Consider the following 71,537-nt stretch of genomic DNA (forward strand, 5'->3'; position numbering starts at 1 on the left):
GGAGTTGTTTATCTGCTTAGATATGTGGAAACACGTTTGCTCTTGATCGTTCATATGTCTTGTGACTAATGATGAAACGGGTAATCTTCAAAGGAAAATGATCTGATTCCCCCGGGGGATCACGCCCTCCCCAACCCCCGCACGCAGCGCGTGACGCGTGTCCTGCGGGGCCCACCTTATCGCTTCCTGGCCTTTTCTTCCTCACCGCACACGCGCGCGAGAACAGCTCTGCCCAACTCCATGGCAAACTCGCTCGAGTCGCCGTCGCTTTTTGCGCCCGACGCCGGTGCCCGTCCCCGCGCCCATCGCCGTTGCTTTTGCGCCCGACGCCGGTGGCCGCCCCCATCGCCGTCCCCCAACGCCGCCCTGCCCGCGCTCCCGGTAGCCCGCGCCGCCCATCGTCGGCTCCGACGGCTGCGACTGGCGGTGGATTCACCGTCCCCTCTCCTCCGACTGCTGCGGCGGCGGCGGATCCACCGTCCCATCTCCTCCGGCGGGCGAGAGCGCGCCCCACGGCGGCTCCACCTACCCCTCGCCTCCGGCGGCCTACGAACGCTCGCTCCCAGGGCCTACCTCTGATTGGCCCGACGTCACACGCCCCGCTGCCTGCTCCGTGCTTCCTGGGGCATCAGACGTTTCTACCACCGGCGAGGGCGTGTGCTACCACTGGTGGGGGCATGTGCTACCACCGGCACATGGCCTTGCTGCCGGCGGATGCCGGCGTTGCTACCTTTGGCATATGGCGTTGCTACCGGCAGTCCGAGATGTTGCTGCCTTAGGTGGACGGAGTTGCTGCAACCTTGGGCGGCGTTCTCCGACGAGGTCTCTGTCATGTTAATTTGCACCATAGGAATTTTTTTTGCTACAATTTTTATGCGGTTTTGCTCCAATTACTCCGGCGAAGTCTCCGGTGAGGTCTTTTTTGTTGTCTCCAACGATAATTTATTTTTTCTACAATAGCTTTTTTTTGCTGCGTGGTCTCCGGCGAGACTCCGGTGAGCTTAGACGTTTTCTTTTATTTCTGAGCGAACCGTTTTTTGCTACATACAGTTGCTGCCGGGGGTGTTTTTTTGCTACATGCAAATCTGACCGTACATGAGATCGATCCAACGGCTGGGGACCCGGGGGACGCCCAGCACTTTCCATCTTCAAAAGGAAAAATAAACCTCCGAAACAGCTTGACACGTCCCTGTCCGTAATGCTTTTTACTGGCCATTCGCACCACCTGCACGCACATCGCCGCTCATCTCGTCGTTTTCTCCCGCTACTGAAAAAGCCTAGCGACTAGCGTAGCTTGCCCATGACGGCTGCGATGCGATGTGAGGGCATCTCCAACCGGGCGACCCATCCCGCGCCCGCGCGTCCGGATGGGTCGAAACGGACAAAAACGCGGCCCAACGCGGGGACGCACCGCAAAAACGGACGGCCGCGGCGTCCGGAACGACGCAAACCCGGCCCAAATCTGGGCCGGGTTTGCGTGGCCGCGGATGGCACGCGGCGTCCTCGCGTGTCCGCCCTGTCCGCGTAGGCTGGCCCGCTGTCGGTGCCCCGGTCCTATTAAATGTGGGTCGGGGAAGGGGACTGTCCCTATCCGGTCCCCACTTTCCACTCGGCCGCACGCGCGAGCTCGAAGCTTCCGCGCCGCCATGGCCCCGAAGCGCGAGTTCGAGCCGTCCGCCAACGACCACGAGGCCGGCGGCGGCCGGCAAGTCGCGCCGCCGGCGTTCGCAATGGGGCCGCCGGCGCCTCCCGGACGCGAGCGGATCTACGTCACCGTTGCGGTGGCGCGGATGTTCAGGGACGCCGGCGTCCCAATGCCGTGTGGGGACGTGCACCTCCCCCACGGGCGGCACCTGAGCCCGGATCGGGTTCGGTGCCGCCCATCCCGAGCTCGGCCGCGCCCGCTCGCCGAGATCCGGAGCGCCGCGCTCGGCTGCCGGCGGACCTCCAGCGAGGACCCCGCGTACGGCGACGCAAGTCCCAGCCGGGACTTGTGGTTCGAGGTGGAGCACGATGCGCGCCGCGCACGTGCTTCACATCCGCGACGGCGCGGCCTCGCGCGCGGCCGCGCACACACTGCCGAGCGGGCGGCCGCCGCCCGGCGGGCTCTACATCAACGAGCCCGCGCCCCGGCCACGGCCGCGGCCGCAGCCGCAGCCCCGAGGAGGAGGACGACCCGGAGCGCGAGGCGGCGCTCGCGGCGTCCCGCGAGCAGCGAGGATCTCGACGAGCTGGCCAAATGGCCGGACCTCGCCGAGGCGGCTGCGCACCTCCGCGCTCGGAGGAGGCGGCCGGGAAGGCCCGGGGAGGACGCGGAGGCGTGGGCCTTCCTCGGCGGCGCGCCGCCGGAGGAGGCTACGCGTCGGGCGGCGCTCCGGGAGGAGGAGCGCCGGGCCGCGCGGCGGCGGAGGAGGAGCGCCGGCATCGCGCCCGGCGGAGGAGGAGCGCTCGGCGGAGGAGGAGCGCCCGGCGGAGGAGGAGCGGCTCCGGCAGGAGTCGGCGCCGCGAGGCACGCGCTGCGCGAGGCCGGCGAGCCCGCCGAACCCGCGCTCCGCTCGGGAAAGGGCGCGGTGGGAGCCACTGGCCGGAGTCCCCGGTGCCCTCCGGCGTGTCGAGCCGGAACGGCGCGTCGCCGCCGGGGGCGTCGTCGTCATCGGCACGCCGACGACGGCGAGTACTCGCGGGGGTAGTGCTGCCGGCGGTCACCGTGCTCGCAAACCACTGTCTAGGGTTTTCTTTTTTTTTAGTTTAAAGCCCATATAGGGCTTTCTTTTGTGTAAAAATTGCCCAAAATAGGGCTAAGTTTAATTAACCGAGTAGTTTATATTTATTTGGTGTTGTTTTCATTTTTCATTTTCATTTATGTTTTTTTATTACATTTGCGTTGCGTCCGCGCGTTGGGCGCAGCGTGCGACCCAAACGGACACGCGGACGCGGGGCGCTGTCCGGGTGTCCGTTCGGCCACGCAAACGGCCCAAAACGGACGCGCTGGGCCGTCCGTTTGGGTCGCCCGGTTGGAGATGCCCTGAGTGCGGTCGGCGCTGCCCCGCGGGAGGACACGCGGCACGTGAGCCCGAGACCCACACGTCTCCGCACCAGCATCATCTTACGCAGTAGCGTAACCCAAAATCTTTTGCTTTGGACGATTTAAGCAATGCTACTAGTGCTCTCCGGCTGTGCTGTGCTCATGTATCACGGGAACGGAAACGCTGGAATCTCGTCCGCTGACCTGACCACACACAGGGCGAGTCGGAGGAGGCGCGTTCGTTCGATTTTTTTCTTCGTTCGTTTCTTCTAGTAAGGTTGCATTAATTAAGCTGTGCCAGTGCAATCTGTCTACGCTGTTAACGGAAAGAAAAAAAACATCGGACGGAATCTGCTGACCAGACCTGATCAGAGGGAGAGGCGAGGAGAGGGACGGACGGTTCCGTAGTTCCATTCAAACAAGTAGGTTTCCGTTCAAGTTCCGAGCCGGGAAGCGATCAATCGGGCTGGTCAAAGGATTCGCCGCGGTGTGGCGTGGGACGGGAGCCGTCCAAGGAAATGCCGCCAGCGGCACGCGATTCACGCACCCGCGTGCACCTCGCCCCCGCTTTCATTAACCTCGCCTCACCTACCCAGCACAGACCGGCAACGGCCCGGTCCCCGGCCGTGGATACGCGCGCAAAACCGGACAAGCCCGAGGGCCATATCGTCACTTGGCCTGACGCGTCACCTCCGTCTTCTCGTCCCTCTGCCGCGCCCACCGTCGTTTGGGCCCCACCAGCACCCAGACCAGAGCAAGCCGAAAGCCCTGGCCAAAGCCGGAAATTATTATTCCCATTTCACACACCTCCTAGTCTAGCCTAGTCTTCCTCCTCCCTCTCTCTCCTCCATCCCAGCACGCGACGCGCCTCAACTCCTCTGTAGCAATAGGGGCGGGCGGTGGGTGGACCTTCCGCCTCCGGATTCGGCCGAGCCCCAAGACGGCGACCGCGCGCGACGGCCGGAGGAGCCTAGACCCCGCGCGCGCCCGCCCGCCGCCGATCCATGGACGGCGGGCCGTCGGGGATGGACGACGACTCGCACTTCCTCGGATCGATGATGGGGGACACCGTCCTAGCCCAGCCCGCCGCAGCCCCGGCAACCGCCCCCGCGGTACCAGCTCCACCTCCGTACCAGCAGCAGCAGCAAATAGCGCCGCCGCCGAAGAAGAGGAGGGGGAGGCCGCCGAGGAACCAGCTCGGGCCCGCCGCCCCCGCCCCCACCGCGGCCGCGAAGCAGGCGGCGGCGCGGAAGAAGGAGGAGGACGACGAGGAGGTCGTCTGCTTCATCTGCTTCGACGGGGGAGACCTCGTCGTATGCGATCGGAGGTGGGTGGGTCGGTAGTTGCTGCTTGCGTAGGGGAATGAAACAACTCCCTAGCTCACAAGCCTGATTTCGGTTTGCGTTTGCTCTCTCTTCTGCGTGCAGGGGCTGCCCCAAGGTGTACCATCCCGCCTGCGTCAAGCGGGACGAGGCCTTCTTCCAGGGGCGCAGCAAGTGGAACTGCGGTCAGCTCCCCCAAACCTAGCCTCGCCTCGCCCGCGCGCTACTGCTAAGATTCTTCTCCATGCTTGCTAGCTTAATCATGCAATTAGATGCCGCCACATGGCTTCGCTTCTCGCACGCTAACTGCCAAGCAAATTGAGCATTCACTAAATACTTGCGAGGGAGGGACATTCAGCCAGCGTGCTGAGCTACTTGATGATGAGGATGTGGCCTTGTCTCATCCGAGTGAAGACACACCACTTTATCAACGAGTGCCATCTTTACAGCAACAAGGGTTTATCGATGAAAAACCGTCATACTCACAACCGATTAATAGATTCTTACTCAATGTTCAGTCAGCATACCCATTTCACGATAGAGATTAAGCAATGCGCGCAGCAAGTGGAACTGCAGTCAGCTCTCCCCCAAACCTCGCATCGCCCGCGCGCACTGCTCAGCTTCTTCTACATGCTAGCTACCATAATCATGCAATTAGATGCCGCCAGATGGCTTTGCTTCTCTCATGCTAACTGCCAAGCAAGTTTTGCAACGGGAATAGCTCGGAATGCTGAGCTAATTCGCCATGCTCTGCTCTTGTCTGGTCCAAGTGAAGAGACCACTTTATTCATCGATTATCATCCATGACTGCCATTCTTTAGAGCGACATGGTTACTGATTTGCTAGCTGCCACTAATGCTTGCTGCTTCTCCATGCTAGCTAGCTAGTTAGCCAGCTCTTTATCGAAAAAAACCTAGTTATCCAGCTTAATAGGGGTAGGGTGTGCGTGTGTGCGTTCATAGGGGTGATTGTATGCGCGTGTATGTGAGCGTCTGCGTTTGTACTGTGTTTCTCAAAAAAAAATTATGCAATTGGATGCCGTTGCTTCTCCCGCGCTAACTGCCAAGCAAGTTGAACATTCACTAAATACTTGCGATGATGTGCATTCTGCGTGCTGAGCTACTTGATGATGATGATGATGTGCCCTTGTCTCATCCGAGCAAAGTGGCCACTTTAGAGCAACGGGGTTTATTAATGAAAAACCATCATACTCACAATTGACTAATACATTCTTACTAAATGTTCAGACATCGTAGCGATTTCGCGGTAGAGATTAAGCAATGCCCACGCCTTTTTAAAAACTCTTATTAGTCAAGCCCGGCAATCCAGCTATACCTACTAACCGATGCTGTTTGTCCGCATTCTGCGTTTCAGGCTGGCACATATGCAGCAGCTGCGAGAAGGCGGCAGTGCACTACATGTGCTACACCTGCACCTTCTCCGTCTGCAAAGTCTGCATCAAGCACGGCAAGTTCTTCAGCGTCAGGGGGAACAAGGGCTTCTGCGACACCTGCTACGGGACCATAGTGTTGGTAGAGGCAAAAGACGAAGGCGGTGATACGACTAAGGTATGCACACAAATCCATAAAATCGCCCTTCATTTCATGCTAGTATCTAAAAAAACATTGGGTTCACCTCGATTTCGGGGCTCGGGCATTTTATGCCAGCTTCAAAGGAGTAGTTTCTCCTCCTGGTAGAGAGAGTTTGCGAAATTTATTCTATCATCTTCTTACTTGTATGGCATGTTTTTGTAGAGGCTAATTGATTCGCGTCCGCACAGTAGTTTTGTTATCTTCGTTCTTTCCATTTCATCTTCTTGCATCACAGCATTCCAAAAAATTGTAACTCTGCACCCCAAGTGGCTTTAGTGATCATGACGCTCCAAGTAGCTGTACGGAAGCACTATCACTGCATAATTGCGATGTGATTACCAGTGTGTACCCCTTTTTTTAAATTGGCCAAAATATAATGTAACTATCCCAAGTTATCTTTCTACACTTCCGAAATATCTTACTCAGCAGAAATTAGCAATATCAAGCAAAGAGTGTAGTGTTACTGGTCAACGATCTCATGTGCAGCTAGCATTATGCTCCTTAGTGAAATATAGCGACCATGACCAAACTGCTAGTTGGCGCCCTTCGCTCTTGGGCTTCGTTGGCTGCTTACATTCTCCAATTGGCTCTCTTCCTTTTTCATGTATGTTTCTGTTTATTGCAGGTTAAGGTTGATTTTGATGATCGATTGAGCTGGGAATACCTGTTCAAGCTATATTGGTTGGATCTGAAAGGGAAGCTTTCATTAACAATGGAAGAACTGACTGATGCCAAGAGTCGATGGAATGCTCCTATCACGTACGCTAGGAAAGAAAAGGATGAATCATCTGATGATCTATATGATGCTAATTATGACGAGGGTGCTGGTTCTGACTGCTCCCCAGGAAAACGAAAGCGTGCTAATGCTTCAAGGAAAAAGGGTCAAAGACGACGAAAAGCACATTCTGTTTGTAATGTAAAAGTTGAAAATGCAGAGATCGCAACTGGAAATGCAGAAAGTCTGCCCAAGAAAGAACCAAGTGAAGGGGTGCCACTGGATTCCAAATGGGCTTCACCAGAGTTACTCGAGTTTGTGGGCCACATGAGAGACGGTGACCAATCTTTTATTTCCCAGTTTGACGTACAGGCTATTTTGCTTGAATACATAAAAAAGAATGACCTCCGCAATCCTCGAAGGAAAAGTCAAATTATCTGTGATTCAAGACTTCACCGCTTGTTCAGAAAAACGCATGTTGCTCATTTTGAGATGTTGAGGCTTCTGGAGATGCACTTTATTGCAACTGATGCTTCAACAGTAAATAATGGCAACCATGATACCATCAATGTTAATTCAGCTCAGATAGATGACAGTGGATATGGTGAGATAACAGACAAACCGTGTCCTGGTAGGAAGAAGAGGATGCATAGAAAGATAGAAAGAGAACCACTGGCAAATCTCAAGGATTACGCAGCAATTGATATGCACAATATAAATTTGATTTACATGCGTCGCAGCTTGATGGAAGATCTTCTTGATGATCCCACATTCTCAGACAAAATTTCTGGGGGTTTTGTGAGGATAAAAATTACCGATGTTGGACAGAAGCAACATATGTATCGTCTTGTAAAAGTAGTTGGTAAGATTTTTAACTCTGTAACTTCTACTACCTCTGTCTGGAAATGAACGATGTTTTAAACTAGTACTATATAAACAAACTGTAGATCTGTAAGAGGAAAATAGTATTCTTAGATTTATTCATATAAGACATTTTGATAATATTGTAATACTGAAGACTGCTGATATCCAAATGTCATCTACTTACGAAAGGTAGAAGTATCTATACAGATTTAATTGAATCAGATTTTGTTATTGTTCAGGGACGCATAAGGTTTCAGAAAAATACAGCACGGGGAAGAAAACAACAAATTTTGCACTCGAGATATTAAATCTAAGCAAAAAGGAGATTATCACGATGGATACAATATCAAATCAGGACTTTACAGAGGTCAGATATACATCTCTCTCTCTCTCTCTCTCTCTCTCTCTCTCTCTCTCTCTCTCTCTCTCTCTCGTGATAGTTTTTTAGAGTCTATCTTTAAAGATGAATGGATATGCAATACCATTACATACTTTATGAGTTCACAAAGTCTTCTGTCCATATAGTTACTCTACTCCTAGTCTGCATCATTGTATACGTGATGGTGACACAGGTTTGCTTACTATTAATAGCTAGGTATAGAATGGGCTTACTTGTAAGTGTTGCACATGCAAGATCTATAAACATGAGGGGATTTTCCTGCTCTTGGCATTTGGCGTAAGGATTTTGGTTATGTGCATGTGTTCTTTTTTAGATATGTAAAAATTCACTCTGACTAATTCAATATTCTGGTTCTGATTACCATTGTGCTGCTGATCGAAACGTCAATACTTCCCTTGCCACCTTCTTTTGCTGTCTCAGTGAATTATCTGTATTTATATGTGTAGGAGGAGTGCAGACGCTTGAGGCAGAGCATGAAGTATAATCTAATCAGCCGACTAAAAGTGGTACAGCTTTATTAGATTAAACACCTGATGAGCAACTGATTTCCTGGTTTGTCAAGTGCAGGTCTAATCTGCTGTTTGTTTTGTTTTATCTATTCAGGGTGATATTCAAGAGAAAGCCACGATCTTCCAGTCTGTAAGATTTAATGATGTAAGGACAATCTTACTGCAATAAAATTACATGTACAAGTCTTGATTAATATTTGTTTTCTTCCAAAATTTCTGATTTATACTACTGCCTGAAATTTCAACAGCGGTTGGAAAATGAGAAGCAGAGGCTGGGCTATCTTCGAGACCGTGCAAGTGAAACAGGACGCAAAAAGGAATATCCTAATGAGCCTCGAGCTGCCTACAAGTTGCTAGTTTTGCATTCTTACTTAATCTGGTGCTCATGTTCTTTGTTGGCTCTAGGTGATCTGGAATGTCTTTAGACTTGAGTGTTAATCTTTTAATCTCAGACCATAGATTTACAAATATGCCGTAAAAAGATCGCAGTGTACAAATATGTTGAATACGTTTAGGTGTGAATTGCTGATCTGAACTCACATGGATAATCATTTATTTAACGAGTTAGAATTGCTGTGAAATCTTAGGGCGCCCCTCCTTTTGTTTCATTGCTTTGTTTTAGTTATCTTCTTGTAGGTGCACATAAGTTATGTTCGTTCACCCAGCTCTTATTCAACACCATGATAACCTAAAGCAACTCTATTTGTCTATCTGGTGAACCTTAACTGTATCATACACTTCGAGAGTATGTGGAAAAGCTGGAGCTCCTGAACACTTCCGAGGAAAGAACGCGCATAATGAATGAACTTCTAGAAGTACATGTTGATTCTCATATGGATCCAGAGTATGATTCTGCTGAAGAAATGGAGGATAAACCGGCTGGTATTTATCTACTTATAATATTAATTCTGTATTTACTTATAATTAATAAAGTATTAAAATGTAACTAGTGATCTGTCATTCAATGGATAGGGATTAGCTGCTTAAATTCATTAGGTGTGCTGAAGTAGCTATCTATAGATGTTGCAATAGTTTATTCTGATCCGTTCAATTTTTTTCACTTGAATATTGTCAATTAACTGGAACATCTCTCCTCAGTTTATTTAATGCAAAGTTAAATTCAGCTAACGCAACAACTGGCCAATGCAATCTGGTTTTTTGCATTAACCAAATTTAATATTTGATATCATCTCTCTTGGTTATGTGCAGTTGAACAGAATGAAAATGGCAAAAGATCAAAGGGGTTCTCACCAATTAAAGTGCAAAATTTTGCAAAGAAAATGGCTGATGCTATCCGCCATCCCAAAAACCTATCTAAACAGAGTACATCACAGAAATTGGGAGCAGTAAGAAACTCCAAGAATTTCCATTCAACAAATGGTATGGATATTCCAAAATCTGGCATGAATATAAGCAGCAGGATCTCAGAAGCTGCACCCCTTTCATCTTCCCCAGTAAAACTATCAACTGACATAGAGCCAGAGAAAGTATGGCATTACAAGGATCCTTCTGGAAATGTCCAGGGTCCATTTACTCTTTTGCAGCTATCTAAATGGACAGCTTACTTCCCACGTGACCTGAGAGTATGGCTGATTTTTGAGAGTGAAGAAAGATCATTGCTCTTGACAGAAGTGCTTTCAAAACAACCAAAAGATTTTGGTCAGGCTGCGTCAGTTAGAAGTAGTAAAACAACATTGGCAGGCTCTGCACAGCACAGAAACAGCTCAAACGTGGATATGAATAGCACTCTATCCCCAGTTGGTTATAATATGTCTTCTATTCCAGAAAGGGGAAGTGCGCACGCTTCAGATGGCAGGTTTTCTCTAAAAACAAGCTCGGTTCCACCAAAGGTTGCTGACAATGATAATTGTCGAATTCAGCAGCATGCCAAGTATTCAGGTTTTGTTTCATCTTCTGGGAGTCTACATGCACAGCCAGACTTGAAACATGATGCAGTACAGGGAAGATGCTCTGCTGAATGGAATAATGGCCACAGCCGGGGCGATCTGTGGAGTCCAAGCACGACACAGGCAAGTTGCAGCGGGCAGAATAGTGTAGAATCTCATAATAATCATCATGCCTCACGGTCACTGGTTCAGCATGATTCTAAAAGTAGTTTACAAGAAGGTTCTCTAAAGGATTTAGATTTGAGGCAGGAACATTCACGGACTATACCTACTCAACTAGCCAGGAGAGATGTCCCCAGCCCTGTACTTGCTTTGAGCCCATCTGAGTCCAGAACTGCTTCAAGTCAATATGAAAGCTCTTGTTTGAGTTCAACCAATCCGAGCCTTCATGATGAACTTCATTCTTCTATTACTTCCGAAAAGGCTAAGAGTTGTGCTCCTGCAACTTCTGTTGAAGACAGAGGATCTAGTTCGCCATCTGGCATGCTGACCCACTCTGAAAGAGTTCCATCCATTTCTGAAACATGCAAGGTGGGGGAGATAAAGAACGAGCAAAAAATATGTGAAGCTGATGCATCAAATGCTTCAGTTAACCAGTCTCCTCAGTCCAAGATGTTCCCTGATTCTTCTCCTGATAACCAAGACATTGAACGCGAATACCCTAGTGCAACTCAGAAGTCTGAGAGTAAGAAATCTATGGACCAGTTAGGGTCAACATCATTACCACTTGAAATTATAGATGCCAAGATACCTGACCAATTGCCAGTTGATATTGTTTCGCAAAAATCTGATCTTCCAACTGATGAAAAACGTGCCACGGATTCAGTATCTAACCCGCAAAAGGCAGATTTAAGTGGAGAAGACTCGCATACTCAAAAAGAATGCTACAGCGAGCCTATTCTTGCCCCAATGGAGAAATCAGTAGCTGATCCTGCTTCTTGTGCAGAGACGATAGATGCTCCTGATGTTCCGGAATTAGTATCTGGTCCTCCAACTGAGGAAATGGGGGTCACGGATTCAGTACCTAACATTGAGAAAGCAGATTTGAGTGGTGAAGATTCAAATACTCAAAAAGAGCGTTACACTGAGGCTACTCTTCTCACAAGGGAGAAATTGATAGCTGATCCCGTTTCTTGTGCTGAGACGATTAACGTGTCTGATGTTCCGGAATCAGTATCTAATCTAGAGAAAAGAGATTCTAAGGGTCAAGATTCAAGTATTCAAAAAGAATTGTACAAGGAGTCTGGTCTTGTCGCGAGTGAGAAAACGGTAGCTGATGCTTCTTGTGCCAAGTCAGATTTGTCTCATGTTCCGGGAAGAGATTTCAAGGGTGAAGATTCAAATATCCAAGAAGAACTGTATAGCAAAGCTGCTCTTGTCACAACTGAGAAAATGGTGGCTGAACCCTCCTCTTGTTCCAAGTCAATAGATGTGTCCAATGTTTTGCAATCAGTATCTAACCTGGAGCGAAGAGATTTGAAAGATGAAGATTCAGTTATTCAAAAGGAATTGTTTAGTGAGTCCACTCCTGTCACAAGTGAGAAAATGGTGGTTGAACCTGTCTCTTGGTCTGAGTCAATAGATGTGTCTGATGTTTTGCAATCAGTATCTAATCTGGAAAGAAGAAATCTAAAAGATAAAGATTCAATTATTCAAAAGGAACTGTTCAGTGAGTCTACTCTTGTCACAAGTGAGAAATTGGTGGTTGATCCCGCTCCTTGTGCTGAGTCGATTGATGTCTCCGATGTCTTGGACTCAGTATTTAACCTAGAGAGAGCAGGTTTGAAAGCTGAACACTCGAATATTCAGAAGGAATTGCGGGAGGAGTCTACTACTGTCACAAGGGAGAACATAGTAATTGAGCCTCCCTCTTGTGAGTCAGTACATGTGTCTGGTGTTGTGGGATCAGTATTTAACTTGAATAAGACATATTTAGAAGGTGAAGGCTCAGATATTCAAAAAGAATTGCATGAAGGGTCTACTCTTGTCACAAGAGAGAACGTGGTGCCTGATGCCTTGGAGTCTTTAATAGAACGGAATCGTGGGACTTTGTGCATGGATGCAATAGCAGCAATAGAAGAATTCATGACCACTTCACCTGGGGAAGAACCACAATGCTCTAGCCCCATCGCATTATCTCCCTGGGGTGAATCTGGTTACTATCAAGGTGATGCTGTTGATTCTGGGCTATGGGGTGTCCAAGATGACTCAATCAATGATATGTGGTCATTGCTGTCACCGACGCCTGCTCCCCAACATTTATCTGGTTAGTTAGTCAGTACGTCAATGTTTAGCATGCCTTCATTGTTTCTGTATTGTTTAATCATCCATTCCTCTCCTCCAGGGGCTAAATCCGATGGGAGCGGCATTCACGGTATCAATGCGGTAGCTGCTACCCAAGGAGAGATTGATTTTTTCCAAAGAGGTCCAACACCAGGGGAGTATTGGGGATTGACTGAGCAGGTAGTAATATATTATCCTGACATCTGGCCAACATTTGCCTTCCTATTCCCTCCATTCCAAATTAGTTGACACAGCTTTAGTCAGATTTGGTCTAGTATCTAGACACGTTTCAGTGTGTAGGTTCACTCATTTTGGCTGTGTCAACTAATTTGGAACGGAGGGAGTACATTACATTCCATATGAATTGAGTTTTCTGTGCTTATGTAGGAGAAACCGAAAGCAACTGCTGCGCCAGTATCATCATCAGTAGATTTGAACACAGGATTATTTGGTTGGCAACCATCAGCCAGTGAGAGGCCAATCATGGAAGCCGCATGGAGCACTAGCCAGAATCCAAACTTGTACTACAATTACCAAACAGCAGCATCAGTTAGAACCTCTCAGGAAGCATCAGTGAAGCGGGAAGTATTCACTGAATATGATGCCGCTAATTCGGGAGGAGCACTAGGGAACAACACGAAGAGCTGGAACGCGTCCACTGGTAATGCCAACCGAGGCAGCCAGCGCCGTGACAGGTACTCTCAGATCAGCGAGTCCTGGCTTCTCAGCTCAAACAACTCTAGGAGTAGGTCAGATGCACTTGGCGGCGGTGGGACATCACGAACAGCCCCGAGGGGGGCATGTAAATTCCACGAGAACGGGTACTGCAGGAAGGGTTCCTCCTGTAACTACCTGCACCGTTAATAATTTGTGTCTACGGTAGAGGAGAAGATGATTTTGAGGTTCTTTGCTCCACTTTTGTATAGTCTAATCACGGTGGTAGTCAACTTAGGGCGCACACGATCTTCTTGGCTCCATTCAATTGTAGTAGTAAGGAGTACCGAGTAATATATGTGTAGCGTAGGAGCATTTCTGAGTGTCTGTCTGTCCCCAGGTAGATTTCTCTGCTGGGTCATGGCATAATCGAATGGAACTGCATTTGTACCAAAAACTATTTCATCGTGGCCTCGATTTGCCTGATGTATTGTGAACTGTGATATCTAACTGGCTGCCCTAGCTTTCTTTTCTGGTGCTGGCAGAATGGCGAGAAGATCGTGCTTCGAGGATAGAACTGCTCCTTGCGTCGCACCCCACGCGACGCCAGGAGCCCACCCTCACCGCGCCGCCAGCAGCCGGCCTACGCCGCCCCCTGCCGCCGCTGCCGCCGGCCCTTGCCGCGGTGGCGGCGGGCCTCATCTTCAAAGGGGGTGAGGTGGGTCCGAGTTCTTCTCCGTCGGGGTGGCCGGCCCGTGTGGGGCGTCGCCGGCCGGGAGGAAGGAAGCCGGGCGGCGGCCTCGGGGCCCCGTCCGCTGCGGCGACGGGTGGTGCGGGCGGGCGCTGCGGGCCGCGACGGCGTGGCCGGGGCGCGGCAGCGAGTGGCGGCGGGCGGGCCGACCCGGGCTCGATCCGGGCCGTGGTGGGTTTGTCCGGCGGGCGGCGAGCTAGGAGGTGGCGCGACGGAGGGTGGGCGCGGTTGCGGTTCTCGTTCGCGGCGGGGCGCGGCCCGGTGGCGCGGCTCGCTTCGGTGGTGAGGGCGGGCGCCGTGCGGCCCCGTGTAGCGCGGTGGTGTCTGCGGAGGGCGCGGCTCGGGCGTCGTGCCGCTGCTGCGGCGGCTCGTCGCGGGCGAGGTGCCGCTGGCTCGCTGCGGAAGGGTTCCGGCGGGGTGCCGGGGCGGCTGCCCCGGGCAGCGGAGGTGTGTTGGTGGGCGAGGTGGTCGACGGCATTGGTATGCGGGCTGGCCATGGCTGTCCTGCCGGTGTAGGAGGCCTCAACGGGAGGGGGCTTGCTCCGGGTGAAAGCTCAGCCCGACTAGGTCGGTGCCGGCGATGGCGACGCCCCGAGGCGCCGTTCCCCTTCTTGAAGGCATCGTTGTGGAGCTCTTACCTCTCCTAGCTTCAAGGTTTCGTGCTCTCCGGGTGAAAACCCAAGCTCTTGCCTCGGCCGGAGCGGGCGACGGCGGCGATCTCGTCGCTTCCCTTCTTGGAGGCGTCGTCTTTGGAGCGCATGACCTTCACTCGGCGAGGGTGGCTTGTTTGCCGGGCTGCGTTGCATTGCCGTCTGCGTTGGAGGATGCGCAGGCGGCGGCCTCGGGTAGGTGGTCGTGAGCGCGGGGCGGCGGCCCCGGAAGGCGGTGCGGCAACATCTCTATGGTGCGGGGATGTGGCTTGCCACGGCTTGGGTGGCGACCCCGGCCGTGTGGGCGGCGGGGCAGTCGGCTCGGTCTGATGCGTCCTGGTGGGGACGGTCGGACGTTATGTCGGGGCGGCGGCCCCGGATGAGTTGGTGTGATGCCCGTGGTCTGCGGCCGTTTGCCCTGTGCAACTTGGGTTGCGGGTGGACGATTCGTGCGGCGTTGCAGCTCGAGAGCGAGCGGTGGTACGTCGGGGCGGCGGCCCCGGAAGGTGGTGGTGGTCTTGGTGGACGTGCAGGGCACGACGGAGCAGCGGTATGTCGGAGCGGCGGCTCCGAATGTTCGTCGTCTTGGCAGTGTTGAGGACATCGACTTTGTGTCGCGAGGGCGACAAGGTCGTTTTGGCGCAGTTCTGTGAGAGGTTCGTCTTCAGCTATGTTGGAGTGTCCCGTGTCTGCTCCTCCCATAGTAGGTACGGCGTCTTCTCTCCGGTTTGGTTGGATGGCAAGCTAGTCTTGGCGAGTGTGTCATCGTCCGCTTGTATCAGTAGTGGGTTTGAGTGGGTTTGTCCTTGTGGCGTGGCGAGTGTGGGCTTGGCCCCGTGGTGTCTTTGTATGGTTTTCGCATGGTTTTCTCCTAAAAACTATGCACTTTCTGCTTAATTAATGGATGGGGCAAAGCTTTTGCCTCCGTTTCAAAAAAAAAAAAAAAAAAGAATGGTACCCTTTAGGATAGCTTCCTGGTACACTGAGTGCCTGGTAAAAGGTGATACCTGATGTGCTGCGTGCAAGAAAACTTGGCAAAGTTAGGCAGGTCATTATGATGAAAATTCTATTCAAAAAGTTGCTTCCTCACTTCTAAAATAAGTGTCACAACTCTATGGATGTACTACAACTAAAATGCATCTATTTACAATTGTATGTAGACAAATTTGTGACTTCGTTCTAGAATAAAGTGTCTCAACTTTAATTAGATATGGATGTATCTATAAATAAAATGCATCTAGATACATCTATATCTAGGTAAATTTACGACACTTATTTTAGAATGAAGGTAGCAGCAGATACGACGGAAATGTTAATGTTGAAAGTTACTGGTAGCGTAAACTTAATGATCTATTGAGAAGAGCAATGTCCTCTGTAATTTGCACAGGGTTTTGATGCTCCGGCTTTAATGCCAGTGGCAACGACCTCGTCGAACGCCTCCTCCTCCACCTCTTCTATCTCCTCTCCCTCCTCGGCTTCGTACACTTAGTCAAAGATGGGTAGAGGGGAACTTTCGATATCTACAACGCTCGACTCTAGCATGTTAACCAACGATGCTGACCCACCGCGCGAACTGCACAAATGAAACTCGGGTGGTTTAATGAATGTTTTGGGCAACGCAGATCCGAGAAAGCAGAAATTGGTTAACTAGATGTAGCGGGCGTCACCGTCAAGGAGGGAACCATCGTTGTCGGGGAGGTAGAGGAGTGGAGGAATCACCAGCAGGCACTGTCTCTTCGCTCCGGTGCAGCATCGTGGGTGGCAAAGAGGAGGAAGTATGCAGCGAAGTGAATCGCTCTACCCGAAATTTGCGTATATGCAGCTTTTCACGAGGTGGTGGGAGTTTGCTTCATTTTTTTTGGATCCCACGTGTTTTCTTGTATATGCTTGGGACATTTTTTCGGCCCGATACTGTATTGACGGTTATTTTCCGAGTTTCGGGCAGATGGGGGCAAGAGATGCTCTAGACAACCTTCACAGAGTCGGGATAGGTCTGCTACTATGTTTGGCGCCCAGGCTCTTGAACCCATAGCCTCGAGCAGGACGGGCCGCAGTATGTCCCTAGCTGCCAAACGTATTTCTTATTAAGCGTGATAACCAGTTAGATACCTAATGTGCTGCGCGCAAGAAAACGTCGTGAAAGATGGGCGAAATTAGGCAGGTGATTATGATGAAAATTCTATTCAAATAGTTTTGGTTGATACAGGGAAGATGTCAATATTACACTCCTAGATGTATTCCTAACTGTTATCCTCTTAGATTTGGTTTGGGACTTGGGAGCAATTTATCTAATGCTCAACTGTAACGGGTAAAAAGCTGATGCAGGATGCAAGAGACATAATCACGGAGCAACTGAACATAAGTGCACACAATAGCACCAGACTGATAAGTTCGTCGCCTAAGCACTTGCATGCAATAAAGGTCAAAGGCTCGTAAGGTCTTCTATATACAGAATATACACAGTTCTTTTTTCTCGATCCTCCAAGTATAACTGACATCTTTTTCTAGGCAACTTTACATCTGTTCCTTGCTAACCGCCGGTGGTAGAGGGATAAAAACAGGATAGTAGGTGTTTAGTTCAAGATGCTCCAGGATCCGTTGCGCGGCCAACAGGTAGGAGGAATGGCCATCAACAAGCTCAGTAACATCAACCTGCACAAATTGTACAGAAAGTTATGTACGAGACTGCTGAACCTAGAGAGTCAGTGATCAAGAAGCTTACATTTTCGACACCAGGAACATCAACCGCCTGTATTCCAGCCAATCCTTGGGTGAGTAGACTGCATGGGTGAATTAGTAAGTCATAGAAAAGATGGCAACCCTAAATGTTCCAGCGATGATCATCGAGTCTAAACCCTCAGCTAGGGAGTATGAATTATAAGAAAAACAACACTGTTTTATACCTTGCGCGAAAAGTGACACCAAGAATCCAGTCATCTTTGGAGTACACGTTCACAAATCTTCCAGCAACCATCTGCAGTGAAGAAGGGGCACATGAATGTCATGCAAACAGCGTGGCAAGTTTAAGATGCTTGAATGTGGCACACATGCAGCTTCATGTCATGATGTTTCTGCTTGCAGGATGGTACCTTCCTAGCAGGCTCCCACTGCTCGCCTTTCACTGAAACTGGTGCACCTAGGAGTACAACCCTCTCAACAAGTCCTTCTGTTTCCAGAAACGAGTGAGTAAATCTGCAACGAACTATAAAGATAAAGGAGGTAGTCACACAAAACATACCATTGCCACTTGATAAAGCAAGCTCCTGTAAACATTTGAATATGACACGCGCCCCTAGTGAAAACCCAACAAGGGTAACAGGCCTGGGAGGTTATTAGTATCAGCGGGAAACATAATCCGAGAAACTAAGTGCACCAAATAAAATGAGTTACATGTGGAATTACCTGTTCCCTTGCAATCCCTTCATAAGTACTTCAGCAAGCATTTTTCCTGCCTTGTCTGATCTGAAAGACCACAATAGATTATTTCAGTAAACAAATTGCTTTGGTGAACAAAAGGCACTGCAACCTATGTTGAGTGCGTATGCATTATAATGTGTTATAACATCACAATCTTCCTGGATTTAAATACACATTCTCTACAAATCAAGAGAAAATAAGCAGTACTACTGCTAAATCAGTGGGCATTGCACGCAATGAATACTACTGGAGTTTGCAGGTACCTGTCTATAGCAACGGACCATTTGCTATCAATAAAATCCGTAGCTGCAAGCAGAGTAGCGGGCCATGCAAATGCTGCAAGAAAGCCACTTAAAACTGTTCTCATCGCTCCTTGCTTCATTAATTCCAGAGCAAGTCCTGCATCAACAAATATACATGTTAACTAAAGTAAATTGCAACAGTGCAAACTAGATGTACGAATCTGCAAATATTACTTGATGTTAACCAATCTTGTATTGCTGTACTCACTGCAATTATATGCTTAGACTCCCATTGAAGAATATACCTGCCATTCGTTAGTCCATACTGTATTTAGCTTTTAAGCATGTGGATGGAGGACTGCAGTTATGATCTGAAAAAGTACTCAAAAACATTTTAGACCTTTCTAGGTTATCCTTCCATCCTTCCCAAGGCCTAACGTAGTCCTCCTTGTCAAAAGCAAATCCAGAAACCATGATGCCAACCGCAAGACGCTGAAAGGGTGAATGACATTTACAGAGACCAAATCAGTTTGATTACTAAAAGGATTGATGGCATTCTAGTGACATGGAATTTGCTGTGACATCACAAAGAGATGAAGAACTCACACCCTGATTATGGTTCTCACCAATCGGTTTGAACTCAAATTCTTTTACACTCCCAATCCTTCTGGCCATTTTGGTGCCCGTCAAGCCAGCTCCAGCAGCTGATTTACAAAGTAGAATATTTCCACACAATTATTCTTGTTGATCCATTCCATCTCTTGTGAACAAGAAGTGAAACTTTACGTGGCATAGCATGATAGCAGTATAGCATGAAGAAAAAGCTCAAATAACATCACCACAAGGGTGCGGACAGGGCCTTAGACCTACCCCCAAATGATGCAGCCACTGCCACAGAGCCAGCAACAGATCCTGCAGCAGTAGCCATAGCAGCAAATCCACTGGCTCCTATAACAGGCATAAGTGTGCCGAGCGTTGGAGCAAGAGCACCAAATCCAGCAGCAATTGCTGGAGCAGCTAAACCTGTTATGTACAATAGAGAATATGAGCCATCTGGAGTAGTGTGTGTAACAGAAACTACTCAAGATTTTTAGTGTCCCAAAGTAATTTCCACATAATTCTTTCCTACCCCCAGTAATAGCCAGTAATGCTCCCCCAGTCAACGCAGCTGCACCAATGATTCCTCCACGCTTCCATTTCGCCCATTTGCTTTTGGGAGATGCGTTTTCTCCAGACTGTTCTTGTTCTTTTGCTGCTGCCATAGCAGAGCACGCAACCATTACCTCGATGGCTTCCTACAATATATACCAGAATGGCTGATCACAAAACTATGTAACGCAGCCTGAAAACACAAAACTATATATGTTTGATGATCTAAGAATAATGCAGTTTGGTGAAACTCTATCTATAGCTATAATTCCGCTGCATGCCTGCATTGTGAAAGAACAGATTGTACAAACCATTTTGATCCACTTCACATCGAGCCATGTTGCCAGTAACCGAAGAGCGACCCGATGCCGAGCGTCGTAGCCCTTCCTGAAGCGAGATGACTTCCTGTCCTCTTCCTCTTGCGACACGGGCTTATCAGCCACGCAGGCAAAGAGAAGCGCAAACAGCAACGACATCTTGCGGTGATCGGTGGCAGGAACGTCGTCCAGGGACAGCTTATCGACTCCGAGCAAGTCCTCGGGGGAGCCTCCCGCCGGTGATTCGGCCGTACCGGAACTAGTAGAGAGACCTTGGTCACCTTCTTTGGTGGATTCATCCTCTACATGATCACTGCGCAAACTCATTGCCATCACATCGACTCCTTTGGCCAGCGCGTGCTCCTGGTCGGATCTGTCCGAAGAGCTCTCGCCGTCTTCTTCGAAGATCATCCTTAGGAACTACAAAATGGAAGTGAAAAATGAGACGCTGAGAAGCACAATTGGGGATAAACAAAGCTATGTGTTCAGAGCTTAATCCCAAATCCCACAGTGTGGAATCCCCAAATGAGCCCGGCCTGCATCTCACTGGATGAAATGTAAATCGAACTGAGGCGAGCACATGATTGGATGGAAGCCGTGTGGGAGCTAGGGTGGTGACTCGTACCGCGCCGATGTGGTGCTTGGCCTCCGGCGACGCGGCCGTCTCCTCCAGCCCCGCCCACGCCGCGGGGTTGATCTCCAGGAACCTGGCAGAAAGCGATCCCCAAACCGCGAGTAAGTGAAACTGAAGCGTTCGTGTCAGAATTCACAGTGAAATGTGGGGGCGAACCTGAAGACGGGGCGGAGGAGGCCGCGGGAGTCGTGCGTCCAGAGCCCCGCGTCGTCGGCGGCGTCCTCCCCGCTGCCTCCGGAGCTGCCGCTGCTCCCGCCGCTGGCGCTGCTGGCGCGCTCGTCGTCTGCGGCGGCGGAGGAAGGGGCGCCGAGGAGGACGGACTGGTGGATCTGCGCCTGGCGGAGCGCGAGCGCGAGCAGGGCCCCCGCCGCGTACCGCTGCGTCGGCGTCAGCAGCGCCGCCGCCATGGGTGTGGTGGGGTTTGGTTGAACGGGGCGGGCGGCGGCGGGAGTAGCGTGCAGGAGTTGGGGTGGCGTCCGCTCCGAGGGAGGTGATGCGGACCTTGGGCTGGTCGCCTTGGCGTCGCGTGGGCGGCGCCGCCGCGCCGGTGGGATTTTATATGTTTGTGGCGGTCAAGTTTCGGGAAGGTTTCAACTGCGGTCGACCTGCACGGCACGGGCCGAACTTTTTTGCCGTTAAAGGCTGCTACTACTTCAGCTTCGCATGAAAATGATACTCCTTCCTAGTCACACTAATATATAGATGTATTTATACACATTTTAATTGTAGGTACATTCATTTTAGTGGCAAGTAATATAAATTGACGGAAGTACATTAGCTTCTAGTAATATATTTTTGCTATACATCTTGAGTGGGTTGAGAATTTCTCTAAAAAAGGGCGCAAGTTGCACATCTGCATTTTTCTCTCAAAAAATGCAATTCAAAAAAGGTGCACTTTTCTCGGATGACCGAGACTTAAGAAAATCTAAGTCAACTAAATTTTGAGTAATTATGTTTGAAATATATAATATCTACAAGTTACATCAATATTAATAGAAGTCTAGAACCATTATGAATTTTTTTTACGATTTTCTTTTTATTGAATATATATTGTTGGGGTGTCTCGTCGATGGGCACAAAGATGATGTTATCGTCTTCTTGACACATCTGGCTCTGGAATGGAACTGCCCCCCACGGGTACAAATGTAATGTTGATGCACTAAAGAGAGAAGACAATATAAAAAAAAAGAGCACCAAAAATGTGGCCAAAGCGATGTTTCACCCCCAAACACACAAGAGCTCACCCCAATCTAAAAGACGAGCCAAACAAAAATCCTCCAAGCTCCTCCTCAGCCGTGGATGTACGACACAATGATGGCCCAAAGCCGAGGAAGGTGTTCGCATAGCCGTTGAAGGGGGCGCTTGGGTTCCTTCCCATCCTGTAGCCGATGGGATACACCCCATGTTTATCCGTCGACCATTGGCCGATATCAATTCCAATATCAGCTATACTTCGACTTAACATGAAATTGATGAAGCATATACATTCTGGTAAAATTTGATTAAAAAAAACATTTTGTGTAGGTAACCCCCAAAAACTGTTTATATCACAGTACTTTATAGTATTATAAATGTCCATGACTCCAAGAAATGACCTTAGCTTATCTACTTGCCATCATCGTCTTTGTCAGTGTTATCGTTCTTTTTGCTCCCTTCTTCCTCCTCATCTTGGTCGCTGCTATCGTCCTCCTCTTCCCCTTTGTCCCCGGCCACAGCTTTCTCTTTGAGCGCCGTAACCAGCCTACCAAGGTAGGCGTCGGCATCCTTCTTCTTGGACCTGGGCATCAAGTTCTCGGCCACGTCGGCCGGCGACATGTTGACCTCGCCTAAAAGCTTCTGGATTTCTGTGAACAAACTGTGGTCGGTGACGCCTAGGTAGTTGTTGGCAAGCACCTTGAAGGACTCGAAGCAGCAGTAGGACATCTCGATATGCATGTCCATCCTGCCCCGTCGGATGAGCGCTGGGTCGAGGTTCTCCTTGTGGTTGGTGGTGAACACGATGACCCGCTCGCCGCCGCACCCGGACCATAGCCCATCTATGAAGTTGAGCACACCCGAGAGGGTCACCTTGCTCTCGTTGTCGTCATCTTTCTTCTTTTGCTTGGTCTTGCCCTTCTTCTTGCGCTTGCCGGTGAGATCGATGGAGCAGTCGATGTCCTCGATGACGATGATGGACTTGTCTTTGGTGTCGATGAAAAGCCTCCGCAGCTCGCTGTTGCTCTTGACCGCGGTGAGCTCGAGGTCATAGACATCGTAGTGGAGGAAGTTGGCAATGGCGGCGATCATGGTGGACTTGCCGGTGCCAGGAGGGCCAAACAGGAGGTAGCCTCGCTTCCACGCCTTGCCGACGGAGGCGTAGAAGTCCTTGCCGTCATGGAACATCTCGAGGTCGTCAAGGATCTGCTGCTTCCTTCCGGGGTCCATGGCGAGCGTGGCAAAGGTGGAGGGATGCTCAAACTTGACGCTGCTCCATGCATCGTAGTCGCCTGACCAGTCGTCCTTGGGCTTGTTGGTGTAGAGGCTGCGTTGGCGGTTCCTGGCCATGGCTTCGCGGCCCTCGGCGAGGACGTGCGGCAGGTAGCTGTCCTCCACGAGCACCCGGTGGCGGTGGTGGAAGGTGAGGCGGTACATGCGGCGCTCGTCCGTGCGGCCGGGGTGTTCGGTGATGATGGTGGTGGCGCGGGGCACCACCTTGCTCTTGTTCCAGCACATGTTGGCTCCATGGAACTCGTCGACCACCGCCTCGTAGTCGTCCATGGATAGGCTCATGCGATCGTCGTCGATGTCGAGCGTGGCGCGGAGGCTGCGTGCGCGGGAGGCGCAGGTGGCGCTCAGGTAGGCCTCGGTGGTGAGGTAGGCCTCGCTGCGGCCGAAGAAGTCGGGATCTTTCTCGTCGATGGTGATGGTGTCGTAGGGGGATATGGCGTCGACGATCCGGGTGGTGAGGGTGTCCAGGTATTCCTTTAGCATGCTGGGGATGCACTGCTGCAGCATCGACCAGAAGAAGAGGAGGCTCGCTAACGACGTCAGCATCCCGGCGGCCCAGCCCTGGTGGCCATCGGCGCTCCTGCCGCCGAGGAACATGTCCATCGCACGATCCTCGATCGATTTAGTAATGTCGGTACACCTGCGCACGTATGCAGGGACACAGGTACCTTTTATACTACTCCAGGTACCAACCTGAATACAGCCGGGAAGAAACCCTACATGATCGAAACCCAGTCAACGCAAACAATAAGAACTCAGGAGCCTCCTGGTGTTCCTAAAAACACACACGAGCAACTGGACGGGACTCTCGCCCTCCATCTTGCATTGGTGGATTCTTATCCAAGAAAACTGCTCCTACATGTCGTATTTTTCTGGTTCAGACACGATGCTGAGCATTACCCCATGGACCAACCCAAGGGTCACTACATGAATGGCGCGCTACGCCGACGGCCTTCTCATACGCCGACGGCCTCGGCCATGGGCCGATGGGCCTACAGACCAGCCTGCAAAAAGGACCGTCGGCGTAGCGATGCCCTCGGTGTATGATACGCTACGCCGACGGCTGCCCTCGGCACATCGCGGGCCGTCGGCGTAGAACAAGCGTGCGGCCTATGTTTAACTTTGAATTGAATAGCTGAAAATGATAAAAAAAAATTCAAAAAATAAAATCTTTCGGGATGCCATGTGTTATGTCATCTAGTTGCAAAAGAATTTAACAAAAATAAATTGCAATCTTTTTGCAAAATTGCGTCATGTATCGGTAAAACAATTTTTCTGGTTGCATACGAAGTCGGGAAAAACTGTATAATATATCACAATGATCATGGGAGAAAGTTACATCCGAATTCACCAGGAATTTTCCGGTTAGCCAATTTTTAGATTCTCAAAATTCCAAATAAAAATATGAAAGCAGGAAGATTTTAGTTTTTGACCGAAATTCAGGATTTTTTTATTTTTTTAAAAAAAACTAAATTAATAATTGCATCCTCGGTAGAGATTATTATTACTTAACCATTGATATTTATTTAAGTAATTATATAAAATTCAAAATAATAAAGAGTTGTGATATCACGATCTAAGGGTTAATAGGATTAATATGGTAGTATTATCAGTAATGTTTCGTGAAGATGGAAGCTCAACCGGAAGGAACCAAGATGTTAAGCGTGCTAGGGGTGGAATAGTGTGAGGATGGGTGACCCGGGTGGGAAGCTTGACTATGAGGGGTAACTTGACCTAAGATTATGTGTAGTGTTAGAATTAAAATGATCAATGTAAGAGACTAAGAAGATGTGAAAAAAATTAAACAAATTTTTTTTTTGAAAAAATAATTTTTTTTGAAGTTGACGGACAGGACGGCGTGGCCCGCGCCGAGGGTCCATACGCCGATGAGGGCACACGTGTTTCTGTCGAGGCGGACCATCCCCAAGGATGACGGTGGTCCTCGGCGTAGACTACGCCGACGGCCTTTTAAGGCTATGCTGAGGGCTCGGTGCCATTAACGTAGCGCGCCATTCCTGTAGTGGTTTTGCCACTACGGCATGCAGCAATGCTAGACCTACGGGATTTTTGTTTCCGGATCAAACCTACTGGGTTACGTGGAAGCAAGGCATGGGGTCATGGCCCTAAAATCACGGCGAGAGAAAATTGGGAACCAACTCGGTGGCTCCACATCATCCTGTAGCAATTGTGCGTAACAGAATTCCCGTAGCAAGGCATGAGGGTCATGGCCCCAAACGTGTTCATATGGTGGGAAAAAAACATATGCTAGATTTCAGCGTGTAATTCAAAACTTTCAAAAAATCTCTTTTTTTTTTTGCGCAGTGAGTGTGTTTCCCGAGGGGCCTAGGAACACGTTTACCGGACGGCAACCAGATTTACCGCCGGAAACCAAAGCCGTGGACCAAACATAAGGGCAATCAACTGCTACAAAAGTGAACTAAAGATGGTAATCGAACTGCCGGCAAAAGTATACTAGGGTAGCCAAATTGTTGGCCAACTCGGGGGATTAGGTCTTCCCGACGCCATCTCTCACTCTTTAGCTTCGCTTTAGTCACCGGTGGCGACGAGGCCTCTCCGACAGTGAAATACAATTCTTTAAAAAATTGTGATTTCTTTGGGTAAGGGGCGAGAACATACGATCTCAATCCAAAATATCAGTCAGATTTGAATTTATTCAAGACATTGTATTTCTAAATGAAACACATCATGTTTCTACCATTAGGTTAGTTTTAGTGAAGCAGTGGATGCACTAGGTACATATCTGGTGTTGGGTTTGAAAACAATTTAAATGACAAACTTCAAATCTGGCTGAAATTTTCGAAAGTTCTCTTCGAAATTTCGTAAATTTCTTGAAATTCTATCGGGCAAAAAATATTAAGGAAACACAATATTAAACCATGTCTTTGGCTGCATTTCCTGTCCAACCCTACACTCTTAGTGGCTTCTTCTCACGTGGCATTTCCTGACAACACATATATGAGCCTCAAGGTGTTGTTGGAGGTATTTCCGGTTCATGGAGGGCCCGTCATCCTTCGGCGTTGAGATCGCTAAGCGATGCGCTGAAGGACATTGTGTCACCATCCTTGGCCCTTGTTGGTGCCACAGGCTCGGGTTGGGTCATCGAGAATGCGATGTTGGACGCATAGTGTGGAGTGTCGTACATGTGGTAATTTTTCCTTAATTAAGTGGCAAACATGTGAATTTCTACTCCGTTTAACAACCGGTAGATTAATCTAAAAGATTGCTTCTTGTCCCCAATGTTCCGAATGTAATTTTCAATTACAAATGTATTACGAAGTTAGAAGTTAAACATATTTATTTATTGAAGTAAATATAACTATAAATATGAGTATGTGTAGAAAACGTCGATGGGTTTAGGAAATTGGACTAGGGTTTATTGGCTCACTTGACCTATCTCTCACAAATGTAGTGGCACATAGAGTAAAGCATAGATACGATATCTATTCAAACATATAAACATTATGATTGATAATAATATGATAAGATCTATATAAGCATCGATCACGTATATCCTTTTGTAACATCCCAAAATTTTCAAAATTCAATAGCATCATGAATTCATTTCATTCATGCATTTAAAAAAACCAAATAAAATAAACAAACCTTAAAAAGGCCTAAAACCCTAAAAGTCATATTTGCAGAAGTGTTGCCAAAATAGCCATAAAGGCCAATGAGCATACATTGTTATTTTATTTTTCTACAAATGTGTATTAAACATGTCCCTTTTTGTCCTAAAACATTATCTTGATTTTTAAATTTTTTGAGAAACAAGTTTGAATTCAATTGGAGGCTTAAAACGAAATTATAAAAGAAAAACAGAAAAGAAAAAGAAAAGAAACAAAGAAAGGAAAAAGAGGCCAGCCGAACTGGGCTGAGCCAGCCCAGCCCGCACACCCTCTCTCTCTCCGACAGGTGGGCCCCACCTGTCAGCCCCTCGTCCTACCTCCAACCGCCGCCTGCTCCTCCCGCACTGCGCGCTCAGCCACCTCGGGCACGCCCCCCACTCGCCGCACTCGTCACCTTGACGTCTGCCCCCTATAATTCCCTCGCCATCCTCTCTCTTTGCCCCCCTGAATACCGCCCCCAGGCTGCCCTGGTTGCTCGCCGGAGCACCTCGCCGTTGCGCCGCCTCCGGCCACCCCCTCTCACCGTCTCAGTGAGCAGCAGGACGCGTAGAGCACGCCATTGCGCTAGCCTCATTGTTCTGCCCACCGTCCACCACTCCGCCGCCGCAGGACCTCGCCGGAGATGCGCCGACGAACTCGCCCGAGCCGCCGTCATCGCCGTTGACCACTCCCCCCTCCTTTCTCAGCCGTTAGATCAGATCAGGCGGTCCAGATCGACTGGTCCAAGTCCCAGTTAGCACCTCTCGGCCAATAGCGTGCAGTGATACGTCTCCAACGTATCTATAATTTCTGATGTTCCATGCTAGTTTTATGACAATACCTACATGTTTTGTTCATACTTTATATCATTTTTATGCATTTTCCGGGACTAACCTATTAACAAGATGTCAAGTGCCGCCTCGTTTTCTCGCCGTTTTTGGTTTCGTAAATCCTACACAGAAATATTCTCGGAATTGGACCCCACGAAGACAGAAGTCAATATTTTACCGAGATGGACCCAGAGAGCCAGAGAAGGGCCAGAGGGGGGCCAAGGGGCCTCCACACCATAGGGGGGCGCGGGTGGCCCCCTGGTCGCGCCCAGATATGGGGTGGGCCCCTCGGGACCCCTCCGAGGTCGCCCTTTCGCCTATACTTCCAGATGCAAAAACCCTAAATAGATCGGTCTTCCTCCACGAAAAGTTACGTAGCCGCCGCCATCGCGAAGCCAAGTTCGGGGACAGATCTCCGTCTCCGCACGCCGCCGGACGGGAAGTGCCCCGGAATCCATCTCCATCGACACCACCGCCATCTTCATCGCCGTTGTCGTCTCCCATGATGAGGAGGGAGTAGTTCTCCCCCGAGGCCGAGGGCTCTACCGGTAGCTATGTGGTTCATCTCTCTCTCCCATGGTGTGATCTTTATGTGATCATGAGCTTTGTAATCTAGTTGAATATGTAGATGTTATTCTTGTCTATTATGCACTCTAGAGGTTACTTTAATATGAACTCCGGAGTTACTCTCCACGGTGTGATGGTGACAGTGTGCGCATCGTGTGTGATTCCTTTATGAAGTTGTGGAGCTTGTTTAGTCCGGCTTGAGGGTGCTCTTGTAGCTCTACACAATGAATGGTGTTTGTTATCCAACAAGAGAGTGTTTGAGAGTAGCATTTATTTATTCAATTATGTGATCATTGTTGAGAGTGTCCACTAGTGAAAGTATGATCCCTAGGCCTAAGCATTGAAACACCGTTTCCAACAAGTTCTGCTACATGTTCGCTTGCTGCCATTTTTATTTCAGATTGCAATTACTACTTATAATCATCCATATTACTTGTATTTCACTATCTCTTCGCCGAACTAGTGCACCTATACATCCGACAAGTGTATTAGGTGTGTTGGGGACACAAGAGGCTTCTTGTATCTTAATTGCGGTGGTTGCTTGAGAGGGATATCTTTGACCTCTACCTCCCTGAGTTCGATAAACCTTGGGTGATTCACTTAAGGGAAACTTGCTGCTGTTCTACAAACATCTGCTCTTGGAGGCCCAACACTGTCTACAGGAATAGAAGCGTGCATAGACATCATGCAGCCACCTAGCCCCACTCAAACCCTAGTCAATCAATGAAATTCAAATCAAATTCAAATGCCAGATTCGGTACGCACCTTAGAAAATTCATAGAGAAATATCTAGACATCCAAAAATTACAAATTTGGTATCCCTGGAAAGGTTAGAACTTTTAGAATTAAAAAATGTAAAAATATTTCATATGTACAATACAAATTTTTGAACCATAATTTAAATGATTAAATTGACCTTTTTCCACCATAAAAATTGTTGTTGTTGATATAGTGATACAAAAATTGTAAATTTGTAGTCTCTAGAATCCTTAGAACATGTAGAACATTGATGCGCGTAAATGTACACGTCCGTTGGGAACCCCAAGAGGAAGGTATGATGCGCACAGTTGCAAGTTTTCCCTCAGAAAGAAACCAAGGTTTAATCGGACCAGTAGGAGCCAAGAAGCACATTGAAGGTTGATGGTGGCGAAATGTGATGCGGCGCAACAACAGGGATTCCGCGCGCCAACGTGGAATCTGCACAACAAAACCAAAGTACTTTGCCCCAACGAAACAGTGAGGTTGTCAATCTCACCGGCTTGCTGTAACAAAGGATTAAGCGTATCGAGTGGAAGATGATTGTTTGCAAGAAAACAAGTAAAGAACAATTGCAGTAGATTGTATGCTATGTAAAGAATAGGACCGGGGTCCACAGCTCACTAGAGGTGTCTCTCCCATAAGATAAAAGCATGTTGGGTGAACAAATTACAGTCGGGCAATTGACAAATAGAAAAGGGCATAACAATGCATATACATGATATGATAAATATAGTGAGATTTAATTGGGCATTACGACAAAGTACATAGACCGCCATCCAACCGCATCTATGCCTAAAAAGTCCACCTTCAGAGTTATCATCCGAACCCCATTCGGCATTAAGTTGCAAAGCAACAGTACAATTGCATTAAGTATGGTGCGTAATGTAATCGACAACTACATCCTTAGACATAGAATCAATGTTTTATCCCTAGTGGCAACAAGACATCACAACCTTAGAACTTTCTCATCATCGTCCCGGTGTCAATGAAGGCATGAACCCACTATCGAGCATAAATACTCCCTCTTGGAGTTAAGAGTAAAAACTTGGCCGAGCCTCTACTAATAACGGAGAGCATGCAAGATCATAAACAACACATAAACAATAGATTGATAATCACCATAACATAGTATTCTCTATCCATCGGATCCCGACAAACACAACATATAGTATTACGTATAGATGATCTTGATCATGTTAGGCAGCTCACAAGATCCAACAATGAAGCACATGAGGAGAAGACGACCATCTAGCTACCGCTATGGACCCATAGTCCAAGGGTGAACTACTCACTCATCACTCCGGAGGCGATCATGGCGATGAAGAGTCCTCCGGGAGATGAATCTCCTCTCCGGCAGGTGCCGGAGGCGATCTCCCGAATCCCCCGAGATGGGATCCGCGGCGGCGGCGTCTCCGGAAGGTTTTCCGTATCGTGGCTCTCGCATCGGGGTTTTCGCGACGGAGGCTTTAAGTAGGCGAAAGGGTAGGTCGTGGGGCCGACGAGGGGCCCACACCATAGGGCGGCGCGGCCCCCTCCGGCCGCGCGGCCCTATGGTGGCAGCGCTCGTCGCCCCACTTCATTATCTCTTCGGTCTTCCGGAAGCTCCGTGCAAAAATAGGACCCCGGGCGGTGATTTCGTCCAATTCCGAGAATATTTCCTTACTAGGATTTCTGAAACCAAAAACAGCAGTAAACAAAGAATCGGCTCTTCGGCATCTTGTTAATAGGTTAGTTCCGGTAAAATGCGTAAATACGACATATAATGTGCATAAAACATGTAGGTATCATCAATAAAGTAGCATGGAACATAAGAAATTATCGATACGTTGGAGACGTATCAGCATCCCCAAGCTTAGTTCTCGCTCGTCCCGAGCGAGTAAAACGATAACAAAGATAATTTCTGAAGTGACATGCCATCATAATCTTGATCATACTATTTGTAAACATATGTAATGAATGCAGCGATCAAAACAAAAGTAATGACATGAGTAAACAAGTGAATCATATAGCAAAGACTTTTCATGAATAGTACTTCAAGACAAGCATCAATAAGTCTTGCATAAGAGTTAACTCATAAAGCAATAAATCAAAGTAAAGGTATTGAAGCAACACAAAGGAAGATTAAGTTTCAGCGGTTGCTTTCAACTTATAACATGTATATCTAATGGATATTGTCAACATAAAGTAATATAACAAGTGCAATATGCAAGTATGTAGGAATCAATGCACAGTTCACACAAGTGTTTGCTTCTTAAGGTGGAGGGAGATAGGTAAACCGACTCAACAATAAAAGTAAAAGAATGGTCCTTCAAAGAGGAAAGCATCGATTGCTATATTTGTGCTAGAGCTTTTATTTTGAAAACATGAAACAATTTTGTCAACGGTAGTAATAAAGCATATGAGTTATGTAAATTATATCTTACAAGTTGCAAGCCTCATGCATAGTATACTAATAGTGTCCGCACCTCGTCCTACTTAGCTTGGACTACCGGATCTTTGCATGCCATGTTTCAACCAAGTGTCACAAAGGGGTACCTCCATGCCGCCTGTACAAAGGTCTAAGGAGAATGCTCGCATTTTGGATTTCTCATTTTTGATTATTCTCAACTTAGACATCCATACCGGGACAACATGGACAACAGATAATGGACACCTCTTAAATGCATAAGCATGTAGCAATGATTATTATTCTCATATGAGATTGAGGATATATGTCCAACCGAAACTTCCACCATGATTCATGGCTTTAGTTAGCGGCCCAATGTTCTTCTCTAACAATTTGCATGCTCCAATCATTAAAGTGATAGATCCTTCAGACAAGACGGACATGCATAGCAACTCACATGATATTCAACAATAGTTGATGGCGTTCCCCAGAAGCATGGTTATCGCACAACAAGCAACATAATAAAAGATAAAGTGCATAAGTAGTTTTTAAGGCTATTTTGTCCCATGAGCTATATATTGCAAAGGTGAATGATGGAATTTTAAAGGTAGCACTCAAGCAATTTACTTTGGAATGGCGGAGAAATACCATGTAGTAGGTAGGTATGGTGGACACAAATGGCATAATGGTTGGCTCAAGGATTTTGGATGCATGAGAAGTATTCCCTCTCGATACAAGGTTTAGGCTAGCAAGGTTATTTGAAGCAAACTCAAGGATGAACCGGTGCAGCAAAACTCACATAAAAGACATATTGTAAACATTATAAGACTCTACACCGTCTTCCTTGTTGTTCAAAACTCAATACTAGATATTATCTAGACCTTAGAGAGACCAAATATGCAAATCAAATTTTAGCAAGCTCTATGTATTTCTTAATTAATGGGTGCAAAGCATATGATGCAAGAGCTTAAACATGAGCACAACAATTGCCAAGTATCACATTATCCAAGACATTTTAGAATTACTACATGTAGCATTTTCCAATTCCAACCATATAACAATTTAACGAAGAAGAAACTTCGCCTTGAACATTATGAGTAAAGCCTAAGGACATATTTGTCCATATGCAACAACGGAGCGTGTCTCTCTCCCACAAAGTGAATGCTAGGATCCATTTTATTCAAACAAAAACAAAAACAAAAACAAACCGACGCTCCAAGTAAAGAACACAAGATGTGATTGAATAAAAATATAGTTTCAGGGGAGGAACTCGATGATGTTGTCGATGAAGAAGGGGATGCCTTGGGCATCCCCAAGCTTAGACGCTTGAGTCTTCTTACAATATGCAGGGGTGAACCACGGGGCATCCCCAAGCTTAGAGCTTTCACTCCTCTTGATCATAGTATATCATACTCCTCTCTTGACCCTTCAAAACTTCCTTCACACCAAACTTCAAGCAAACTCATTAGAGGGTTAGTGCACAATTAATAATTCACACATTCAGAGGTGACACAAACATTCTTTACACTTCGGACATTGCATAAAGCTACTGGACATTAATGGATCAAAGAAATGAATCCAACATAGCAAAAGAGGCAATGCGAAATAAAAGGCAGAATCTGTCAAAAATGTAACGATCCGTAAAGACGAATTTTAAGATGGCACCGGACTTGCTCAAATGGAAAAACTCAAAACTAATGAAAGTTGCGTACATATCCGAGGATCACGCTCGTAAATTGGCAGATTTTTTCGAATTTTCTACAGAGACCTATGCCCATATTCGTGACTGACATGCAATGCTGTTTCTCGCGCAGACGATCCCAAATATAACATCAACTTTGACATAGAAACTTTACTTGGCACAAAAACATGATAAGGAGAGGTTGCTACAGTAGTAAACAACTTCCAAGACTCAAATATAAAATAAAGTACTCGTAGTAAAAACATGGGTTGTCTCCCATAAGCGCTTTTCTTAACGCCTTTCAGCCTAGGCGCGTAAAGTGCAAATCAAGTATTATCGAGAGTAGAAGCATCAACATCATAACTTGTTCTAATAATAGAATCAAAAGGCAACTTCATTCTCTTTCTAGGGAAGTGTTCCATACCTTTCTTGAGAGGAAATTGATATTTAATATTACCTTCCCTCATATCAATAACAAGCACCAACGGTTCGAAGAAAAAGGTCTTCCCAATACAATAGGACAAGATGCATTGCATTCGATATCCAAGACAACAAAATCAACGGGGACAAGGTTATTGTTAACCGTAATGCGCACATTATCAATCCTCCCCAAAGGTTTCTTTTTAACATTATCGGCAAGATTAACATCCAAATAACAATTCTTCAATGGTGGCAAGTCAAGCATATCATAAATCTTTTTAGGCATAACATAAATACTTGCACCAAGATCACATAAAGCATTACATTCAAAGTCATTGAATTTCATTTTAATGATGGGCTCCCAACCATCTTCTAACTTTCTAGGAATAGAAGTTTCAAGTTTTAGTTTCTCTTCTCTAGCTTTTATGAGAGCATTTGTAATATGTTTTGTAAAGGCTAAATTTATAGCACTAGCATTAGGACTTTTAGCAAGTTTTTGTAAGAACTTTATAACTTCAGAGATGTGGCAATCATCAAAATCTAAATCATTATGAGCTACAAGCAATGGGATCATTGTTCCCAAGGTTGGAAAAAATTTCAGCAGCTTTATCACAAGCAGTTTCAGCAGCTTTAGCAATTTCAGTGCGCTTTGTTCGCTTTGCACTAGGAGTAGAAACATTGCCAACACCAATTATTTTACCATTGATAGTAGGAGGTGCAGCAACATGTGAATCATTATCATTACTAATGGTGGTAATAGTCCAAACTTTAGCTACATTATTCTCTTTAGCTAGTTTTTCATTTTCTTCTCTATCCCACCTAGCACGCAATTCAGCCATTAATCTTATATTCTCATTAATTCTAACTTGGATGGCATTTGCTGTAGTAGTAATCTTATTATCAATATCATTATTAGGCATAACTTTCAAATTTAAAAGATTAACATCAGAGGCAAGTCTATCAACTCTAGAAGCAATAATATCAATTTTATCAAGCTTTTCCTCAACAGATTTGTTAAAAGCAGTTTGTGTACTAATAAATTCTTTAAGCATAGCTTCAAGACCAGAGGGTACACTCCTATTATTGTTGTAAGAATTCCCATAAGAATTACCATAACCATTACCATTAGCAGAAGGATATGGCCTATAGTTATTACCGTAGTTGTTCCTATAAGCATTGTTGTTGAAATTATTGTTTTTAATGAAATTCACATCAACATTTTCTTCTTGAGCAACCAATGAAGCTAAAGGAACATTATTTGGATCAACATTAGATCTACCATTCACAAGCATAGACATAATCGCATCAATCTTATCACTCAAGGAAGAGGTTTCTTCAACAGAATTTACCTTCTTACCTTGTGGAGCTCTTTCCGTGTACCATTCAGAGTAATTTATCATCATATCATCAAGAAGTTTTGTAGCCGCCCCCAAAGTGATGGACATAAAGGTACCTCCAGCAGCTGAATCCAATAAATTCCGCGAAGAAAAATTTAGTCCCGCATAGAAGGTTTGGATGATCATCCAAGTAGTCAGTCCATGGGTTGGGCAATTCTTTACCAAAGTTTTCATTCTCTCCCATGCTTGAGCAACATGTTCAGTATCTAATTGCTTAAAATTCATTATGCTACTTCTCAAAGATATAATTTTAGCGGGAGGATAATATCTACCAATAAAAGCATCCTTATATTTAGTCCATGAATCAATACTATTCTTAGGCAAAGATAGCAACCAATCTTTAGCTCTTCCTCTTAATGAGAAAGGAAATACTTTCAATTTAATAATATCACCATCTACATCCTTATACTTTTGCATTTCACAAAGTTCAACAAAATTATTGAGATGGGCAGCAACATCATCAGAACTAACACCAGAAAATTGATCTCTCATTACCAAGTTCAAGAAAGCAGGTTTAATTTCAAAGAATTCTCGCTGTAGTAGCAGGTGGAGCAATAGGTGTGCATAGGAAATCATTATTATTTGCATTTGTGAAGTCACACAACTTAGTATTTTCAGGGGTATTCATTTTAGCAACAGTAAATAAAACAAACTAGATAAAGTAAATGCAAGTAACTAAATTTTTTTTGTGTTTTTAATATGGAGAGCAAGACAGTAAATAAAGTAAAACTAGCAACTAATTTTTTTGTGTTTTGTTTAGGTGCAGCAAACAAAGTAGTAAATAAAATAAAGCAAGACAAAAACAAAGTAAAGAGATTGAGAAGTGGAGACTCCCTTGCAGCGTGTCTTGATCTCCCCGGCAACGGCGCCGTAAAACAGTGCTTGATGCGCGTAAATGTACACGTCCGTTGGGAACCCCAAGAGGAAGGTATGATGCGCACAGTGGCAAGTTTTCCCTCGAGAAAGAAACCAAGGTTTAATCGGACCAGTAGGAGCCAAGAAGCACGTTGAAGGTTGATGGTGGCGAAATGTGATGCGGCGCAACAACAGGGATTCCGGCGCCAACGTGGAATCTGCACAACAAAACCAAAGTACTTTGCCCCAACGATACAGTGAGGTTGTCAATTGATACGTCTCCAACGTATCGATAATTTCTTATGTTCCATGCTACTTTATTGATGATACCTACATGTTTTATGCACATTATATGCCATATTTATGCATTTTCTGGAACTAACCTATTAACAAGATGCCGAAGAGCCGATTCTGTCGTTTTCCGCTGTTTTGGTTTAGAAATCCTAGTAAAGAAATATTCTCGGAATTGGACGAAACTTTCGCCCAGGGTCCTATTTTTGCACGAAGCTTCCAGAAGACCGAAGACCTAACGAAGTGGGGCCACGAGGAGGCCAGGAGGGTGGCCGGCGCGGCCCAAGCCCTGGCCGCGCCGACCTACCCCCTGGGCCCTCGTGTGGCCCCTCGCGTTGACCCTCCGCCTACTTAAAGCTTTCGTCGCGAAACCCCCGAGTACCGAGAGCCACGATACGGAAAACCTTACGGAGACGCCGCCGCCGCGAATCCCATCTCGGGGATTCGGAGATCGCCTCCGGCACCCTGCCGGAGAGGGGATTCATCTCCCGGAGGACTCTTCATCGCCATGATCGCCTCCGGAGTGATGAGTGAGTAGTTCACCCCTGGACCATGGGTCCATAGCAGTAGCTAGATGGTCGTCTTCTCCTTGTTGTGCTTCATTGTTGGATCTTGTGAGCTGCCTAACATGATCAAGATCATCTATATGTAATACTATATGTTGTGTTTGTCGGGATCCGATGGATAGAGAGTACTATGATTATGGTGATTATCAATCTATTGTTTATGTGTTGTTTATGATCTTGCATGCTCTCCGTTACTAGTAGAGGCTCGGCCAAGTTTTTACTCTTAACTCCAAGAGGGAGTATTTATGCTCGATAGTGGGTTCATGCCTCCATTGAATCCGGGACAGTGACGGAAAGTTCTAAGGTTGTGGATGTCTGTTGCCACTAGGGATAAAACATTGATGCTATGTCTAAGGATGTAGTTGTTGATTACATTACGCACCATACTTAATGCAATTGTCCGTTGCTTTGCAACTTAATACCGGAGGGGTTCGGATGATAACCTGAAGGTGGACTTTTTAGGCATAGATGCAGTTGGATGGCGGTCTATGTACTTTGTCGTAATGCCCTGATTAAATCTCACTATATTTATCATATCATGTATATGCATTATTATGCCTTTCTCTATTTGTCAATTGCCCGACTATAATTTGTTCACCCAACATGCTTTTATCTTATGGGAGAGACACCTCTAGTGAATTGTGGACCCCGGTCCTATTCTTTACATAGCATACAATCTACTTGTTTTACTGTTTTCTTTGCAAACATCTTCCACTCGATACGTTTAATCCTTTGTTACAGCAAGCCGGTGAGATTGACAACCTCACTGTTTCGTTGGGACAAAGTACTTGGGTTGTGTTGTGCAGGTTCCGCGTTGGCGCCGGAATCCTCGGTGTTGCGCCGCATCACATTTCGCGACCATCAACCTTCAACGTGCTTCTTGGCTCCTACTGGTTCGATTAAACCTTGGTTTCTTTCTGAGGGAAAACTTGCTACTGTGCGCATCATACCTTCCTCTTGGGGTTCCCAACGAACGTGTGAGTTACACGCCATCATCAATCTCACCGGCTTGCTGTAAACAAAGGATTAAGCGTATCGAGTGGAAGATGATTGTTTGCAAGAAAACAGTAAAGAACAATTGCAGTAGATTGTATGCTATGTAAAGAATAGGACCGGGGTCCACAGTTCACTAGAGGTGTCTCTCCCATAAGATAAAAGCATGTTGGGTGAACAAATTACAGCCGGGCAATTGACAAATAGAAAAGGGCATAACAATGCATATACACGATATGATAAATATAGTGAGATTTAATTGGGCATTACGACAAAGTACATAGACCGCCATCCAACTGCATCTATGCCTAAAAAGTCCACCTTCAAAGTTATCATCCGAACCCCATTCAGTATTAAGTTGCAAAGCAACGGACAATTGCATTAAGTATGGTGCGTAATGTAATCGACAACTACATCCTTAGACATAGAATCAATGTTTTATCCCTAGTGGCAACAAGACATCACAACCTTAGAACTTTCTGTCACTGTCCCAGGTGTCAATGAAGGCATGAACCCACTATCGAGTATAAATACTCCCTCTTGGAGTTAAGAGTAAAAACTTGGCCAGAGCCTCTACTAATAACGGAGAGCATGCAAGATCATAAACAACACATAAACAATAGATTGATAATCACCATAACATAGTATTCTCTATCCATCGGATCCCAACAAACACAACATATAGTATTACAGATAGATGATCTTGATCATGTTAGGCAGCTCACAAGATCCAACAATGAAGCACATGAGGAGAAGACGACCATCTAGCTACTGCTATGGACCCATAGTCCAAGGGTGAACTACTCACTCATCACTCCGGAGGCGATCATGGCGATGAAGAGTCCTCCGGGAGATGAATCCCCTCTCCGGCAGGGTGCCGGAGGCGATCTCCCGAATCCCCCGAGATGGGACTCGCGGCGGCGGCGTCTCCGGAAGGTTTTCCGTATCGTGGCTCTCGTGACTGGGGTTTTCGCGACGGAGGCTTTAAGTAGGCGAAAGGGTAGGTCGTGGGGCCGACGAGGGGCCCACACCATAGGCGGCGCGGGCCCCCTCCGGCCGCGCGGCCCTATGGTGGCGGCGCCTCGTCGCCCCACTTCGTTATCTCTTCGGTCTTCCGGAAGCTCCGTGCAAAAATAGGACCCCGGGCGGTGATTTCGTCCATTTCCGAGAATATTTCCTTACTAGGATTTCGAAACCAAAAACAGCAGAAAACAAGAATCGGCTCTTCGGCATCTTGTTAATAGGTTAGTTCCAGAAAATGCGTAAATACGACATATAATGTGCATAAAACATGTAGGTATCATCAATAAAGTAGCATGGAACATAAGAAATTATCGATACGTTGGAGACGTATCAAACATCATGGAATCAGATATTATAAATTAGACATGCACACACTTTCTAGTTCAAATTATGTTTAAATCAGTAATCTGGCTATGGTTTAAAATCTACAAATGATGTTTGAATGATTCTAGGTGCATTAGCTTTGTATTTATGTACTCTATCCAGAGATGTCAAAACTTAATTTTTACATAACATAAAACTTTGCAGTAGCAATTTAATTAGAGTATATGCCTTATTTGAATCACTAGAATTGCAATAATTGAAATTTTACATAAAATAAAAATATCTAGAGCCCTTCACCAACATTATAAACATAAGGGAATACCAAATACAACATTTTCGCATCATTACCATGGGTGAAATTAAATGGTGCATTCCATGCATGCATACATGTCTATGATTGCTTCATCTTGAATGGTGTGTGCATTTGGTGTTTATAATCTTGTTTAGATTTTGAAGAGAACCAGTGCTACCCGCGTGATTGTTGTGAGTGTGCTAGTTGTTGTGACCAAGACAAGTGACATTCAAATCCCACTTTATTTTATACTATGCCTTAGAGTTTTGAGTTGTGTGCATGACATGATTTTGTTTTCAAAAGTAAAGTATATGCTATGCTTAGCAATCCTAGTAGTGTGTAGCTACCATTAAACCCGTGCTAGGATATTTAGCTTGCTTTGCAATATCAAATGCCAATGTTGTTTTATTACTTTCTTGTCGTTAAAAGCTGCTACTACTTCAACTTCGTGCAAAAATCTTGTGTTGTTGTTAAAACATATTTTGGGATTTTAGCCATGCTTGTCCAATCCTCGTGCAGTGATCATTTTCTCAAATAAGCCGGCCCTGATATTTAGATCGATAACTTATGTCTCATATACCATATTTATTTGGTTTGTGCCTGTATTTGTAAGATATCTATTCGAAAATTTAGAACATCAATTTTGCCATCGGGTCAAATGCCGCTGAGGCATAATTATTGACCCCGTAAGAAATTTTGTAATTACAAGGAGGATATGAAGATATACTTGATGGAGAAAATAGTGCCCTTCATCGATGAAATTATGCAGAGGGCTATTTCAATCCAACGCGGGTAGTAGCTCTTCTCTTATACAGACTGATTTGCTTTGTGCAAGTAGGACTTTAGATGATCTTATATTCATCTAATTATCTTTAACATTTCTAGATTGGATTAACTGCCTCGTGCTTTTTAAAGAGAACAATAATTTTGAGCATAATGTAGTCTATGTAAAATAATGGGACATGCGTGCAGGATCTTTGACCAGTTATCGCTCGGTACATCACTGAAGAAAAAACATTGTAGTAGCCGTGGAGTCACGGCAAGAGCACCACTGTTGTTGCCTCCGGCTCCTCCTCGCCACCTGAGGACTTCCTCGACGGGGCACAACACATGCCTCTCCACTGTATCCATGGCCTCCCCAATTCCCAAGGTAGCTACCTTTACAAAAAATAATGATTAAGGGTAAAATACCCTTACATATGGGTGACAACTCTGATGGCATGGATGGCTTCACCTCGGGTGGAATGGGTGGCTTCAAAGGAGCAATAGGAGGATACATTGATACCTTCATCGGTGCTATGGGACAAGCCATGGGAGCCGACATCGGTGGCATGGTCAGCGGCTTCGCTGGAGCAATGGGAGGAGCCATGGTTGTCGACACTGTAGGTGCCATGGCCGGCAACAATGGAGGTGGCATGGGCAGTCGTAATGGAGGTGGCATAGGCGGGGGCAACTCTTTTGTTGCTACCGACACCATTGCCGAACATGTGCAAGAAAATGAGGTCAACAATAGTAATGACGATGAAGTATGTTCATGAACTATGTATTTCGATGAACTATATTATACTTTGAAGTATGCATTTGGTATGTGTTTGTGGCGAACCATGATGATGTTGATGATATATTTAATTATATTTGTTGTTGATACATTTGTGATTATCATTCATAGTTAAAATGGGAAGAGACATGGCCGGCGATGATGTATTTGCACGCAGACGTTTTTTGTGATGTATATTTTTGATGTAAAATGTTTTACATCATCACTTTTTTTATATGTAAAACATGTACTATTAGAGATGCTCATACGGGACCCAGCCGTCAGTGTCTCTCTATAGGAGTCGATCCCCAATCTTCCTTTTCCTACCATGGCGGCGACCCGTTACTCCTGCTCCAGGCCGCACGAGGGATTCACCCATGACGCAGACCGACTGGTCGACGACCACTCATCGGTGCATCCGCGCCGCCGATTCCATCCTGCCCCGTGTGACTTCCCCGTCTCTGCTCGTGGTTGTGGTTGGTCGCCGACAGCGGTCGTCCGGAGGGCCGGCCGAAGCCTCGAATCGGATTACTTCCACGGCCTTCCACGCCGCAGTGAGTTTCCGAGTATTTGATTTTCAGTCGTCTGTACGGCAGATTGGATCCATGTTCTGATTCTGCATCTTGTTGAAAGCATTGAGTAAAACTACTGTTGCACTAGTCGGTTCTTGACTTCGTGCAGACAGTTAAAAAAACTCCGAAGAACTAACCAGACCACTCAGCGCGTGTGGAATGAACGTACGAGAGAAAGAAGTATCCATCGAGCTGTAAAATTCTTCTCACGCTGAATACCGTAAAAATAGGGTGCGGTCGGGCCAAGAAAATCACGAGAATTGTAGATCCAACTTCCAAGGCAATGGCTAACACTAGTGTAGTTTTAGATCCAAGTAGATCCCTCTGGTGTTTCCTGTAGTAAATTTTACAGCAAGAGATTGTTAAAACATACTGGACATTCTAGTTTACCGGCAAAAGAAAATTCCGGTGTTTGGACAGTGTCCAAGTAATAGCTTATCTGCAAAGCATGCAACGCTCGGTACTACCAAGTGACGATACTGTTATGCTATAATACTAACTACTACTGTCAAGACATACCGTTGCAGTGTTAATCTGCAGCTAGGATGCCTGAGCTCTTGGTATATTCAGTAAAACTACTGCTGCACTCGTCAGTCCGAGGTTGCAGGGTCACTTTCATGTTTCAAAGTTGAGAACTGCAGACAAGGACATCAGCCCTTCGTTTTCTTATGGTCCATTCAAACTAGCCTTTCTTAATGGAACTGAAACAGGCAATCTTCATTTCACATCAGCCTTTCGTTTTCTTATGGTCAATTCAAACTAGCACAACACCAATCTAATAGCAGCCCTGTATTGAGGCTCTTTGGTCAAAGAAAATAATAAATTGGCTTCAGTTGACACTAAGAGAAGGACTGGACACTAACACAAATACTCTGAATGCCATTCTGCGAGTCATCCGGCAAGTTTCAGATATAGGTATTGCAGTACCAAATTGCTCAAGAAGGCTGAAGGTTTTCACACAAAATTACATACATGGAGGCTATATTTTCTGCTACTATGGGTGAGCTTGCCAGTAGATCCATATCTTTCCTCGTGGACAGATACCTGAAGCAGAAGGTTGCGCCAGGCGAGGAGGAGAGTCTGCGCGGGCTGCAACGACTGCTACTGCGGCTTCGCGTCGTTGTTGAAGAGGCAGATGGCCGGCTCGTCACAAACAAAGCCATGCTACATCAACTCAGAATACTGAAAAAGGAGATGTACAGGGGCTATTACACTCTCGACTTCTTCAGTTGCCGAGCCCATGGAGAAGACAGGACAAAAGATCGTGAAGTAAGCAACTCCTTTGCCCCATCTATGTTCAACCCTGCCAAGCGTGTATGTATCTGCAGTGGCAGCAATGAAGGTGTAGTGCGAGCTGAGCTGCTGGAGAAAGTTCTTCGCAGCATAAAGGACACCATGGACGATGTGAGTGAGTTCACCATGTTTCTATGCAGATGCCCACGTTTGGACCACCAACCGTACAACATGTATCTCCTGCTGAACAAGTGCATGTTCGGACGCCAGATGGAGATGGAATTTATCATGGACTTCCTGTTGCAAGAGGACTGTGATCCCAGTGCCGCTGAAGATCCTGCTGTCCTACCGATCACCGGTCCAGTTTGGAAAGAGCACTCTGATTGAGCATGCTTGCAACGATGAAAGGGTGCGCAACCACTTCTCTCAGATTTTGCGTTTCAGTGGCGATGATCTTAAAGATGCAAGTGTGGAGACCCTAAGAGATGGAGGTAAACTGAAACATCAAAACCGTGGCATGGGCGGTGGAAGGACACTGATCATCATTGAGCTATTTCTGGATATCGAAGAGTCTGTTTGGAAAAGGTTGTATTTAGCCATGAGTATTTGCATTGCGAGCGTCAGTAAGATAATAGTCGCGAGCCGATCCGACAGGATTGCAAGCTTTGGAACCACACAACCCCTTAGATTACAGTGGCTTACTACGGAAGCATACTGGTACTTCTTCAAGACACGTGTTTTCGGGAGCACCAGCTCGGAGGACCATCCAAAGCTCACGGCAATAGCCATGGACATGGCCAGGCTGTTCAACGGGTGCTTCAGGGGTGCAACCATCTTCAGTGGACTACTCAAAGCAAATTTTAACCTCCGTTTCTGGAGCATGGCCCTTGCAACCCTTAGGAATATCTCGCAGAATAACATCTTGATGTATGGTCAAGGTATCGTTGATGCTTGGGACATTGTCGAGCCATTATATCTCAGGAGAGCAAAGAAAACTTCTTCTGAATGTTTTGTAATTTTGGCTGATTATCAGACATGTTATGGTGAAACTCAACCTGAACATCCAGAGATGGTGAGCGTGCAAGATCTTTTCTTTGGAAGTATTAGGCCTCGAGGAAATTTCAAGGTCCATGCATGGACATCTAATCTGCCGCCTCACGACAACTACATGTTTCACTGTGGGATACGATCTCTTCCAGAAGAGTAGCAGGTGATTAATTGTCTAGTCTTTGATTTTTTTACTGAACATGGTCTGTAAATTTGTGTTTCACTTACTCAAGACTCTCAAGCCGATGCATGGTTCGTGCTTGTGCAACAGCTTGAATAAATGCAAATAGAGTGGACAATGTGTCTTCACTGACATGCGTAGCTTCTTTTAATGTATCTGGAGAAATGGGATACGCTACAATTTTCGGCTGCTAACACGTTTTTATTGTTCATGCTGTAAGTTACTTAAGAAATTTGTTTGGTTTGGTGATATGCGTGCTACGTGTTGTTCTTTTATCCCGTATATTGACTATGGAGAAACCATGGATTGACTTCTCTAACCGCTGAGAATTGAGCTGTACTGTTAAAGTTGTCTGTTTCATAACTTTTCTCTTGGGGGAAACCATGGATTGACTTCTCTACGGAGAAACCATGGATTGACTTATCTAACTGCTGAAAGCCTCAAATATTGACTACGCTTAAACGTTAAAGCTGTCCGTTCCATAACTTTTCTTCCAATTGCCTGTTTTTCCCAACAATGCTAGTGCCCTTGCCAGTGCTGAAAGCCTCCCCGTTGCAGCCATGCTCGTGGCAGAGCTTCTGGTTGTCGTCAAATGCAGCTCGCAGGGATGTGCTGGGAGGCGGCTAGGCCGGCTGCGAGCACACCAAACACCACCAGAGGCAGTCCTACCTCCAGAGCTGACGGGACCGCTGCCGACTCCGCAATGCATCTATGAGTTATCCAAGTTCTCGGATCTGAACCTGAACAGATTTTAACCTCTGAAGTATACGGTTATTTTAGATATGCCAATTTGATGGCTCGAAAAAAAAGATATGCCAGTTTGTACCTTGATGGTGCTAGCTACCCCCTGCTTGCCGTCACATGCTCTGGGACTATTGTGTGATCGATTGCAATATACTACTAGCTAGTCTACATGGTTTCAACATCAGGAAACTCTCATGAGAAGAGAATTATAATGCGATGATGCAATATTGCTCAATCTGTTAGTTTCAGTCTTGCGTCACATTTTATGATTGTTGATTCCCGGCTTAAGTTTTAACAAGTGCCGTAGGAAGAATTTTCTCATGGGACATAGCATATAGCTCTTGTGAACATAAAAACTAGGGTGGCTATCTTGTGATTGTCATATGTTTCAAATTTAGTATTTTCCTCTTTGGCTTCATCTATCAGGATTCGCTAAAGAAAGAGAGAAAAAGGAAAGAAACCATACCGATCACTATCAGGTGTTGATCATCGCCATGATGAAACTCGCAAGTAGGCACTAGGCACATGTTTAATTACTGTATTTATCCACCCAATCCCCCCTTATTATTCCTTCCAAAGTCATATCTACAAGCGTGGGATAGTTGATTCACTGATCGAGGTGGATCCAGACTGAGATAGATTCTGCAACCAACAAAATAACCTGGATCCTTATGGATGACCGTGCACACATGTAGATGGTGATTGAGATGGAGCTCTCCCTTATGTACCACACCCAGTTAATTTGATCAATGCCAGGAACACCTTTTTTGTCTAGTTGCGGAGATGTTATATTCAAATAATGAACCACTTGAAGATAACTTCTCCGTCCACGACGCGGACATTTTTAACGACACTATCCATGCCCTCGCCCTCATCGAACTCCCCCCTTCCATTCGGTCTCTCAGAGCTGTCTATTCCACGGGTGCCTCGGGCGGGCTCCTTTCCGCCTGGGACCAGAATGTGTTCGCTCTCGTCAACGAGACCTCCACTCGCCACCTTCTCTCCCTGGATCTCGTCTTTGTCGCTGACGGTTCGGCGATTAGGTTTACAAACGTCTATGCCCCCTGCGATAGGGCCGAAAAAGTTGTGTTCCTTGAGTCTCTCGCACTCATGAGCAAGACCCCGACACCCCTTGGCTTATCGCCGGTGATTTTAACCTCTGCCGAGACCCCTCTGACCGTAACAACGACAACTTCTCCGTCCACGACGCGGACATTTTTAACGACACTATCCATGCCCTCGCCCTCATCGAACTCCCCCTCACGGACCGCAGCTACACCTGGTCTAACCATAGAGCGATTCCCACCCTCGTCAGGCTGGACCGTGTTTTCATTAACACTGCTTGGAACGACGTTTTCCCCTCCTCTACTCTCTCCTCGCTTACTCGTGATACCTCGGACCACGTCCCCCTCGTTGCCACTATTTCCACGGTCATTCCGAAACGGGGGCATTTTAGGTACGACGCCGTTTGGGGGCTCCAGATGGTTTTAAAAATATCATCCGATCCTCCTGGGCTGGTACAACTAGACATGATCCCACCTCCCAAATTGTCGCGCGTCTTCGGCAATGCCGTTTCCGCTGCAAAGCTTGGGCGAAACGTTCCTCCCCCTCCCTCCTTAGGGAAAATGACTGTTGTATCCTTATCAACCTTCTGGATGTGCTGGAGGAGGACCGACCTCTTTCCCCCCACGAAAACCACCTCCGCTCCCTTGCCATGGACGCTCTTCACCTTGCGGTCAAAGAGAAAGCTGTCTACTGGAGGCTTAGGGCTAAAGTGCGCTTCGCCCTTGAAGGTGATGAGAACACCAAGTTCTTTCACGCCTCGGCTACCTGTCGTCTCCGCCGCAACTCTATTTCTGCTCTTGACTGTGATGGCACCACCTTCACCTCGCATGCGGCTAAAGCAACTATCCTCAAAAACTTCTTCGGGGAACTTCTCGGCACGGTCGCACCGACTAGGTGGCGTTTCAGGCTGGACTCCCTGTACCCAAATGCCCCTCCCCTCCCCCCCAGTCTTAGCGCTCCCTTTACCCAGGACGAAGTTCGGAAGGCCTTCCTCGATATGAACAAGTTGTCCAGCCTGGTCCGGACGGGTCTGGTCCCGCTTTTTTTCAGACATTCTGGGACACAGTGTGCCCGGATGTGACTGCCGTCTTTCGCTCCTTCTACGATGGCACCATCGACCTCACGCGCATTAACCGGGCCTTCCTTGTGCTCCTCCTGAAAGCTGAGGTTTCCAACACCCCCACTCTCTTCCGACCGATATCCCTCCAAAATTGCATTATGAAAGCTATTACTAAGGTCCTGACCACGAGGCTGCAGTCTTCTATCCACTCGCTCGTGGATGCGGATCAGACTGGTTTCCTCTCTGGGCGTAGGATCTCTGAAAACATTGTCTATGCGGCGGACATCCTTCGCTGCTGCCACCTTCGCAGAGCGCCCACCCTGGTCTTCAAAATTGACTTTAGAAAAGCCTTTGACTCTGTCAACTGGGATAGCCTTCTTGCCATTCTAAAAATCCGGGGGTTTGACGATCGGTGGTGCGAGTGGATGGCTCGCATCCTTTCCACCGGCCACACTGCGGTGCTCCTCAATGGAGTGCCGGGCGATTGGATCCGGTGTCGCAATGGCCTCCGCCAGGGGGATCCCCTTTCCCCGTACCTCTTTTTCATTGTCGCTGATGTCCTCCAACGGCTAATCCGGCAGGCCTTCCACCAGGGCAAGCTTAAGCACCCCCTCGTAGACGCCTCCCCTTGCCTGGTCCTCCGGTATGCCGATGATACGCTCATTATTTGTAGGGCCGACCTTTCCGCCGCCTCCTGCCTTCGGGACGTGCTCGAGGACTTCGCCGCCGCGACTGGTCTTGCTATCAACTTCCACAAATCCTGTTTCATCCCCATGAATGTCTCCCCCGACGACGGGCGGCAGATGGCTGCCACCTTAGGGTGCCCCGTCTCCTCCTTCCCTCAGCCGTATCTTGGGCTTCCCCTCTCCCCGACTAAACTCCCTATCTCCGCCTACACCCCCTCATCCGCTCTTTCGACCGCCGCCTCTCGGGTTGGAAAGCTCTTCTCCTCTCCACTGGAGGGCGCCTGGTGTTATGTAATGTTGTTCTAAATAACCTTGCATCCTACTATATGTGCTCGTATTTGCTTCCGCAGGGTGTGCTCGAAAGTATTGATAAAAGGCGCCACGCTTTCTTCTGGACGGGCAAAGACTCTTGCTCTGGTGCTCGCTGCCTGATTGCTTGGGATAAAGTTTTGTTGTCTAAGAAGGAGGGAGGCTTCGGTGTTAAGGATCTCCACCGGCAAAACAGGTGCCTTCTCCTTAACTTTGTGCATAAACTCCACCAAACTCACTCCGTTCCATGGAAAGACTGGTTCAGGGAACACTCGGCGCAGGATCTCGGCGACGTGACTTCTTCACCATCCTTCCTCGACAAAATCGTGCAGGAGTGCCTTCCCCTGTACCGCCGCATCACCCGCGCCACGGTCGTCAGTGGCTCCTCCACCGCCTTCTGGCTCGACAAGTGGCTGCCCGGCATGCCGCTTGCCGAGCGCTACGCCGCTCTGTTCTCACATGTTACTCGGCCGAATGCTTCGGTGGCGGCGGTCACCTCGACGGGGCTTGACCTTCAGCCTCGCATCACCGCCGCTGCTGCGTGTCAGCTCCAGGAGGTCCTTCACATCGTGCGCTCCACCACGCTCTCCGACGGGCAGGATCTTCGCTTCATCGACTTACCCTCGGCTCCACCCTTCACCACCAGGGGAGCATACCGCATGCTCTCCCCCCTCCACGCCACTGATGTGTCTGCCTGCACGTCGTGGGGGCTCCGGCTGCCCGCGAAGGTGCGGATCTTCTCGTACCTCGCCGACATCGACAGGCTCAGCACGCGAGCCAACCTCTTCTTCAAAGGCTGCGCACCTTCCGCTGCGTGCGCTGCCTGTTCCACGCAGGAGACCGGACGCCACCTCTTCTTCGACTGCTCCATCGCCGCCGAGGTTTGGGGCTGCCTTGGAACCCCCATCCCTGCCGACGACTTCACCATTTGGGACCTGCCGCCCCCTCCTGCGACCGCCGTCCATGTCTGGCACGCCGGGCTTGCGACTGTCATGTGGGCGCTCTGGAAACCGCGGAACGACCTCGTCTTCAACGCCAAAACCACCACGGCTCGTATGGTCCTTCGCCGGGCGGCCGATGACCTTACCTTATGGAGGTGGAGATACAAACTCCACGATCGAGGGCGACTAGATGCTCTTCGCAGCCTCTTTGTGTCCTCCACCTTGTAGCTCTGTGCTCTACCCCCCCCCCCCCCTACCTCCCTCTCTATTCTTTGTACAAACGGTACTGACTTCCAAGTCGTTCGAGTAATATAACAAGCGGTGGGGAAAAACCCCCCCGTAATTCTCGAAAGAAAAAACCACTTGAAGATTTGGATATGTATATTACAGTGTTTTTTATTTTGCGAAATATGTATTACAGGAGGGTGTGAATCTTCCTTATGCACCTACTATAAGATTGTGTATGGTGACAGGGATACAACGAGTTGAGGATAGATTCGACAATGTTCCACGCTCTCCTCACATGAAGTAGTACCAAAAATTAAACTGTCATATGTAATGATTTTTTTATAAAAAAGAATCCAAATCACCTATCAAATTTAGAGGAATAAGGACTTTGCACAACTCAAGCTGAAAAACAGGCCCATAGTCTTAAATAAGCTTATGCTTTTACTCTGTGGCGGGCCTAGCCTATCTGGGCCAGCTGAAAGTGGAGAAGAGGCCGAGACGGACTCGTTGGAGTCGACCCCGACCCGGAATCTTACCGGGATTTCGACCGGACCAAGAAAGGCTGGGCCTATATAGCCACAGGACACATCGTAGCTTCTCCCCACGATCGAAAGCTAGGGTTCCAAATCTCCTTCAGCGAAAATCCCCCAATCTAGCGGCGAGGCGAGGCTATGGCAGGTAAGGGGAGGGTGACCGGCCGTCAGACGCGGAGGGTGTGTCCCAGCAAAAGGAAGGCAGAAGAAGAAGGCGAGGCGGCTGGCAGTGCGGACTCCATGGTTGCTCGCGGTGAAGCAGTGGAGGCTCCTACCAAGGGGAAGATGTTGATGGCGCATGAGGACATCCAGTCAATCCTGAGCCACAAGGCCAGGGGACGCAGCTTCAAGGAGTTCCAGGCCAGGGTCGCCAAGGAGGTGGAGGAGACGGGTGAATTTGTCGTCTCGGAGGAGCACATGAAGAACGTGCAGGAGACCCGAGCATGGTTCAGGGAGCAAATCTTGAGCTTGAGGTCCGATTATCCCGACGTGATGTTTGAGGATTGACGAGGAGCAGGAGTGCACGGCGGATGTGGAATCTGATAATCTGGGTTGAAATGGCTCTGTCACTCTGTATATAAATAAAGATGATCCCATCCCATAAAATGGCTCTGTCACTCTCTATATAAATAAAGATGATCCCATCCCATGTACTCCGTAGTTCCAAACACCGTCCATCAAGTGAACATAAAGGTTCGGACCACTTGTATAGTTCAGGACGGGAATGCAAAGGAAGTTCTATATCTATCGTCAACTTCAATTTTTATTGACAGCATATCTTATCTTTATCTTTATTATCTTTATCTTTATAGAAGGCAGAAATACAAGTACAAAAAATGATGCAACTCGCTGCGAACAACGAGTGTACGTATCAAAAACTCGACACACAGGCTAGTCCGAATATAATCACGATGACAAACCACTACAAATAGGACTACAAAGCAAAATAGCCTCCCTAAAACAGAGAAACATCGCCGAGTCTTGACTCGCACCGGTCACCTCCGAAGAACAACACCTCCCATAGAACTTCTCTCGTCAATGCACCATCCATTCTTTATGCCTAAGAGAAGGTGGCAAGCAGATGGTGGAACTTGATGAACCCCGAGGTAGGCACCGTCTTGGACTCAAATCCGACGACGTACATTGCGCCGCTGCATCTCGAGCTTGGACAATGGTCACACCAGAGGAGCGCTACGAACTTCCAAGCCGTGTCTCCAAACATGATACTCCCAACAAAGAGACGATGGTCGAGGACACCGCCACCGTGTCGATCCTACTACGAATCTAGGCTTTCTCCCGGAGACCCCTACCAACTCCAAGAGAGCGAGGAAGATGGCGACGCACCTCGGCGACGCCTCCAGGGAGGGATCTGACGCCCACAGGCGTCATCGCCGTCGGCTCGGCAAATGTCAACAGGACTTTCATCCGGGTCGTCACCGATCCCACAGCTCGAAGGGTTGGGGCAGCACTGTCATGTAGTCTCACACCGCCGCCCATAGCACCAGCGGTTGTAGCTGCACAGCCATGGTCCTCCGACACCACGCAGTACTGAGAGAAACGCGACCCCTTCACCTCCAACCATGACGAAGAATAGCAGCCTCCCACCTCCTCCGGCAAGGGCCAGGACCATCCGCGTCGGTCGTCACCCGCTCCCCCGAAGGCCTAGATCAAGCTCGCCATGTTCTCCAAGTTCCACGCCGGCACGACCGAGGGTGGCACTTGCCCGCTCGCGATGTGGAGGCGGTCGGATGATGCGCCAGAAACTCTTTCCTGGACGGGCATCCTCTGTGTCGTCGCCTCAAAGCGGGGACCTTGCACCTGCCACTAGGCCGACGTGCCACCCGCTCCAACTCTTGTTTCCTTCCCCGTCATGGTCAGGAGCTCCTCCGCGCTTTCCGCCATGTGCCGGCGATGCCGACCAAGGTCACACGCTGCCCTCCGCTCCTCCACCTGCGCTGCACGATGACGTCTCGCCTCCGCGCGTAGGGAGCCCATCGGGGTGCGCCACCACCACCCGCCGCCTTCGACGGACGGGCGCGGCCGCCACCGCCGACATCGGTGGCGGCAGCAAATGGAATGGGGGGATCGGGGCGCCTTGCCTTTTGTAGGGTTTGGGTCCTCCGGAGCCGCTCGCGGTAGCGGCTCGAGAGGAAATGACAATAGTCTGTTGAACGAATTCAGAGAAACAATAGCATCGATTGCTAGTAACTTCTACCAGTCCTAGAACAAAAGCGGCGACAGTTTATGTAACAGTGAAAATACAAAATGATCTGGGCTAAATAGCAGGGAGAAGATGATATATCAGTTTGGCCAGGTGCATGCTCCAATTACATCAGTTGGCGATCTTTGGAGCGTTGTCCAGGTCTATTTGGATTGCCCGCAATGATCTGGTTTTAATGTAAAATCTGTATATAGCTCGCCTCTGAATAACATCTACAATTTGATTTCAATGCTCTCGCAGTGGATTTCATTGTTGCCGGCCAACCATGAGGCGGGATGGAAAGACCGAAAGACATGGTTGATCAGTCAAAGTGTGTAAAAGAAATCTATCATTTCACAGCTCGTGCGTGAGCTTCTTTCTCTGTTTTCTGCTGAGCTGTAGTGAATGACTACCTTTGGTTTGTGGTTGTTTTGTTGGTTAACCCCAACACTATATTTGGTTGCTTTTCATATAAAATCAGGGCCATTGTCCTTTTCTCAAAAACTAAGCATGCACTACATATTACTAGATTTAGATGTGCGCCTTGGCGCACGATCCTGTGAAGTTCACTTCAATTTGCAGTTTGTACAACAACGATGAAAAACAGGTGAGAAAATGATAATATGTTATTGGCTCGGTACCTTAGCGGACCAAATCTGATAGTCGAAATTCTATGGCAGCCCAGAGCTTAAAATTACACTAACAGCTCAGGATCACAAGACAAACATCCGAAGATAGATATATATGATCCATAGTAAGTTGGGATGCATAATAATAATAGTAATAATAATAATAATAATAATAATGAACCAGTAAGTAACATATCAATGTGGCCAAGATATCCATGGAAAAGATGTAGATCGATGTCATACAATAGTTCTTGATCCAAGGAAAACATTCCGGCCCGATTATCAAGCCTTTCACCTAACAGTAGAAAACTCGTGTACAAAGCACAATCAACTCATGATCCTCTCTCTACTCGACCAGAGCATCGTCATCATCAGGTAGTGGATGCGCTATTATAGTAGCAAGGACATCCTCGTGCCTGCGAACATCGTATAAAAAACAATCAGCAATCCAGTCATTCACATGTTTCAAATAATAGGAGCATATGTGGCAACGGAATGATTGGAAAAATAGGACAACACTTACTATTGCTGCGTAGATAGGTTGAAGGTCACTTATGGGGGTTTGAGAGTCATAGGCTTCAACAAAGTGTTGGCATCACTAACATCATCAAATACAAATAAGAATTAATATAAATGGCCATAGATACTGCAACAATTAATTAAAAAAAACAAACAGTTAGAGATGAATTAACCATGGACACTGCAAAATCAATCCAAAAGAACAATCAGCTAGAAATTATAATGGATACCAGTATGCATCAGCAAGGAGTGACAACCAAAGAAAAGTACAGTGAACATTTTACTAACTTTCAGATATTTGTTAGGAAGCACCGAGTTCAGATGTAGCCTTGCTACCATATCAGGCATCGATTATCAATGCCCCCTTGGAGAATGATGATTATCAATGCCCCCTTGGAGAATGATGATTATCAATGCCCCCTTGGAGAATGATCTGGTCATGGTCTTTTTGCCGGCATTGCAAGCTTGAGCGATCGTGTGTAGTACAAACGAACTCTCGGTACATAAATAACATCATTTTTCATATGTAAGCCGGCACTATCTACCCAACAAAATGAAATGAGGAGCGAATTCAGACCGGAGATTTCGCCTCATTGGTACAAAAAGATTTTTGGGAAATAGCATCTTTAGTATAAATATTGAGAAGCTGGCACTATTTTTTCTTACCTTACACATACTAATGGTATTTTAAGACCAGGATGATTATAATTAATTAAATTTAGGTCTAATCATGTAATCTGTGAATCATGAAAGGCTAACCTCTACCTTTTAACCTCTATGAAAAAGGAAGAGAAAATCCTTAGCATACATGCTCAACTAATTTGTGCATCAGTTTCTTAGTGGTTGATAATGAAGACCCATAAGTATGGTTAATGGGCAAGACATAGAATATTACTTTTTACATGGTAGCAGCCTAGCAGGACATGAAGATCATTTTCAGGGATCCAAAAACTAACCTAGACCAGAAGAATTTATATACAAATTATTTCAGCCTTTTGTCATTTAGGAGAAATAGCCATATCGATAATATAAACTTTGGGGCACTCATTTTTTATAAGTCCTATTCTGAAAAATATAGAACTGAGTGTCATATATGGCATCTTGCAACCAACCCCATGAAGACATGGGTATTACCACATTTCTCAAGCTTAGAGTATGGGCTTATTATGTCAACCGGACATGCTGCATTTTTTTAAAGATAAGCTAAAACAAAGTCGATATTAATGAAAAGGGCCAGAGCATACCATTCTAGCTCCACAACAACATTCTCATATAGAAGCTATTGGATTCTGATGATAAGTCTAAACTTTGTAGGTTTCCTATCAAACAAAGAGCACAATTTGGATGTAAACAGGAGCTACAATATAACTATTGGGACTAATGCACGAAATTGCTGGCCAAAAACACAACTATACTGGCCAAAAAATAATCCCCTTGCCCATCCTATCAAATAAGACCAGCTCAATTTCACCACCTTCATTTGCACCGACATGACAGAACCAACAACTAACAAAATCGATTGGATCCAGTGAAGACATATACACAATGACAGATATATAAATCATAAATTCAATGTACTGTGAGGATTCTAGGTAGAAGAGAAAGAGAGGCGAGGCCAGGAAGGAAATGGGCTGATGCGACAAATGCAGCTGGGCTCTCTGCACAACAAAAAGTGAATACTGCCAGGAGCACGAAGATTATCAAATATTCATGCATATCTACACCATATATAGGAATTGAAGAAAAGGATAAAAGTGGGGATTAATATAGATGACTAAATAAGGGTATATATTACATGCACAATGCAATTAGAGAATTAACATCATAATCCGTAGCATAAGAATTGCTCGAGACATCTCGTCGACATTCAAACCAAACCTCGTTTACGGTTCTGCAATTGATTAAGTGGAAAAATTAGTACCTCAGATAATGTAAGTTTTATGACCTATAGATTATTCTAGTTTAAGTTTAGAAACCAAAGAGACGATTTAGTTTAGTAGTGATCTTGACGGGATACCCATGATTTTACCAGAAAAAGGACAATTTTGGCAAACAGTAACGATTCAAGTTTAATACTACGTGTTAATTAAATATAGCCACAATAAGCCAAACTCATATATAGGAAACAATGACTTTCATACTGCAAAGCTGATTGACATTGGATGCTTTTTCTACATCACGAAACATGTTTATGCTGAATGAATTGATATCATGATAAATAGGATGCACTAAGAGAATGATAATCCAATTTCAAATTTGGTTATGTGATATATTCTTCCTTGGCTTCTCAACTGCGGCACTTCTCTAATAACCGTGAAATTAATTTGAATATTCATCAGCCCGAATCAATTCAGATCTTACCTTGCACATGAACATGCCCTCTTTATGAGACCATGCACCTTTGTTTCCATCTGTGTTCAAGTAAGTACTCTTTGCAGCAAACCAATATCTTTTTATCTCTATAAATAAAGTGTGCCCGGGTCACAATATAAAGTCAGCACTGTTGGATCTCTCAAGAATACTGGAAATATGGCAAAAAGCTCAAAACTGGAATAATGACTCAAAATGGAGTAAAACTCCCCATTAACTAAAAAAATACATGTACAATCCACACATAGCAGAGAATGCTTAACCCTTAGATCTAAGGGTAATAAGTAATCATGTAAATGAAAAAGGGAAAGAATATTAATTGGAAAATACGATGAACATTTACCTGGGAATTGCGGGGCCTCTGGAGTGAAGCGTTGAATGGCCAATATAGGATCAGTAGTTAATGTAAGGATAATCTGTGATATTCATAATATCCCACAATCAAATTGTACCCAAATATAGCTGCAAAGAGTCGAATCAAATGAATAATGAAGGAAGCTGAAGTGTGATAAGTGAAGATAGCATTCTATGGTAAACCAGGGTAGGGTCAAATGCATCAAATGGAGCCAGCAATTTTGCACCAGCGCACTTATGTTTTTTTTTTGTTGCAAATAGGATTAAACCTTTTGGTAAATGTAAAGCTAAGATATGTATGAAAATGGAGGAGATTTACATTTGTAACAGTGATTTCTTCCTCTTTAGCCATGGGAGTCGCACAAAGCTGCAAGAACCAAGAAACACATCAGCACATCGACTTAAAATTTGGAGCATAGAATGTGAGAAAACAGTGATCATACGAAACATGCCCTTCGATCTAGTGAAAAACGAAATGGGGAGCCGACCCTATGCTTTGTTAAACTCGGTTGTTCTATTCCTTAGTTTGGCGAAGCTGTATGCCCAGCAGTGTGTAATCGTATTCTTAAAACCGTATGTCTTTATAATTTTAAAGTCGGGCAATATCTTGCCTGTTATCTAAAAAAAAAGACGAAATGGCATGCCAGGGGTTGTTCCTGAGCACATAGTTGCCTATTGAACAGTAGCATATATATTGAACCTGTCCTTTGATATACATAGTAGAAGGGCTAATGGCATTCCACGAGTTGTTCTTGAGCACATAGTTGAACAATCAGGTGCAGGTGGGTGTTTCTTATCTAGAAGGACCAGGCTGAGTTGCAGGCAGTTCTAGAGGATTAAGTAAATACTCACGTTTAGAAAAACGAAAAGCATAAGAATATTCAAAGTAATTTTCCAAGAAACCATGAGCCGTTTTCATTCCATTCATCTTATAAATTTGTAATTAAGCAAGAGTAGTTTTGGTTAGAAAAGAAAAGGCACTAAACAAAGTGTGACCTGGATACGGTGGATGTTTTGAACAAACGTACTAAACCCAGCTGGAAGCAGACATAGAGTACATAGCAGATAACCCAGCCGGAACATTCATCGACTTCTTGAGCCTATACACGATATATAGCTAAATAAATGGTTCTCACTGGTGGCACACCATACTTCTAACTTTACAACAAAACTAAGCAAGTTCATATTCAGAAATCAGAAGCAATTCCTTCTTGAGCCTATACAGGAAATAAGGAACTGGTGCTTGCAAAAAACACAAAAGAATGCTATACTGTAACAATTCCGTGTGTAGAGCAACATAATGAGAAAGGCTAGACTAAAATACCACTTCAGGAGCGTGTTGTACAATCAATATATGTTTCAGAAAATGGTGTTGATAGGTGATAAGAAAGAGCATATGTCCTTTATGTGCCTCACTTTACTTGAATAGAGAAGCAACTATCTGCTACACTATAATTAGTAAAGTCTCATTACTATAACCTATGAAATAACAGGAACCACAAAATCCTCTAATAAGTCCTGCAATTTCAATTTTGGTATGCATGAATTTCATGGGCAGCTGATAATATTCTACACACAAAGGAATCTCTAGAAAGCCAGGAGAAGAATATAACCAAGTCCCTTTATTTTGGGTTATCATATAATTGAATATATAGCATAAAAAAGAAATAAGCTGATATGAAGCTTACCAAAAAACATCTCCGCCGACACTATTAATCCTAGACCAAGCTGACCTACTGCTGCTATCCCTTGCCACCATTCATCTCTCCTAGTGCTAGAGGCAAAGCAAACACTAAGCACTTGAGCTTAACAACATCAAACTAATGGATAAAAAAACCACTGTGGGCGTGTGAGTGAACACCCAAAAAAACACAGGAATGGATTGGCATGGTAATAAAACAATCAAGCTTGAGCTTAACTACAAAGATGGGGAAAACATTTATAAATCTGAGAACAAAACAAATGACCAAAATAAAAATAAATAAGATGATTAAGATTAATCATTTTCAAAGAGGAACTTTGGAAGGAAGCACATATTTAACCTTGTAGGGGGATTAATTTGTCCTGCTTCTCATCCATCATAGTATTGTCTGAAACTCTTAATTTGCAATGCAGATTGCTAGCACTATAAGAAGAAATGAATGTAATGTACTGTTTTAATGCCCTGAGAGCATCATTAAGTGAAACTGTGATTCCATGGCATAGAACCTTTTATATAATCCGTGGTGGTGAGTGAAGAAAAAATAAAAATCACATGATAATCCATCTGAACCAGATCAACAAACAACCGCATAAGCTTACCAAATTTCACCATAAGTGCAAGGTAGAAAAAAAAACATGGCTGCAGCATGCGTATGGCTTCCATGAGGGAACATTGATGCTTCCCATGCCATTCTGAGTATCCAACATGAAAGGCAAACATTAATTAGTATACACTATATGGATGATAAGAAATTTAAATTAAATATCTAAGAAGTAAGCTAATTACAGTAACCAAAATACAGAATGAGCTTTTAGTGGTCATGTAGGTAGAACCATGCAAGAAATACTGAGGAGATGCATAGATGAATTACATAGACCTTTGTTGTTGCTACACGAGATGATGATCACATGTATCAGATCACATGAATATTGAGGAGGGCATTGTATAGTCGATATAGTGTGAGCTCCAGCAGGTTTCACGATGGCGTCTTGAGGAACAGTTACTGGAGGTTCAACCTGTTGTAATAAAATTTAGATATTAGTAAGATATAGGAAATGACTAACAGAGGTAACATAATATTGGGTAGGAACAATAAGAATAACCTGTCAGTATTTCTATGTATTTGGCCTGACAAAAGATGGATCTCTGCATTGCTGCCACTCTGTCTTCCATGGGCTGGCGTTGTGCTTTGATGCAGCTCTTTCTCCTCGGGATTGAGCTGTATACACTGCAGCATGGCCATGCACTTCTTGATCTACCAACTTATGATTGTTGTCTGTGTTCAAAACTATCACTGCATAATATTCCTCCCATTAGTTAAAAGCATCTTGTGCTAACCCACAGCCCAGGTAATTTTGATCTATTTTAAATTATTCAGTGATATGCTGCTGCTATTTCAAAGTAAGCAAATGAATAATCTACACCTAAAACACAATCATGCAAGATGACTCGCTCTAACACTCTAGGCCTTCATACTGTTACACCAATCTGACGTCTCTCATGGGAAATAAAATAAACTGAGAACCACGAGGGGGAATGAAGCCATACCTGTTGTCGATCCACTCCAGCAATAGAAACGGGTTAATGAGAAACGTCAAATCATGCTGTAAAGCAAGAAAATATTAAATCGTCAGGAGAAGCCTTCATACTTAGTCGATCTGCTACAGGAAGACACAAATCAAGAGAAAGAGATCAAGAAAGATCAAGGAGCCTGGCCAAGATTTAACCTGCATACCTGACATGAACTGGTCCCTTGCTGCTGGATTTGAGGGAGAAGGGAAAATGAGAAATTAGGGTGCCAGACAAGTGGGATGGGCTTCAATTGCACTGTGTCCACAAGCACACAAAAAATGGGGATTTTGTCAAGTAGCTGGCGTGCATAAACATCATCACAAACAGTAGTAGGAGCTCCTAATCTAGCAATCCATCCATAAATCGAACCCCAAATCGCAGATCCTCGCGCTAAATCCCGCACCAGATCTTGTCCACAAAACTTTCTGGCTACAACTACTCTACACAATTATTTTTGCACTGCGACCCAGCGAAAGAAGAAAGGGATTTATACATGAGGAGGTGAAGGTTCCCAACAGGAAGATGAACCTGGTAACGGCATCCACCTCCGTTGTGCTTGTCCTCTTGAGCTCGGGGATGGAGAGGAGCCTGGCGAGAGGGGAGGAGACAGGATGGCATGGACTTGCCAGGATGGGACGCCACAAAATAAAAAAGGTGGGCTGTGGGGAGGAGAAGAGGCGGAACCTGCAGACCTCTACCAGCGGCGCCGCTTCCCGCGCGCTCGCGCCGCGCCTCACCGGCGGCCCTCCTCCCGCGCGCTCGACGGCCTGTGGAGGTCGCCCGCGCTGCCCTCCCACGCCATCCATGCGGGGACCGGTCGCGCGGCCCCTTGCCCGCGTCGGCGGCCCCTGCCCGAGGTCGGCCGGCGAACGCACGCGAGCTAGCGGCGGGGCTGGGGGCGCGAGGCGACGGTGACAGCGGGGCTGAGGCGCACGAGGGGCGGCAGGGTTGTGGAACGAGACGAAGGGGCTGAGGCGTGCGTGGAGAGAGCAGGGGTCGAGCGGGAGAGGAAGGGCAGCCGCCATTGGTGAGGATGAGATGTGCACGGGATTGGGGGAAAGTGGGCTAGGGTTCCCTCCGTGGGATGATGCATTTTATACTCACATCGCTGAAATACCAAAAATACCCATGCGGGGTGGAGATTCACAGCCCGACGCTTATGCACACTGATAGAGATCCCAGTCGCAGTCACTGACGTGCGGGGCTGGCAAAGGTGGGGCCCACATGCAGCCGGATGTGGGTAACAATTGGCCATTGCATGGGGTTAGCTAGTAGATTCTGAGTCAGGAATCAACGGCTGAGATTCGTTGCAAGAAAGATCCAACGGCTCACGTGCGAGGATCGCTGTGAAGCCCCCATGGGGGGGCAGCTATTATACCTTTAGATTCCTTCCATGAGATAGCCAGTTTACTCGCCGTCTTCATCCCGTAGACGGTTGTCTAGCCGGCACTGCCGAGTTTTCATTGGAACATTAATATTGTAGCATGCACTAGACAACGAAGTTCTTCGTGAATACGTTATAAACTTTGGACTTCCATATTTGCTCATAACTAATTGTATGCTAGAAACTTATATCAAGATATTTGTTAAGACACGTAATAAGAGATTTGCTACGATTTTACTCTTTAGAGGTCACTTCCACTGTATTTTAGGATACTCAACGCATCCACATATAGACAACACACACATGCACCCCCCCACATATTTTTATATAAACTACAACTCTAGCTATTGTAATAAATTGATCCATGGAGGCAATAATTTCTGTCTCTTTGTACTTTACTAAAATTTGAATGGTCTTAATTTGTTGATTTTTCTAAGGGGCAATGTCTGGAAAAATAAAAAATAACATCGTTCTCTCTACGGAATACATTTAAATTTTTAGCACATTACAAATGTGTTTATTCAGTGGCCGATCTTACAACTGCATAACAATTGGCATTATGCTTATAGGAAATTTTTAGTGTGCTTACTTATAAGGTTATACCAACGGTGTAATATATATACCAATACGATAATTAAGGTTGGAGTTTGATTAAAAATAGCTATTTAGTACGTAAAAGAGTTTGGTATAAATATGATACGGGGAAAATGTATTCCATTAACTTGACACATTAAGCTAAATAATAAATATCACTAGCACCGCGCTCCGCCCCGACAGCTGCAACCCCTGTGCCACCACCGCCAGCACCGTGCTGGCGCCGACCGCCCCCACGCCTGGGGCAGGGACAAGGGCAGCCCCTCTGCCGCGACCGACTCCACGGGCGGCTCTCTCGCGCTCGGCGGCTTCGGTACACGTCGCCAGAGCCTCCTAGGTGGTGGCGCCACGGCCGCAGCCCCGGCCTCTCTGCGCCATGGGACACCAGCGGGAGGAGGCTAGGGTTTTGGATTGTGGATTTTGGGTTTGGGGATTTTGCTGTTTCGTTTTGGAAGCGAATACATGAGGTAATTGCAGGGCTCGTGGGACGGAGGGAGGAGGCTAGTTGTACACTTGTACTCCAAAGAGTACATATACAGTGCCTTGGGACAAAAGTTGTTTCGATCAGACATATTTATTTGTTGTGTGGAGCAATCTTCGAAACAAGAATAAGGTTTCTTGGAAAATCACAGTAGCAAATTAGATGGAAAACAGTGATACTTTCACTTACCCATGGGAGCCCGTGCTTCTCCCCCACACAAAGATCAACTGGCAAATTTGTACTAAATCTGAGTCAATTAAAAGAGACCGGAGGGAGTACCTCGTAACGCAGAATCCCTTCACGAAGCATAATAAAAGACCTTCACAAGTTTAATCATGTTCTAGACTAACAGTATGATCTCGGGTGATTATATTACTCCTACATTCACCCAACTTCATTTTTTTTGCGAAAGACATTCACCCAACTTCATGATACACTTATAAAACCAAATCTATGGCCCCATATTATGGACGTCGTTGGAGCAAGTGATATGTATGCAATGATAGTCAACCTAGGTTCGACAATGTTCCACGCTCTCCTCACATGAAGAAGAAATCAAACCATCGCCAATTGTCTCTACAAAAAAAATTAAATTGTCATACTCCCTCCATCCCACGAAAGTTGTCTAAAATTTATCTAGATTAGGATGTATCTAGACACTAAATAGCATATAGATACATCAAAAATTTAAAAAACGTTAGACAATTTCCATAGGATGGAGAGAATACATAAAAAAATAAGTTCAAAAATCCAAAACACCTATATATTAAATCCAGAGGAATAACGACTTTGCACAACTCACTGGAATCCATAAGAGCATCTCCAGTCGCGTCCCCCAAACCGTCCCCCAAACCGCGCCGGATCGAGCGTTTGGGGGACGTGTTTTGTTCGTGCCGCGTTTGGGGGACGTCGCTCCCCAGCCGCGTCCCCCAAACGCCGCCCCCAATCAGAAATTCAAATAGATGCATTCAAAAGAGATCGTTCCCGCCGATTCGTCGCGATCGGAGTAGCGGCGATCGATCAAAGTACCGGGCGCGCGATCATATTACAGACCGGTGGTGCATGCAAATTAGAAGAAGGGGAAGGGGTTGGGCGACGGCATCGTATCCTGAGTCGACGCAGGCCCGTCGAGCACGACGACCTCGTCGCGATCCGCCTGTTCCTGTGCATGGTGCGTCTGCTCCGTCGCCGACGCAGAGGCCGACGCAGGTGTAGCAGTAGAAGACGCGTCAGCCTGCTCTTGCTGCGCTGCCGCTGCCGCCGATGCCGATGCCGCTGCCGTGGCCGCCGCGTCCGCCGCCGCCATTTTGGCTTCGATGTCGTCGAGGATCTGGCCTTTGAAGAAGTTGTGCGCCGCTCGCGTCCGGGGAGACATTCCCTCTGTCGACGTTCTCAGCAGGGACATGTCGTCCCTGCGTTTCTTGAGCTCCAGCTTCTCCTCTTGCCTCTTGAGCAGCTCGGCCCACCTTTGGTCGGTCTTTTTGTCGCGGGAGAGAAAGGTCGAGGAGACGTCGGCGAGGCATTTCGTGATCGACGCCTGCGTCTTCTCGCACGACGCAGCGTCGGCCAAGGCGGCCTTGGCAGCCTTGTTGCCGTAGGACGCCCTCGTCGAAGCTGCCGGCGGCGCGTCCCGCATCAATGGCGTCCTTCCCCTTGGACATCGACAAGCGCGTCAGCCGCCATTTCTCATTCATTTTGAGCTTGCCATAGCAATGCATGAGCACGAAAGACTTGTGACCTTCCGAGTTCTTCGCGTACAAATCCATGGCCCGATCAAACTAACCAAAGGAGGCGAGAGTCATTTCATCGAACACAATGTAGGCGCTACGGATTATGGAAGAAACAGTCGTACCAGTTTGGCGGCGTCGGCGCCGCTCTCGCCTCTGGTCTCTAAGTCGAGATGGTACCCATGGAAGGCGTTCACCGACGCCTGGATGATGGCCCATCCCGTCGACATTGCCTTTTGGCTCCTCTTCATTGACACCTTCCTGTAGTCGCTGTTGATGAGCTTGCGCTCATCGAACTCGGCCTTGATCCTCGCCCAGTACTTCCCGCCTTTTTGGTTGGCGCCGATGATGGAGTCATGGCTCACCGTCGCCCACGACTCGCACAGACAACAATCTTCCAGAGGCGTCCACTTCGGGCCTCGTGTGCCCGACGGCTTCTTCTTCTTCTTCTTCTTCTTCTTCTTCGTCCTCACGCCGTCCGCGTCTACCTCCACGAGATCATCGTCACCGGCACCCTCGTCGTCCTCTTCCTCGCCGCCCTCTTCGTCCTCATCGTCGTCCTCCACCCCCTCCTCTTCCTCGACGTCCTCCTCCTCAACCCCGTCGTCCTCCTCAGCACCGGCGCCGTCGTATTCGAGCGGACCCCTGCGGCCGGTGAAAGGGTCGCCGTCCGGACCGGGTCCCGGCTCGCGCTGCTCGTACGCCGGGGAGTAGAGGTTGTTGGGGTTGAAGCCGCCGTGCGGCAGCGCATCCTGGTAGTGCGGCGACAAGTTAGGCGTCACGCACCCGGGAGTGGCGGAGGGGCCGTCGTTGTAGAAGACGGCTTGCGACGGAGAGATCAGTCCCGGAACGTACACCGGCATGGACGTACTCCATGGGCTCGCGTTGGTGGCGGCGATACACCCGGCCATTACGTGCTGGTGCTGGCGCGCCGCCTGAGCCTTCTTCTCCAGCTCCACCGCCCTCCGTCCTTTCCGCTCCAACGTCGACAGCTTCCGGCGCAGGCAATCTTGCTGCCATTGATCGTCGGTCATTCCTTCAGGCTTCTTCTTCGGAGCCGGCGCCTTCCGCGGCTTCGCGAACGGCGCTTTCGCATTGCCCGGCGGCTTCTTGGCCGCTTTCTTCGCCATCTTTTTGGGGGCTGTCGGCGGCGCCATGGAATGGGGAGAGGGTAGCGGCGGCGGGTGGACGGCGGGAGGGAGAAAGAAATCGGCGGGATAGGAGAAAGAAATCGGCGGGATAGGAGAAAGAAATCGGCGGGATATGTTTTGGGAGGCCTGTGCGCGCCGGTATAGGCGCGATTTGGCGGGAGCGGCGGGATTTGGCGGGAGTGTGCGACGATTTTTCCCTGTGCCGCTGACGCGTCGGGCCCGCGTCGGTTGGCCTCGCTTTTCGTTGTGTCCGGCGTCCCCGGTGCGTCCCCTGTGGGACGGGGACGGGCTCGGGGCGCCGGACACCATATCGGGCCGCGCCGGACAAAAATGGGTTTTGGGGGACGCGGCTGGAACGCTTTTTTTGTCCGGCGCGCCCCAAATCGCTTTGGGGAACGCTTTGGGGGACGCGACTGGAGATGCTCTAAGGCCGCCTCTCCGAAAAAACGGGCCATAATCTTAAGTAAGCTAATGCTATCACTCTGGGTCGGGTGAAAGTGGAGAGGAAGGCCAAGGTGGACTCGTTGGAGTCGACCCCGACCCGGATTCTTACCGGGATTCGACCGGATCGACCAAGAAAGGCTGGGCCTATATAGGCACATGACACATCGAACTTCACCACACGATCGAAAGCTAGGGTTCCAAATCTCCTTAAGCGAAAAATCCCCCAATATAGCAGCGGCAGCGGCGAGGCGACGCTATGGCCGGCGAGGATGGTCCGACTTTGATGCATTGCACAGGAAAAACTAGGATGGCGGGGAAGGTGACCGGCCGTCCGACCCTGAAGGCGTGTGCCAGCAAAAGGAAGGCGGATGTGGCGCACATGTCCGGTTGGATGAATGCTTGCACCAGCAAGAAGAAGGAAGAAGAAGAAGACGAGGCGCTGGAGAATGTGTCCGCGGAATCCATGGTTGCTCGTGGTGAAGCATTGGATGCTCCTACCAAGGTAAAGATGTTGATGGCGCATGAGGACATCCAGTCAATCCTAAGTCACAAGGCCAGGGGAGACTCCTTCAAGGAGTTCCAGGCCAGCGTTGCCAAGGAGGTGGAGGAGACGGGCGAATTCGTCGTCTCGGAGGAGCACTTGAAGAACATGTTGGAGGCCCGAGCTTGGATGAGGGAAGAAATGTCCAACTTGAGGTCCGATTATCCCGACGTTGTCTTTGAGGATTGACGAGGAGAAGGAGTGCATTGCGGATATGGAATCTGATAATCTTGGCTGAGATGTATCTGTCTATATGGATTTATTAAATCAAGAACCATACAAGATTGTTTGGGCACATGATTACATTCATCATTATCACAGGTCAGAGAAGGGGCTCTCATTTTGAAACTGGATTTTGAAAAATAGTTTGACAAAGTAGACAATTCTTTTCACCTTTCAGTGCTTCAGGCTAAGGGTTTTGGGCCTAAATGGTGTAATTGGATTGAGCAGTTCCTCTCCTCTGCTACTTTATCAATCTTGCTTAATGGCTTGCCTGGCCTAGTGTTCAAATGTCAGCGGGGTTTTATGCAAGGAGATCCACCGTCGCCATTACTCTTTGTCATAGATGTTGATGTGCTGCAATCTCTAGTGAATACAACTCTTACTCAGGCACACATCCAGAGACCTATCCAGCGGGAAAGTCTTCATTGTTGGACCAGATAAAAGGTCCTCGTCCTCGGGTCGCTCCCCCGCGGGCGACTCCAGGACGCCAACCCTAGCCCACCTCCCCCGTCCTCCCCCGCCCTCCCCCGTCGCCGCCGCCGGCGGAAGCCGCCGGGCAAAGCCCGGGCGGTGCCGGCGGCGGTGGCCCTCTCTTACCCGGTGCTTTCTCTCCGTGCGGGGCTGGCGGTGCCGGCGGCGGTGCGCCCGTGTCGGCGGGGCTCCAGCCGGCGGCGCTCCCTCCCGTGGCGCGCGGCGGCGGGTGGCAACGAGGCGGCGGCGCGGCTCCTTGGCCGCGGGACGGCGCGATGGCTCGGGCTCCTCCTCGCCCGGCCCGCATCCGGGCCCTTCGGGCCCCATCTCGGGTCCGGCGGGCCGGCTCCGTGCCCCGTGGTGCTCCTCTAGGCGGACGGAGGGAAGGCCGGAGCTTGGGGCGGCGACGTCGGCGGCGCGTACACCGCAGCGCATAGATCGGAACTTCACGAGCCCGCTCGGGCTCGGCCGGGCCAGGTGGGCCTCGGTGTGTTCCGGCCGCCGCGTCCGGCCGGTGTCCGCGAGTGGCGGTGGAGGTGGTACCTCCGGCGTGGCTGGCCGGCGTGCTGCCTCTCACTCCCGGCTGGCTCGTTCTGTTCGTGATGACCCCGCTTCGTTTGTCACGGTGAGACGGCGGTGGTGCTTGCAAGGCCGTGGTGGCGCATGGTGGTGGGTGGCGAGTGTGGTGGAGCACGATGGAGTGTCCAAGGCGAGGTTGCGAGGGTCGGGAGAAATCCCTGTCGGCTTTGCTGGCACCGACGCGGTGACGCCCGCGGGCGCCATTCTTCCTTCTTGAAGGGCGTTGGGTGAAACCCTGTTTCCTAGTCCTTGCGCGTACCGGGGGAAACCCTAGGACTACTCCGGGCAGCAGTGGCGTCGTCGTCGCACCCCTTCTTGAAGGTGTTGCTTGGTACGCGGAACTTCAGAGTGCTAGGATCGTGGTGGGGATTATCCGGCGGGCGCAGCGGTTGCGAGGCATCTCCGTTTTCGTTGATCCGACCCTTTCGGCATTAGTTTCTCTTTTCTTTCTTTTGTGTTTTCTTTTGGGCTTGCTTTGTGCTGTTTGCCCCAGCAATGGATCCTATGTTGTATCGGTGGTGTGCTATATTAATATAGCGGGGCGAAAGCCTATTTCGAGGAGGAGACCTATCCAGCTCCGATCTACACTTCGCAGTTCTGCAATATACATGCAGCACTTTGATTATAATATGCAAGCAAATGTCCTCAACTTCGGTACCTCAAACAATTACTTCTTATTTTTGGGAATTCCACTGGTCTGAAAGTTAACTATGCCAAGTCCAATTTGATACAATCAATAGACCAGATAACAAAATTCAGATTTTCACAGGAGAATTGCAATGTCAACTTGCATCGCGCAATTGAAATTTCTAGGGAGGTATACATTTGTGTATTAATGAGACCATTCACAATTTCTTGAAGCTCGATCTCCCCCCACCCCACCCTAGATGAACCATATAGCAAAGAAAAACCATGAACCAGAATATAGAGGAGCTTGCCCCACCCATGACAAATATTTCATAGTAGCCTCATTATTAGATGGTAGATCTATCTTGGTCCACCGATAAGAACTCCTTTGTGTGTTTTCGGAAATTACTTCAACTCGCAGAGGTGAAACTAGATGATTTTCAGATGCCCAATTGAGAACAACAAGCATAGAAATAACTGAACATAGTGGAATAAAAAAATCATGGTTGGGAAGGTTACTATAGAAAAAGGCATTGGAATTCATCTTTTATATATCAAAATAATTAGGACTTTTATTAATGCAAAAAGGATGGCTAAAAGAATATAAATTATTAGTTATTTATTAAGGTTAATTTGATTCAATGACTATAGTTCTGTGAGAATATATAGCCCGGACCCAAAGGAAAAAAAATGTGTTCATTTCCCTCGGACTCTCCTTAAACACAAGGCGGTCAGAAAGTCATATATTGGCATAGCATATATACTGGGTGAATAATTTTCGCTACCATAGCTTTAGTTGGTAAGGCCTTATATTTTCCTTAATAATTTGTACCCTCTAGCACCTTGTACTTATACAAAACAAAATTTGAATTTATCAAAGTATACACTGAGGAAACCCACTGTTCATCCTTAAAAAATAAGCTAGTTTACTCTTCCTCTTCATCCCCTAGGCGGTGGCCTAGTCTGCCGTGTCGAGTTTTCAATGGAACATATGTAGCATGCATGTACTACACAAACAAGTTCCTCATAAACACGTTATAGACATTGGATTTGTATACTTGCTCATAATAACTAATCATAACCTAGAAACTTATATCAAGATATTTTTAAGACATGTAAAAGACATTTGCTAATATTTTACTCTTTATAGGTCACCTTCATTGTATTTTAGGATACCGAAGTATACGCACCCACATAGAGACAACACCCATTTTATATACAATATAAATCATTATGTTGTAATTGTAATGAAAATTAATCCATGTAGGCAATTTTTTTTTTGTCTCTTTTGTACTTTCCTCAGATTTAAATATGCCTAATTTGTTGATCTTTCTAAGGGGCAATGTTCGGGAAAAAATATAACATCGTTTCTGTACGGAATACATCCAAAATAGCACAATACACATGTGTATTCTGGTGGCTAACCTTACAACTGCATACCAAATGACATTATGATTAACATTTAGCAAAAAAAATTTAAAAATGAAGGCTGCAGTTTGATAAAAAAAATAGTTATTTAGTAAGTACAAATGTTTGGTATAAATAATATTCAGTTTACCCAATCCAAGCCAAAATTTTGATTGTAGCCTTTTAGTACTTAGTATTGATATCATTGGCTTGATATAAGTCAAATATTGAGAAAATTGTATTCCATTAACTTGATATAAGTCAAATTATAAATATCATTGGATTTATAAGAAGTAACTTAGTATTGATTTTGACATCAGGAATGATAGTTTTAAAGAGATGTGCCCGTTAGTTTTATTACATGTCAGCCATAACTGTAGGTGGTTTGATTGGCCGAAGATAGATCTTTCGTTGTGGAAAAGCTTGGCTGCTCTTTTGTTGAAAGCATGTCAATGTTGGAACTATAGTGTGGTTATAACCATTAAGATCAACTTTGAACCCGAAATCAAATTGCCGCTGAAAATAGTTAAAGAAAAAATATGACGTTTATTCTCTAATTTATTGTTGAACGTGACAGTTGGTTCACGGGAGAAGCGAAAATAAGCTAGTGCCGCACAACAAAGCGCGGTTGCACAGAGCAATTCACTAATTAAATCAATGGAATCAAGTTCTAACGAAAAGCCTAAAGCAGAACGATGATTTTGTGATAGATGAGGACCTCACCCCGAGTCAGACTCCTATTGCTCTCGTGGTGGTTTCGGGGGATGAGGTACCGGCAGAAGAGATAGCCAAACAGATAGCCCGGCGTTGCTCGGCTAGTCCGAACTGGAAATGGGAGGCAGTGCCTTTTCCGGATATGCAGTTTTTGGTTTATGTTCCTTCTTTTGAGGACTTTTCCGGATATGTAGTTTTTGGTTTATGTTCCTTCTTTTGAGGACTTGGATAGAGTCGATGGGATCCAGATTGGTGTGCCTTCTTTTGCTGCATCTATGTCAGTATCAGCTTGGCAGTCTTCGGAGGTGCCACACATGCACGAGTTAGAGAATATCTGGCTACACGTCCAGGGGGTTCCCCATTCTCTTCGCCACTTTCTTGGTTTGTGGGCTGTTGGTTCTCTCGTAGGCAAGACTGTTGATGTTGATCTTACTAGTCTTAGGCGCCCGACACTTTTTCGTATTCAGGTGGCAATGGTTAATCCAAATGTGTTGGGTAAACCTACGGATGATGCTTTGCCGAGTGTTGTTGCTGATGCGTTTGTTAAGTTCAAGTCATATGCTTTTCGTTTCTGCAGGGAGCCCGCCGACTTTGTGCCCGACCCGGATTTTGTCCCGCAGATTTGCGTTAAGAAGGATGATTCTGATGATGCGGAGATGGGGTGATGATGCTATGGATACTTCCGAGACCGCAGGTGCTGCCCCTACTGCTGTTGTTACTCCTGCTAGTCTGGAGGGAATGGGACAGCCGCTGATGGGTCGGTGAATAAGGTGGGTTCTCACTTCGCTGTGACCCCTTTTAATCCGAACCCGCAGACACCTCGTGCTATGGAGATTGTGGCGAAGCTTCGTGTTACTAGTCTGTCTTTGGAGGCTACGGTGCAGCCGGGTGCTAGTCCGAGAGTCTGTGCAGAGGAGTGGCGTTTGGATTTGGAGAGGGCGAGTTCTACTTCACCACCGTCACACCGTACACGCTCTGACAGACCGCGAGGGGTCGAGTGTTCACCCTCGGTCATGTTACTCCGGCGGCGGCTAGGCGGGCAGATGCTGCGACGTTTCCGGCTGCTCCACCTTCTCCGGTACCTCGTCAAGGGGACTCTTCACCATCCTTGTCCTCACGAGAGCTATCGGGTAGCGGAGGGCGGGAGTGCTCTTCCTCGACCCCTCCCGGTGTGCAGCTCAGTCCTAGGGGAGGGTCTTCTCTGACACCATCCTCCCCTAGGCCCGCTGTTTCGTCGTCTCAGGGTGGGAGGTGCACTTCACCGCCGGTGCACCACCCGTCTGATGGCTGTCGTTGCACCGCCCACCCGCTTGTTGCTGCTGGCCGGGCCAGGTCGGTGGAGGTGGCGGGTGTGCAGTCGGGCGATGCTACTGCTGGGGGAAGCCCAGTGGTGCAGCTTGGGCCGGGAGGTACCCGGCGCACGCCCCTAGTACCGCGCCAGATGCTACGACGCCCACACCGGCTGTTGTGGGCGGCACCGTGGCGGAGGCGGCTTCACACGGTGGTGGGGGTGGGTCTACGTCAACCCTGCCACCCCTACACGGCTGCACATGCCCGTGCACACCAGGAGGCGCCTATGCAGTCCACCGGCCTGGGACGGGCGGGTCGTAGGGAGGATCATGCGCCCCCGCCCACGCCATCTCAACGGAGCACCCGTCATGGTGTCGGCCATGATGGGGTGCCAGTCACGGACGAGGACTCGTTGGCGAAGGCGATGAGGCGCAAGGCGGAGGCGGACCTCGACTTTGCTGGTACGTCTTAGAGTTCTAAGTATTTTTTAGCATTTCCAACACCACTTATTGGTGCTATTTTAAATAATGTGGGTCTTTTGTTGGGGAATTCAGCTAGTATTATTTCTGTTTCGGCTTCTGCTTTGAGACGGATGGAGTTCGATAGATTAAAAGTCCCTCCTGTGTCTCCAAGCATGCCAGATTTTTCTTTGTCTGACGAAGGTGATGAGGATGTGTACGCCGTCTCAGACGGACAACTTCTCTCGCATCCAGTCGGTGAGGTGCCGGAGGTGGGTTTGGATGACGATGCGTTGGGTTCATGTTTTGAACTACAAGCAACAGAACGTAAATCTAGAACCTCCTCTATTAAGCGAAATGCTTGGCCAAATAAAAAGGTCAAAGTGAATAAATCTTTGATAGTTTCTAAATAAATGTCATGTTTAAGAATAGCAGAGGTTTTAAAGACTTGGCTAAACATCTATACATTGTTTGAAAGCATTAAGGAACATGTCTTAGATTTTGTCGCTATTTCTGAGACAGGTAAGAGGAACTGCTCAACAAATTTCTAAATCTCCTTTCAGGCGGGGAAGCCTTTTTTTGGGTATCCCGCCCACCTCGTGGTTGTTTTGGTGGCCTTCTAGTTGGAGTCCTAGCGTCAACTATGGAGATATTAGATAATTCTGGAAGTGATTTTCACATAAAACTTCACACCCATAATAAATCTGATGATTTCATTTGGACCTTGGTATCTGTCTATGGAGCTGCTCAAGATGCGGTCAAGCCTGCTTTTGTCCGCGAGTTGGTCAATATAGCAAACGATAACCCATATCCTATTATTATAGGAGGGGATTTCAATCTGCTTAGATACCCGGAGGAGAAAAGTAAGGGCAGATTTCACAACCATTGGCCTTTCGTATGCAATACTGTCATTGACAGTTTGGACTTGAGAGAGATTTCTATGGTTGGGAGACAATTTACCTGGGCTAATAGTCTCCCAGATCCTACATATGAGAAGTTGGACCGTATACGTATGGACTCAGATTGGGAATCGAGTT

At 47.2% G+C, this 71,537-nt stretch overlaps 3 protein-coding genes and 1 pseudogene across 3 annotated transcripts; 2 read left to right on the top strand and 2 right to left on the bottom strand.

The window, feature by feature from the left end:
* The first annotated feature begins 4,029 nt into the window (after window positions 1–4,029).
* On the top strand, window positions 4,030–13,781 carry LOC124694397 (zinc finger CCCH domain-containing protein 44-like). The gene is made up of 12 exons (XM_047227386.1): window positions 4,030–4,352; window positions 4,453–4,532; window positions 5,722–5,915; window positions 6,565–7,516; window positions 7,758–7,885; window positions 8,365–8,424; window positions 8,522–8,572; window positions 8,676–8,746; window positions 9,164–9,309; window positions 9,637–12,600; window positions 12,679–12,797; window positions 13,005–13,781. The coding sequence occupies exons 1-12, from the start codon at window positions 4,030–4,032 to the stop codon at window positions 13,479–13,481; spliced, it is 5,565 nt and encodes a 1,854-aa protein (XP_047083342.1). The 3' UTR covers window positions 13,482–13,781.
* A 3,285-nt stretch (window positions 13,782–17,066) lies between these two features.
* On the bottom strand, window positions 17,067–20,838 carry LOC124701215 (transmembrane and coiled-coil domain-containing protein 4-like). Its single transcript, XM_047233265.1, has 15 exons — window positions 20,588–20,838; window positions 20,423–20,504; window positions 19,792–20,217; window positions 19,461–19,626; window positions 19,202–19,354; window positions 18,938–19,035; window positions 18,732–18,823; window positions 18,566–18,636; window positions 18,353–18,488; window positions 18,075–18,134; window positions 17,911–17,993; window positions 17,762–17,838; window positions 17,576–17,646; window positions 17,395–17,452; window positions 17,067–17,324 (listed from the first exon to the last, which is right to left on the bottom strand). Exons 1-15 carry the CDS (start codon window positions 20,836–20,838, stop codon window positions 17,187–17,189), a joined length of 1,962 nt encoding a protein of 653 aa, XP_047089221.1. The 3' UTR covers window positions 17,067–17,186.
* A 1,198-nt stretch (window positions 20,839–22,036) lies between these two features.
* On the bottom strand, window positions 22,037–23,521 carry LOC124694398 (AAA-ATPase ASD, mitochondrial-like). The gene has a single exon (XM_047227387.1). It carries the CDS (start codon window positions 23,519–23,521, stop codon window positions 22,037–22,039), a length of 1,485 nt encoding a protein of 494 aa, XP_047083343.1.
* An 18,488-nt stretch (window positions 23,522–42,009) lies between these two features.
* On the top strand, window positions 42,010–43,477 carry LOC124694399 (annotated as a pseudogene).
* The last annotated feature ends 28,060 nt before the right edge of the window (window positions 43,478–71,537 follow it).

This window comes from Lolium rigidum, chromosome 3 (genome assembly GCF_022539505.1).
Source record: "Lolium rigidum isolate FL_2022 chromosome 3, APGP_CSIRO_Lrig_0.1, whole genome shotgun sequence".
NCBI lineage: Eukaryota > Viridiplantae > Streptophyta > Magnoliopsida > Poales > Poaceae > Lolium > Lolium rigidum.

Excerpts from the sequence above, each read along its gene's own strand:
- LOC124694397 (XM_047227386.1), top strand. The coding sequence starts at position 4,030 with ATGGACGGCGGGCCGTCGGGGATGGACGACGACTCGCACTTCCTCGGA. Across the intron at positions 5,916-6,564 it reads AAGGCGGTGATACGACTAAG|GTTAAGGTTGATTTTGATGA; the intron begins GTATGCACACAA and ends TGTTTATTGCAG. Across the intron at positions 7,517-7,757 it reads TCGTCTTGTAAAAGTAGTTG|GGACGCATAAGGTTTCAGAA; the intron begins GTAAGATTTTTA and ends GTTATTGTTCAG.
- LOC124701215 (XM_047233265.1), bottom strand. The coding sequence starts at position 20,838 with ATGGCGGCGGCGCTGCTGACGCCGACGCAGCGGTACGCGGCGGGGGCC. Across the intron at positions 20,505-20,587 it reads CTCCTCCGCCCCGTCTTCAG|GTTCCTGGAGATCAACCCCG; the intron begins GTTCGCCCCCAC and ends GCTTTCTGCCAG. Across the intron at positions 19,627-19,791 it reads ATGTGAAGTGGATCAAAATG|GAAGCCATCGAGGTAATGGT; the intron begins GTTTGTACAATC and ends TATATATTGTAG.
- LOC124694398 (XM_047227387.1), bottom strand. The coding sequence starts at position 23,521 with ATGGACATGTTCCTCGGCGGCAGGAGCGCCGATGGCCACCAGGGCTGG.